Source organism: Lupinus angustifolius, chromosome LG11 (assembly GCF_001865875.1).
Source record: "Lupinus angustifolius cultivar Tanjil chromosome LG11, LupAngTanjil_v1.0, whole genome shotgun sequence".
NCBI classification, from domain to species: domain Eukaryota; kingdom Viridiplantae; phylum Streptophyta; class Magnoliopsida; order Fabales; family Fabaceae; genus Lupinus; species Lupinus angustifolius.
In genome coordinates this window covers 33,033,022-33,105,110 of record NC_032019.1, presented here as the reverse complement: position 1 = coordinate 33,105,110, position 72,089 = coordinate 33,033,022, and the positions used below count along the sequence as shown (strand labels likewise).

Genomic DNA, 72,089 nt, shown 5'->3' with positions numbered 1-72,089 from the left:
TCGTGGGGTTTTTATTCGTGCTCCAGCAATCCTTGAAGTAGGACCAGAAGTTCAAGTGCTGGCTGATTATCCCGTCCCTTCTAACAGTTTGTTGAGTTTGGACCCGTCCATTGAAAGTGCAAAGGTTAGTAAAGTCAAAGGTTGAAATTTCTGTAATCTGCATAATCAGCTAAACTTTCTAAACATGCGATATTTTCCATGAAACGTGCCATATTTTCAATGGATATGCTTCTACTTAATTCTTATTTACCTATTGAAGAATCAGCATATTAAGTCCTTCCAGTGTACTATATATAGTATTATATTTATTTCCAGTATAATTTTGCTGAATATCAGTTCTATCTTGAGAATATTTCAATCTATCAACTCCTATTTCACCTCTCAGTGGTTTTTATACGATTACTGCATGCTTTGCTTGGCACCAGATTGGACCAACAATATAATGATAACTTTGTTTTTCGATTTGATACCATTATTCTTATGACAGGAAAATGTTGAGGAACAAAGCAAAGTTATAGTCGCGGTAAGACAAGGGAACATACTCGCGACTGCTTTTCATCCGGAATTGACAGCTGACACTCGATGGTAGATATAAATTGTTTCTGGCAATTGGTGTTACAATTTTATATGACATGGAGTTCTAATAGTGGTCTGTAATTTTTGCAGGCATAGTTATTTCATAAAGATGGCAAATGAGAATGAAGAAGAGGCATCAAGTAGCATTGTTCCAATTGAAGTCAATATAAGTTATAACCAAAAACAGCTCAGTGACCTTCCTGTTTTTCAATAGGATTGGACAATGGCTAAGACATCCTTAGCAGTCATGGATGAAGTTTTCTGTTTTATAATCTGCATTATTCTCTGGAATTGCACCAGTTTTACATTATAGAAATGGTGCATAGCTAAACAATAGTCTGCATCATATTGTTTCTTACTTCAAATAATCACAATATCTTGTCCAATATTTTCTTTATTTTGTTTTATGTATGATTTCTATTCACTATTAATTAGGTGTTGACCTAATGATGTAAGGTCTCACTCGATCCTCATGTATTGTACTGGGCCAAATGTTATAGGTTCAATTTTTGGGATCGATATTTGTTGGAAGGGATAGTTGTGTACTCCAAAAGTGATTAGTTGCTGAAGTGATGGCTATTTGTCTTAAGAATCTAAGAAAATGGCAATCATGTCATTTAAGTAAAATGAAATTTGTTTAGAAGTGTATTAATTTGAAACTTACTTGATTAAGTGATTTTTTTTAAATGTTATTCTGCAAACAAACGTGCTCTATAAAAAATAAGCTAAAGTGGGTTTGTCCAGCAAGAAAAGGAGAAAAGTTAAATCTCACCACTCTACCTCTAAATATCAAAACATTATTGAAATTAGAAATAGAAAAAAATTAAAGTAACAAATTGTTACCTATAATTGGTAAATTGATGTAATACCATTTAGGTGAAACATAATTTTCAAGCGTCAGCAATCAAAATCAACTCAAGTAAAAATATAACATCAAAATATGCAAGTTGTGAAGATCTTTTTCTTCATTAATTATACCCAATTTTAGCAATGAGTTTGCTTATTGATGCATGATTACAACATATGTTTCTATTCCAAAATGATTAATTGTGATGATTGATTTTATATAATTTCATCTCGGGAGCACATCTGCTGTACCACAAAGTGTGTCACTCCCTGTGCCACGGTTTATGATTGGTTGAAAAAATATATTTAAATTAAAATTTTAATATTTAATTATTTTTCTGACCAATCACAAGCCGTGACACATGGAGTGATACACTATTTTGGGACAGCAGATGTCCACCCCTTTATGTCACCCAACTAGGTTTTGTATAGTTGATTAGTGATTTGTGTTATGATAATAATTTGATTCAGCACTTTGGTTGTTGTTAATTTTGAGATTTTTCAGTTAAGGTCAATTTTCAGTTGTACTGTCTGATTTGGGTTAGTATAACCACTGTGTATTAAGTTATAAAGTCCATATCCAAATTGAATATATTTTCTTAAGCCAAGATCTTGGGTTGCTTTCAGTAATGAAATTATTCACTAGTCTACTATAGAGTTAGTTCATTGCTGTATTACTACTTCTCTAGAAGATTTTCCCTAGTCATTCTTCAAAAAACAGTTCACACTTCACACACCACTTTGTTAAACAATGATCTTTATAATTGTTGGGTATATACTTTATTAGACCCTATACAATTGGATGCCATGCATGTTTACTAAGATTAAGTACATTAGTTGTTTTAAATTGCACTTTTCAATTTCTCATATCGATACTTGTTGGGAGGGATAATCACGCACCCCAAAATGGACTAGTTCCTTATCCATTGGGTGAGAGGATACTCTTAATAGTACCAATTAAGTTTTCATCCCATGCTAAAGTTTCAAGTACATTCAAACCTTGTATAATTCACATGCTTTCAATTCTCCTACCCAATTCAACTCTTAACCATATACTACTTCATAAGGAACATAATTTATTCCAACTTTGTTTCTATATGCATCATTTCCTACACTTGTCACTTTGTTTCTCACTTCATGTTAAATTGGGTCATTGAAATCCACCTTTTATCTACATTTTCTTCTTTTTCTATAAGGCTCAATTAAATCCACATTGTTCTTTAGTTTGTATAAGTTATTCTTCTTAAGAAGTCATACAAAACTACAAAGAGTAACATAAAATAGCAATTTTCACCCAAAGAGAAAACTGACAAAGCCTTTTTTCTAAACAAACTTTACTAGTTTCTAGTGTCTTCCAAATTTAGCTTGGAAAATTTTTTCAGCAAAATTTGGAAGTTGTTAAACTCCTGCACAAAATAGATCTATCATGTGTCTAAACCATAGTAACTTAATTTGTTGTATATTTGAAAAGTAATCTAAAGAATTGATGTAAGACACAATTTTGTATTTTAATCATTTATGTCAAACATCTACCATATGGTATATGATTGTATGAATATTCTAACAATCATAGGACACAAGAGAGAGAACAAACACAGCTATGCCAATAGTATATTTCCTATTTGATGAATATTCTACAAAGTCTACATTATAATGTAACTAGAAATTAAAGCATGATGGTGTCTAAGATGCATGGTTTTTCATTCATCAACCTAACAGGTTAAGATCCTCTCTAATATTGGAAAGAAAAGTGCATAATAAATCATACAAAAAATTAGTATGATGTGATACTTTTGTCCTTTAAATATAATGTGATGACAGTTTTATCCTTTGAGTGCAAAAGGAAAAGTAAGAACTTATTTCTCGAGTATTGGAGATGATCATTTTCGGAAACGTAACAAAAGTAGCCCAAGATGTTAGCCTTTCAACTCATTCCTTAACCTCCAATATCTTTCAACTCATACCATGCTTTAACTTCAATCCTACTCAAAAATGCATAAAACCTTCCCACTAAACACTCTCTTTTACTACCATTAAGCTTCTTGTGTTATTCATTCTCTTCATATTGATCATGATAAGTTCAGGATTAATGAAGCATCGTAGAGGAAAACTCTCTTTTCCTATAATTATCATCATAGTCTGTGTTCTTGTCTTCATAGCTGTGTTGTATGCAGAAAGGCTCAGTTTCATTTCTTCCAAGTCAATTTTCAAGTTCAAAACATGTCAAAGAAAGAACACCAACCCAAAATCTAGTAAGTCAGCTCAACTTCATGTTGGAAATAGTATTAGTAAATTTTATGCTGTGTGAAATTAACACAAACAATTCAGAAAAAAAAATGCATATTTTTTCTCGGGGTGTTGAATCACCTGCAAACATAGTTGACAAAATCGAGATCTTTCGTAAGATTGGAAGGAGTTGCTGAAAATATGAATCGTGTGATTGTAACTAGTAGCACTTCAGCTTTCTCTATTACTATAAATAACAAAATTAACAAGTAGCACTTCATAAAACTTAAACTTAAACATCAAAATATATGCATATTAAAATAACACCACACATATATACAATATGGCTAGTGTGATATATACAATATGTATAAAGCAAAAAGATAGTACAATAAAATGAGAGAGAATAAAAAAGAACATCTATGGAGAGCATATTTTGTTCAAAGAAGCCAGAGTAAGCAAAAAAAATTCAAAGAAAAGAACACAATAAACACGAGTTTCCCCTTCTATATAGGTTTAGAAGATTGAGAATTTACAATAAGGGACTTTTGCCATAAAAACATAAACTCGTAAGATCTTGGGCGATTTTACGATCCTAAGATCTTCCCCGACGATCTCACTCATGGTGGTGACATCCCATTCAAAGTGGGCATATGACTCGGTGACATGGAGAGTTTAACTACTATACCTGCAAATGTCCAGTTCTACGAACTTTACGCACCAAATATCTAATCCTATAGGATTTGAAGGGGTGTATAGAGTGTTAAAATTTGAAACTTTACTTACCAAATGTCTGCTCCTCTTAGTTAGTTCATCAATAGAGTATGAGATAAGTAATTCGACTCATTCACATCGAGATCTATATATGGAATCCATATCATAGAGGGAGACATTACTTCACTTTTGCATAAAATTGGCATATTTCCAGTATCATAGTCAGCACATTAGTCATAGATAGAAGAGTTAGGCCCATTATTTATTCTGATACTTCACAAATATTGTAAATAACTATCTCATCTTTTCACACTTCTTACCAATTTGATTTTAATGCATTGATATTCTATTGTTTCATATCTTGATTGGTCCTAGCAGGTGATGATAAGAGAGTAGAGGAAGAGTATGTTTTAAATGCATCATGGATTGATGATAGGTTTGATTTTGACTCAAAGGAGTGCAATGTTGCAAATGGAAAATGGGTATTTAACCATTCAATAAAGCCTCTCTACATTGACACTAGTTGTCCATATATAGATAGACAATTTTCTTGTGTCAAGAATGGGAGAATAGATTCTGATTATCACCATTGGGAGTGGCAGCCAAAAGATTGCACCTTGCCTAGGTAACTTTCACACTCCTAAATGCCACTATTGTAATTGCATAATTTATTTTACGCATTTTCTACTTTTGGGCTACAAGTAATGTTCCGTAAGATGTTACGACACTTTTATTCTTTTATGTACAATGAAATAACATGTTTGGTATTGAAAGCAAAAGAGAAATTAGTTCTTATTTCTCTAGTACTGGAGAGAATACTTATTCAAATCAGGGATGTCTATTGGATGAAATTAAACGATAAGGATCATTCGTTCATGTAATACAACAAGCATGTCATATCATCCTGGAAAATGTGTCAAAAAAACTATGGCTATCTAGCATTTTTATTTTAGCTGTAGAGTAATAGATATATACATTTAGGTGAAGTAACCCTACTTTCTAAAATGACTAGTACATTTTTTTTTGTAGATTCAATCCAGAGTTAGCTCTAAGAAAGCTTCAAGGAAAGAGGGTGCTATTTGTGGGAGATTCACTGCAAAGAAATCAGTGGGAATCTTTTGTTTGTTTGGTAGAATGGATCATCCCTGAAAAGCACAAGTCTATGAAACTCGGCCCTATTCATTCAATCTTCAAAGTCAAGGTATTGATACATTGGACACAAAAATGTAGATTCAAGCATCTCTAACTTAAGTATAGGCTCTTCTAGTTCTAGATCATAACTTGAATAGAATATACTTTATTAGAGATTGAGTTTGGCGCAACGGTAAGACTATTGCTTATTGGCCATAAGATTACGAGTTCAAATTTTAGAAATAGTCTATCTGCTTTGAGCGTTAAGATTGTGTATATCAACCCTCTTCAGACCCCACTAAATGAGATTATCATGCATTGGTCCACCGTTTTTAGAAGATATTTTACTAACTACTAGAGATCAAGCTAATGCACAATTGAAAACCCAGGCTAATTCTTTTATGTATATATGGTTTCATAGGAATACAATGCCACTATAGAATTCTATTGGGCACCATATATTGTGGAGTCAAACACTGATATCAACATCATAGGAGATACAAGGAAAAGAATAATAAAAGTTGATGCTATCATGGATAGAGCCAAAAATTGGTCTGGAGTAGACATCCTTGTTTTCAATACCTATGTATGGTGGATGAGTGGTCTTAGGATTAAATTACTGTAAGTTTTCTCTCAACTTATCTCATTGAAATTAGTCACAATATAGTTTGTAACTTTATATCATTCATCTTTTATGGGTCAATATATGATTTTTATTCACAAATATGTAACAATCTTGTGCTACCCATTTTGTTTGGTAAAAAAACATTGTTCATTATATCTCATTATTAATTATTTGACCAAGCAAAATAGGGTAACACAAAATTATGGCACATTTGATCTTTACTTTTGTTTTTTATAGCCAAACTTTTTTGAAGTGAAAATGGAGATAATACAAAGTTTGAATCTTAATACTCACATATATCCAACTTCTCTTTATTAATGATCAACATTCAACATCTCTTACAGGATTTGATCTTTAACCAAAAGGTAGAAAATGGTGTATAACACTTTGTTTATAAATTTCAGATGGGGTTCATTTGCTAATGGAGATGAAGGGTATGAAGAATTTGACACACCAATTGCTTACAAATTAGCATTGAAAACATGGGCCAATTGGGTTGACTCAACTATCAATCCAAACAAAACTAGGGTCTTCTTCACAACTATGTCCCCTACACACACAAGGTCTCCCTCTATCCCAAAACAAAACTTCACCCAACATTCATTGGCCCGTTGTCCGAAAAAGTGTGACATTTTATTGAACTTATTAAAAAAAATGCATTTAACTTAAAAATTAAATATCTTTCTAACCAATTATAATAAAGTGACATATGAAGTGACACATTTTTTAAGATAAGAGATGACATTGTTTATTATTTCCTTATAATGCATTGGTTTTGATATTCTAATAGTTTGGTTAAACGAAACAAACAAACTTAGGAGAAACTCAATTTTCTAGAATTTCATCAAACACTGTTTTTTCATGTCCTTTATTACAATTTCATTTGAAAAAATAATCTTTTTTCCAATATTACACCTAAACTGCTTAAATCATTTTCAAACTTGTAACCAAAAGTGAAATAACTTTAGAGTTTACATAAATCCTATTTGTCAAAAACATTTCTAAAAAAATCAGTTTTTTAACCTACACAAATGGCTCATGAACACTAAAAATGCTTTAGATTCTAACAACTCAAATAACTTAATATTGCAGGAGTGAAGATTGGGGCAACAAAAAAGATACTAGATGCTTCAATGAGACACAACCAGTGAAGAAAAATAAGCATTGGGGAAGTGGTTCTGATAAGAGAATAATGAGTATAGTGGCTAAGGTGGTGAAAAAAATGAAAGTTCCAGTAACTTTTATCAACATAACACAAATATCAGAATATAGAATTGATGGTCATTCTTCTGTTTACACTGAAAATGGAGGAAAATTATTAACTGAAGAGGAAAGGACTCATCCACATAATGCAGATTGCATACATTGGTGTTTGCCTGGTGTACCAGATACTTGGAATCAAATATTTTTGGCAATGTTGTAACAAATAAATAGCATAAGATCCATTGTTTTATTTTAAATCAACTATTTTCTGTCTATATATTTATCTTTCATTGCTATTTGTGATATAAATATACATGCATCTTGAATACTCATATGTAGAATTCATGATCAATATTTAGCTGAAATACATCAACTAAATGGTTCCCTTCTCTATGGGTATGTCTCAATTGTATGGTCTAGGTCTAAAAATAAAGCAACAGAACGGGTCTAGGTAATGCACTACCCAGACCCATTGCCACCCTTATTCTCAACTAGGTTGATTGTAACTTTAGACTCCATTTCAACAATAAAAATTTGAACATCACTATGAGCCATAAAAATGCACAAAGTTTTTGCCATGGATAAAAACAAACACAAATGTTGCATTTAATGATAGGTGAGTTGGATCCCTATGTGAAACCTGGACCGGACCAAAAAAAATGAGGTGGTTTGAACAAAAGAGGGTAGAATATTGTTAGAGAAAAGTTTGATACCTCAAGATAAAATTGCCTATTAAGTGGTTTAAACATACTTAAATAAGGCCCCAATAAAGAAAGTAAATGAAAGGAAGGTTACTCTAATTTTTGAGAGGACCTCTAAAAATTTATAGGTTAGTGAAACATGATATGGTTTGATTCATGAATCATGTACTCAAACACGATATTAAGATTATATATTTTTAATTAATAAAATTACTTGATTGATGAATCTTGTAGTCAAGCACATTTAGTTTTTTTGTACTACTAAGGGAATTTCATCACCTTTTAGAGTCAGAAACTCAGAAACTAATCATGGTTATGCCCTCTCAAAAAGTGTCACTCCTAGGAATCGAATCATTGACTTTATGGATTCAATGAAACCTTACACAACTAGACCAACGCCCTTATAATAAGCATATTTAATGATATTAAGATTATATATTTTTATTCAATAAAATATATTTCTATCCATATATTTTTATTCAATAAAACTTAATATAATGAATTATTACTTTCATACATAAAAGTTGGATAGGGTAAATTTAAAAAAAAAAGATATGAAATTTATTATGAGTAATAATGATAAATTTAAATTTAGAATGACAATAAGATCGAAGTTGAAAATATAAATATTAGAAGTAATATTGTATGAAATGTATCCAAAAAAAAAGATATATAAATGAATAAATATAAGAAACAATAGTGTTAACATTAAAATACTTTAAAACCATGTCATATAATTATTTTTTTGTCCCATAAATTCGTTTAATGAAAATAAATGGTAAAAAGGGGAAAAATAAGTGGTTTTCATTTATATATTGGTAGGGGAAAATTGAAGAAATTTTTTATATTTGTTAGATAAGATTTCAAAAACCAGCTAGATATTGGTCTAATAATATAAAACCATATTAGATCCTCAGAATGGCTAAAATATTAAATATTCGATTACGTGAGCAACACTTATTAGGAGTGATTAATAGTGAAAAATAATATTAGTAGTATAAAAAAATAAGATTTCAAAATTTCAATTTATTACAAGCCCAAAAGTAAAAACACTGTAACCTTGGCCCACTTGATTCATTCTTGAAGAACAACAAATGGACAAAACCCTCTCTTCCTTATAAAAATTAGTGTCTCATTCAATATTTAACTCAAATGTATGAAACCTAAGCCATTTCTCTACAACTCTGCCTTCAATTTCTTTCTTCCAACAACTCTCCGATCAAGGCGTTTGATTCTCTCCCTAAAATAGGTTTGAAACCCTATTTTTTTATTCTTCTAATTGCTATGAAAAATTGTAGGATTTCAAATAAAAATGAATGAAAAAGTATAGAGATATATGATAAATATATGAAAAGTTTATTTCTTTGGAACTTAACGTTTATGGGTTTTTTTAATGATAATTGAATTGTTTTCAGTTTGAAGAAGGTGATAAAGAAAGATGGCTGGTGGTGGAAATTTTGTGCACAGGGTTCTCTCCTACGTTGTGAATGAATTAGTTGTCAATGGTCTTGCCAACAAGTATGTTTTTCTATACAAAATTTCAGAATTATGTTTTTGATGATTCTTTCTTTGGCTGCTGGTGTAACGAGATTAGGCCTCAAATTTATGATTTTAAGGTCTTTTTGAGTTTCTGCTGCCTTAATAACTATATAGCTATTATAATTGATGACATTTATTTTATCTGTGTTATATTTTCTGATTTTATTAAAATTTAGTTTGATTGTGTTGTGCCCGAATTATTTGGATGTGTCTTGACTTTAGAAAACATCATTATTCTATGATTTTTGTCTGCATTAATCATTTACACTATGTTTCGTTGAGGGAATAAAGATGAGAAGGAAAAGGAAAGTAAGGAAACACTGAAGATTTGAAAATATGGAACTAATCATTTCAGGTCTTACGCGGGAAAGCTTCCCATAGGCTCGCCCAGTAACTAATACATTAATTATTGAAATTAATGAAATTAAGTACTACTTTTTGTTTAAATATTCATTGCTGTATAGTTAATAGCATACAATAGTAGTGCTAGGCAATGCGCCCTACCACCTTGTGGTCATATGCACACTGTGTTGCGGTGTTTTTTTCTCAGGCGCTGCATATATCGATGCTACTGTTGGCGTGAAAACCTTTTATTAATCCCCACTGTTTTATGTGGCATCTCTTCCTTTTCTGGTTGTTCCTTTCAAAGAGCCTTCTAGTTAGGCTTTCCCTATCTATGACTGTCGCTGTTAGACTCCTTTGATGTGCTGACTCTTTCTCTTCCACTCTAGCGCCGTGTTTTTTGTCCATCATATAGTGATGGGACTATTTGTTTTACAAAAACAAAGGGGTCTAACACTCTAACCCTAAGCACAAACATAGAATATGAAAAACTTCATATATGTGCAGTAATGAATATTGATATCTTTACTGGGATCAAGATCGCTCTTGTCTTCTAAACGCGTACAATCATATAGTTCTACATGTAGTATCACAATTTTGACAACCATGGTTCATGTGGATGATGACTTATGTAATCTTTTAATTATTGAAGAGATGTCTTCAAGTGTTAACATCCGAAGGACTGAGGGCTTTGATTGTTTTACATTTGAGATTAAGAACTTATTTGGGCAGTTATTTATAGTCTCTAATTTCAACTATTCTGAACAAACCCTCCGGTTTTTTCTTCTTTCTAATCAGCCCAAATTTTACTCTATCAACCTGTCGATAAAATTTGTCTCACGAAGGTTGATAACATGTTATCATGATTTTCAAGCCCATTATCGTTTCTGTTAAGCTATTGCCAATTATGTCATTGTAGGCTTGTAATAATCCCAAAGATGATTGCAAGTATCGATTTCCATACAACGGAGGCTTGATTTATTTTATAATATAGTAAGCTAATTATTTAGTTTTGATCGTGATGATTTATTTGCTTTGGTATCTGTCAGTTTCCAGTGAGAGTGAAGACGCCTAAATACAATTATTACTTATTAATATGTATGTTCATCAGTCCATTCAAGATTCTGAAACTAGTCTCCACTGTTTGATTTTATTATTGCCTTTATTTGGATTCCAAAACATGTACAATTGGTTTTCGAATTATGGTGCATTCAAATTTTCTGATTAAGTTGGCACATAGTTTATATACTGTGCATGTAGTACTTGTTGCTACCGGTCATTCTTTTTTCTCATGTTAATGTTTCATTGTGGTTTCCCAGCCCTGCATTTCAGAGGTTTGCAGTGAGGACATCCAAGAAAATTGAAGATATTTCAGTCAAAGGTAATGGTCGCAAAATAATTATGTTTTGTTATTTTATTGACCGTGTAAACAAATCAGTTTCACCGTAGTGTTATATATTCTTTCAGCTGTGAGAACGAAGCAGGAGATAGCTGAGCAACTCAAGGACATGACAAAAAAGCATTGAGGTTTGAATGTATATTAAAATCAGTTTCTGAGGATTTGATGATAGTATTTTAACTTTAACCTTTTTCTTCTGCTTCTTCCAGTCTTTCAAGCAGTGATATACTGGTGTTCTTGCTACTTCGCCGAAGATAATAATGTCTTTTATTCTCTTTGCTGAAGATGCTTATGGAGACAAGCCTGAATGTATGTTTTGTAATTGATTTTTGTTCTTATGATATCAAGCTGGAATGTAAAACAGTGCTTCAGGTTTGTTTGATGAGCCAAAAAACAGGTTTAGGATTTTCCAATAGTTTCAATCTAATGAAATCTTATTAGTGTCTTGAAGGGTTGATTGCAGAATAATGTAGGAATGATACCATGAAAGAGAAAGGTTACCATTTATTTAGTCCTTCAATATTACAAACTTGGGACACTAGTTCTTCCTTCATTTTTAGGGATATGATTAATCCCTGAAAAACTCATTAGTGATTCTAATTGGTTCTTGAAAATGTTAAATAAAATGGCTAAAAGAAGTAGTTTCTTAGATAATGTCAAGAAACTAGTACCATGGTTATATTTTTTGATGTACCATAATATCTAGCTTGTTGTTTTGGACTTGTGGTTGGCAATGCAAGCTTAGTTATATGCTAACAAATGAAGTAGATTGAGCAAAACATGCACAAATTGTTTAGGCAACGGTATTGAAGATCAAATGATTATTTCTGTGGTGGGTTCATGATTTTGCCCCCAAGTATGAAGTTATGATTCATAAATTATGATATAAATCAACTTTACCAATAAAGCGTTGGGCAGGATGACCAAAAAGTTAAGAGTTCAATTTTTGTGAGTGATAGTTGTTGGGAGGGCAATTATACACATCGAAAGGGATTAGGGATTAGTTCTTTATCCTTAGGATGAGGGGATACCCAAAACAATCAACTTTATGTACTGGTTTAACCTTGGATATGTGGTTATTTTATATTCCCTCTATTCCTTTCTGACAGAATTTATCAAAAAATATTTGTTCTTATATATGTAATGTTTCCAAACATACTTTTGACTCAGTGACCCAAACACACACTTAAAATTTTAAAATTGAAAAACACAACTAATATTGAACTTCTGTAAACAAAATTATAAAACTGAAAATTAGTTAAAATTGTTTAAAATTGCAATGCTAAAAACCATTCAAATTTTGCAAATGGGTTCCTAAACCCCCACTGAGTCCATTAAGTGAAGTGTCCAAGTTCAATTTTTTTGTGATAAGGACCAAAAAAAAACCGAACAAATCTATCATAATCATATTTTTATGGGTTGGTTGAGGGATTTAGTCAGTGCTATCATTTTTTAGGCCAATCAAGATTGTTTGACTTTTAGTTTTTCTTTTGGGTTAAAATTAACTAACCTATAAACCTAATAGTGATTGTTTGATTCTTAGTGTTATTTCAGTTAAAATCGAATCAACCCATAAACCTTTTCTATGATTCTTAGTTTTATTTCAGTTAATATCGAACCAACATACAAACTCATTGAATTTAAACACAAAATATCAATTTGGAATTAGTTTTATAGCATGTTAAAATATTATTGAGGCATCCCACAATCAAGTATCTTCTAGTATAAGTTATCTCCTTGCGGCCACTAAAATCATGACGTGTGTCATATTTAATTATTTTCTATAAAAATATTTCTAAACCAAAAAATATATATACATTTCATATTTTTATTGGCTACAAGAGATAACTTATTTCCTGGGTTTGAGGAGATATTTTATTTTATTTAGTTGAACACATATTGACTCTAATCACACTAATCATTCAATCACCGTTCAATGTATACATCCCCTCATAACATTGATAATTTTATTTCATTATAATAGGTTAATACTCTTTCACCAACAACATTATTTGTTTCATCATTATTAAAAGAACACATCTTCTATCTCACATTTTGTGTTACTCCATGTGTCATGGATATATGGAGTGATACAATATTGTGGGACAGAAAATATGGTCCCATACTTTTGGGATAGACGAAAATTATACATGGTTTATCAATTTGTTTAATAATATTCATGATCATTGAGTTTGTAACCAAAATAATATGTCTCTTAACATTTATGATCTTTATTTTTAATCAAAATATTATGTTGTTCTTATTACTAATGTAGAATAGGTGGAACAATAATCATCTATAGTTGGTTTCGTACAACTATATCGATTTTCTTTTTATATATGTACAAAGAGGCTCATTAATGAATATGTTGGATATTCCAAGTGTGAATGAAGAAGTTCCACATTGAGCAAAAATGGATGAGTTAAAGAACATATAAGTGGATGGACCCATAGACCTAATGCCTTAAGGTTTTGGGTCAAGATGTGGTGTCAAACCCACTTATATGCTTCTTTCACTTAGCTCATGAAGGAATGTTGTAACACATGGATAAAGATCTCCAAACCGAATATAATTTTACTAAATCTTAGGAGTGTTATATAATTTACTCTTTATTTTTATATAAAAAATCATATTTTTTTTACATATTAGACTAACATAGGGTTTATTCAATTTCACGTTGAATCATGACAATTTTTTATAAATACATGCTCAACCCGTTAGCAGGTTAAGGAGAATCTACTACCTATATAAGAATACAATAGGCTGGTGCTTTTACAATATTAGATATCTTCAAAGCTTGACACTTGATTTTTTAGGGGTAAATTTGTAGTAGCATTTCTTTTTAAATTCAAAAATGAAAAGATAATCTTGAGGTAAAAAAAAACTTTACTAATGTACTGTATAGCAGTGTTATCACATCACAGCAAGAAAATTACCTGACATTGATGACATTTATTACATACATTTTCATTTTCTCTCTCTTCAATCTTCTTCTTCACGTCCAGACCATTCATTTCTTCTCTCTTAGCTATCCATCTTCAATCTTCTTCTTTTGTGAGCATCTAAGGTATTAATAACATTATTCATTCTTCATTTTTTCTTCTCCCTTATTTGCATCGGTGTTGCCCAAAACATGAAGATCTTCTTTGCATCGTCTCTCCAGAAGTAATATTTTGTCAAAAATATCACTTTTTGTTATTCTTCATCCCATTTTTTCGTTAAAAATTGGATTTTTAAATCAATCGTCTCTCCAGAAGTGGTCATTTTTTTCTAAAAATTGGTTAAAACTTATGTCTTTCATACTTTTTGTACTTCTCCATCCAATTTTTTTTGTTAAAAAATTGATCTTTATGTTAGTCGTCTCTTCGGTAGTCATCATTTTTCAAAAAATTGGTTAAAATTACGCCTTTCAAGCTTTTTGTGGTTCTCCATCCAATTTTTTCATTAAAAATTGGATCTTTAGGGTAATTTTATTTTTTTGTTGCTTTTGTCCAAAAGACGAAATTCATTCATGCATTCTTTCGTCATCTTCAGCCTCTTTCCAGAAGTTGTCCATTTTCAAAAAATGGGCTCTTTAATATCATAATAGTTTTTCCATAAAAACACTTTAAAGGTTTCTTGAAAGGGTTTGATGTTAAATATAGTGTTTATTAATTTTTTTTTGTTCTCGATCCGATTTCTTTAAAAAAGGTTGGATCTTTAATATCATAGTGTTGAAAGTTTGTATTAAATATGGTGTTTATTATTTTTTTGGTTATCTATCCAATTTCTTTTAAAAAAATTAGATCTTTAGTATAATAGGGTTGAAAGAGTTTGTTGTTAAATATATTGTTTATTAATTTTTGGTTCTCTATCTGATTTCTTTAAAAAAAATTGGATCTTTAATATCATAGGTTTAAAGAGTTTGTTGTTAAATATACTCTTTATTACTTTTTGGTTCTCTATCCAATTTCTTTAAAAAAAATTGGACCTAATATCATAGGAGATTATCCATAAACCCTTTCAACTTTTCTTGAATATTCATGTGGTTTACTAATGTTTTTACTACTGTTTGTGGTTCTCTAATCAATTTGGGAACTTTTAAAAAAAATGATCTTTAATGCATTATTTAATAATTTTAGAATTTGAAATTTTAATAAAATTTAATAATTTTAGAATTTTAGATGATAACATAAATTCTGTAATAACGAAGTTTGTTTCCATGTGATTTCAGTTTTGATTTTCCCACATGAATATTTGTTCTTAGCCAAAAATTCATGTTCTTTGCACTTCTACTATCTATATAATAATATTTGCCATCCTTGCTTCCCACTTGGCTTTTTAAGGCTTGCAATTTCATATTCACTTTTTCAGTTTTCCAGAATTCAATTTATTGATTGTATTCATTTAATTTTCCATCATTTAAGGGTTGCAAATAATTGGCTTTTTAAATTGATTCTGAGTACTCTCCATAAATATTAAATGCCTTTTAATTTTCTATAAATATTTTGAATATTCTCCATAAATAAATTTTCCCTCATTTATATGGATTTAATGATTTTGAATACTCTCCATAAATATTAAATGTATTTTAATTTTCCATAAAAGAAGAAATTGTAATAATATGTCAATAATTTACACTTTATGTATAAGAAGTATCCATAATTTACACTTTATGTATCCATAAAAAAAATTTATCAAATATGGAATTGATGTGTTTGAATCTCTCTATTTTTCAGTTACAAGACATGAAAGTGAAGCACGAAAAGAAAGACATCTATAAGGAAGCTATAAAACATTTTTGAAGCTATAAAACATTTTTTTAACTTCATGATAATGGTAATTACTTAGGGTTGGAGTAATCATATTAATAAATAAAATTAAATAGTAATATGCATGAATATACACATCATACATTTATGCTACTTTTTCAATACAAATTTCATGTTATTTGTTCTTATCTTAATTTTAGATGTATACTATACTTTACTTTTATTATTTCCTAAAATTTATAAATTATTTGCACATTTCAGCTTAACTAATTTAATTTCTGACGTTGTCATGTTACATTTAAGCTAAATATTAGGTGTGCTAAAAATAAATTGTATATCAAAATATTTAAGTTTAAATAAGCTAAAGCTATTCTCATTCCACTCTAATCAACACCCTCACATACTTAAGAAAAAATATTATAGTCATTTTGGTATATTATTTCTATGCTACATTTTATACAATGTTTCATTTATTGCAAATGTACTTTTCTTGCATTATTACTCTGCCACAAACTTTTTTTAAATTTCAGCCTATGAGAGATTGTGACACATTTTGTAGACTTCATCACATGGGTGGTTGCCTTTTCACTTCAATTACATTGGTAGCTATGAAAAGTCTATAGTTGTACCTTGGCAAAAAAAAAAAACTCATACAGTGACTTTAATTATAGACACTAGAGTGCATATAGGTACAACACTTAAACTTTAACATAATTATTTCTTCTATATAATGTTTTAACTTCTTACACACTCAACCTTCCATTTTTTGCTTATCTTCTATTTATACATTACTTTATTCAAATGTTATTCATTTAACTATATATTTAATTTACATACTTATTTTTTTTGTTTCCTTCCGGGTCAACATGGCTTCTTCATAGCATTGGAAAGATAAACTAATCTACTATCTTCTTTAATAAGAATGGAAGGGGTGTGTGGTTATTGCCAAAATAGATATTTCATTTGATTGACACTACTATTCCATTCAAAGATGTATAAAATGAAATTGTATATGATATATTACTGAAAAATATATATCACTTTAATTATACATTTACATGTGGTGGTGATAATTTAGTCATTAGATAATAATGAATACAATAAAATAATATTGTCTACATAATCATTTATTACTAAGTTAATTATATTACCAGAATAATAAGTAACAATAGGTAACATATCATAAAAGTAATATTAATAATTTACTATTGCAACTTTAACCATATAAGCTACACCTCATGGCAATAGGTAACATATCATGAAAATAATATTAATAATTTAATGATGAATTCATAATTTTATTTGTTTATAGTTATTTTAGAGTCAAATAATAATTCGTATTTTAAAAATGATCTTATTTTATAATAAAATAATAATGTCATATAAATTTATTTGATGATGATTTTTTTAATTATTAGGATAATGATGTGTTTCTAAATATTTTATAAAGTTCGATGTCCTTCATCTTCAAATAGAGCTGTACAATACAAAGTATAATGAGATTTTTTGTATCTCTACCTAATGAAAATATGTACGAACGATGATTATTCTAAAACATAATTAAATAAAATAACATTTACTTATATTGTATGTGAATATTATTTATACATTCAAATAATCATACACAATGAGCATCAATCTATAATAAAACATGATCATTCAAGATATATGCTAAATCAATTCATATAACAATGAGCATCAATCTATAATAAAACATAATCATTCAAGAGATATGCTATAAAAATTCATATGGTACTTATAAACGTAATCCAAAAAAATATGGTGCATAAAGAACTCATTAGGTTTATATATAGAATATAGAAGCTATATATTATCCTATACAATTTGAATTTAATTTGTTATGGGTTATTTTAGAATCAAATACTTTCAACCATCATACTTTCCACAAATTTATGCTGATACAAATGCACCTATAAAATGTTAATATTGCACATATACTCTCAGAAAGCAATGCTAATATTGCACACATATTAACAGACCAATTTAAAATAATAAGTCAAAATAGTAACTTAAACAATGATTGACATTGCAATATTAATCTTTAGGATTTAGGATTTAATCAAAACCTAGGTACAATAACAAAACATTATTTCTCATCAAAACATAAAGAATAATAAGTTTTAAATGAGAATATGACAGAATCCTTCTATCATAGAAATAAAATTAAAACTAAAATGAATTTCCTTTTACCTAATGTAATCAATGTTTGTGAGTGACAATAATTTGAAAAGTAGAGAGAGGACTATTTCTCTTGAATTGTCATTATAATCTACATACTTACCATGATACTCACAGGCTAAAGCCAAAATTAGATGTCCCAATTCCTAACAAAATATAATATGATAATAAATTAAAAAATTGTAAATAAGTTTCAACATACCTACCTTACTTGAGACTACCTTATATACATTAGTAGCTATGAACTAAGCCTATACTTTTATATTTTCAAACTTACCTACATTAGTGCAACTTATATCAATGGTTTATATGAAAGTTATTATGAGTATATTTTTTTATTATTATTTTGGAAATAAAAATGTAAAAAATTGTGCACATTGAAGAAAATAGATATATCTTTCACAAGTGCTTCAATGAATTTATTTTGGATATAAATCTTTAAAAGTCATGCACTTTGTACAAGACATCATTACAAGAATGAACCATTTTTTCAATCTAGAGCAATACTTGCGTCAACAAAGTTGTTGATGAGTTAAATGAATATGTTATGAGTTAAATGAATATGTTATGAGTAACCTATATTCTTTCCAATCATAAGATCAAGTTGAAAGTTGGAACTCTAATAAAGCTATTGTGGAATTTAGACTAATATGAAGGATAATGTCATGATTTAAGATTGATTGACACTAAAATGACAAATCATGTCCTTGAAGCAAAAATCATGTCTAGAAAAAACATATGAGATAACATCGTCTCATTTGTTAATAATTCTACATGACAATAAAATACATATAAATCATATTTTATGAGGTAACCTACATAACATATTTATTAATAAATTATTCTGGTATTTTTAATTAAATTTATGCAAAATACATTACCACCCGTGCGAATGCACGAGTATCCTACTAGTATCATAATAAAGAAATAGTAAATTGTATCTTTAGGTTTAATTTAATTACTTTTATCAACATATATTTAAAACATTACACTCATTTTTAATAGAGATGAACGTAATTATATCCACCTTTCCAAGGGTCAGACTCCTCTCCAAGGAAGTGCAGTTTTTCTCATCAGTTTTAAAAGTAATAACATATGAGAATACAAATGTAATAATATATCACATTTTCTTTGTTTTTTGGCATCATTTAGCTCTCGTCTCATTCCTTTTCCGATAGGTGTACCCATTTTAATTGTATTTAAATTATGGATAATTTATGTAGATGAGAGATTTGTTTATACTCAAGTTAAATTATACTAGTTACATTCAATCATAACTATTCATTTTCTTAAATCTTAAATCTAACGAACCATAAGGGCGAGTGAAATAAGTGATGAGAGAGAAAAAAGAAAATTTAACTAACTTTTAAGCTTCATCCATTTGGTTACTAGTTGAATTTAAAAAATGAACGGCTGAGATTGAATGTAATAATGTAACTTAATTTGGGTGTAAATGAATCTCTCATTTATGTATGAATAGAAAATGAAATTAATTGTTTTAGTGGAGTGAGGTTTCATTAGATAGCAACAATTATTGAGGTGTACAACCACATACAAAAAATAAATTAGTTATTTATCAATAATAAAATGATAAAATATCTTTATTTATACAAAAAAGTGAAGAAAAGATTCATGTAATCTATATTAATAGATAAAGGAAAATATAAAATAATTACCCAGAAAAATAAACATAATGGAGTGACTGATGGCAATAAACCCTTGTACTTTGTGTTGAAGAGAGGTTTAAGATTTTGTAGAGTTTCATCTAACAATGGCTTCAATCATAACCACCAAGGCCAATCATTTTCGCTACGCAACTCGCTTTCTCTCTTCACATCTTCTTCGTTATATCACGCCTTCTTCATCATTCCATCACACTCACCTCCTTCGTTTTTCTTTCTTTACCCCCAAATTTTTTCCTGTAATTATTGCCTTAAAATTTTGATTTTTATTGTTTTTATCTGTAATTTGTGTTTCATTTTTGTTGTTTTGATTCTAATTCTTGTTGTTTTACTTTTTCCCGTGTGAATTGGATCCAGTTTTTGTTCTTTCCATTTATTAGGATTTATTCATATCATTTTGCTGTAATTATGTTATAAAAATTCAATTTCATTTTGTTTATTCATGGTTCTGATTTCTGTATAAAGTACTGAGTTTGAAAGGATTTGTGTCCTTAAGCATGTGATCCTTGGAGATTAGCCTTTGAGATAGTTTGGGAAACCAACAAATGTGTGTAAAGTTTGTAGCTTTAATTCCAATTCATATTTTCATGCTTCAATTTTTTTGGTAATTATTGGCTGAAAATTCAAATTGTTAACTACCTCTATATTCTCAATATTTTTTTAACACCATCTTGTAGTGTATACTTTTTTGATTAATTAAGTGTATCAGATGATTAACGGATTGTGAAATTTTTTTGAATGGCCATATTTGTAGTTAATGGTAGCCTCTTAACCATAAGAACGATGAATTTATGCATCATTAACCAATGATAGAAAATAGTATGAAAAGGTAGTTTGATATGAGGATTTTTTTATTTTCTAGATATTTTTAGCTACAATTTGTGTATAAAGTTTGTTGATTTAATTTTTAATTATTCTTGTTTTACTTACATTTGGATTGGGTTCAGTTTTTATCCTTTTGTAATTATTGGCATAACAATCACTTTTTTTTAAAATTAATTTTAGCTGCAAGTTGAGCATAATGTTCGTTGCTTTAATTATAATTCTTGTTATTGTTCTTTCATTTAAATTGGATTTGTTCCATTTTTCATTACATGTCATTGTCTGCTGAAATTGTAGGTTGGGACTAGAGGTTATGGTAATGGTTCATTGACGCTATGTCAAAGGTTTCTATCTAGTGCTGCTGGTGGTGCTAATGTTAATCAAGAAAAGCTAGCATCAGATAACGGTACAAACGATGATTCTGGTAAAGGAAAAGAGTCGGAGGGAGAACAAGATCAGAAAAGTGATGCTGGGAAATCTGTTCGTGGAGGGGTGTGTATCTAAAGTTATTGAAGCATTGTAGCTCTTCTTTGTTGAGCATTTTTAGCATACGTAAGGGCTGGTTTGGATGAGCTATCAGAAAACCATAAAAAGACTTCTCCTAAAAAAAGTGAAATTTATTTTAGGGCCTTGCTAATCAGTGCTCCAAGTGCAGAATAAGCCATACAGAAAATATAGTTACTATTGGAAAACTAAATAGCCACTTCCTAGTATGTTAAATACAACAGTTCCCAATAAAACTTGACTTTATTCTTTTGATGTAAAATTTGAGAATTACTTATTTTATGTTTTTGGTGTTTGAATAGCTTTTTTTATATTTTAGAAACTATTTTTTAAGAAACACAAAACTTGCTTTAGAAAAAAATATAATTTGTGCTTTTCTCTTGTGCTTCAACTTTTTTTAATACTCCATCCAAATACAATATAAGTGCTTTAAAAATAAATAACAAAAAACAAACTTTTAAGCACTTCCAAACTAGCAATAATTGTTTTGTGAAGGGGTTAGACTTATGTGCCATTTTTACATTGTGTAATGCAGCCTATTTCTTGGTTGAGCTTCCTTTTGCTGGTTGTCACTGGAGCTGGATTGGTACTCTATTATGACAGGGAAAAGAAACGACATATTCAAGGTAGAATTCTATGGTGAGTTGAGTATTCTGTGGTTATGCATGTGGACTTGCAAGCCGTGTCTATGTTAATTGCACATCGGCTTGGATCGTAAGTCAGGACTGAATGATTACTTGCTTATTTACCATATAGTTTTTTAAGGGATTCTTTAAAAAAGTTGTGCTTGCGAATTTGAGAAAACCAGAGCAGGGTCATGTCTAGTTGGAGGATAAAGTTTGTGTACAGGATATATGTGCCACATCTTTGTTTCATATGGTTAGCACTTGGCACGAAAACATATAAGACCAAGGAAGCACATATTCTGCTATGGGATATGGATATAACATGATCCGGATATTTTTATATTGAAAAATCATAATTAATTAAAAGACAAGTAGATGAAAAGTATCCCAAAACCATTGAAGTATCTGTTAGGATACATTTTGGATACCGGTAATCCGGTATGGCAACCATTTTGTAGTTTTAGTGCTGTATTATAGTATAAGATCAAATAGCTCTATTTCCTGTTGCGTTTCAATCTGATTCTGGATTATGATGGATACTATGTTCTTCCGGTTATTCATCAACCTTTTATTGCTGTAGAAATACATACTGCTTCAGAGGCAGTTAAGCAGGGGCCTTCTGCGGGAAAAGCTGCAATTGGTGGTCCATTTCGCCTTATCAACCATGATGGGAAATATGTGACTGAAAAGGACTTCTTTGGAAACTGGACATTGTTATATTTTGGCTTCACTCATTGCCCGGATATCTGCCCAGATGAACTACAGAAGTTAGCAGCTGCAGTTGATAAAATAAGTAAGTTTTTGTAGATGATTTTTCAGGTTCATGGCTAGTGAGTTTTGTACTTTTTAGACCAAGATATGCTCTATTTCTCAGTATAGTAGTCAATGAACTTGTGCAATTAAAATACTATATGACATTTGAAAATCATGAGAGGTACAAGCCTAGGAGTGAGGTTTGATGGCAATAATGATTGAAGTGTTGTTTGTAAGTGCTTCACAAACAAATTGATTTGGGGGGTTTGGAAGAGCATATTGAGAGCTCGTTTAGGCTTTAGTCTTTTTATTTTTATTTATATATAAAATGTTGATTTACTTCAACGTTCTTTAGCAATCTTTATTTCATTTCTTTATAAGAAAAAAATGATATTGAAGGGGTAGAAATTGAATTATGAGAACCACTTATGTTCATGAGCATGACTTTGCTATAAGCACTTTTTAAGATTTTCAAAAAAGCTTATTGAATAAGTGCTTAATTAAGATGTTTACCCTAACTTGCCCTTGGGCATACGAACCTAAAGAGGACTCATTTTTCTCTTAATCCAGGGCAACCATGCAAACACCTTTACATTTTGCGGCATATATAGTAAATGACTGAGTGCATGTTTTGTATAAGCTTAAATTATGAGAAATAATCACTTATTGTTCAAAGGTTCTCTCACAAAAATTGATTATAGGGACTGTTTTTAACACAAAATAAGCTATAACTCACACACTATGAGTGCCCTGGTTTATTTTAAGAGTGTTAGGTGTGAAAATGCATTACAGTGTTTTAGTCTAACTTCTGATCTTGTTGTAATGAGTTAATGGTAATCATGTATGTGTCTGTGTTCTTTCCTTGCAGAGGCGAAAGCTGGAATTGAAATTGTACCAGTTTTTATTTCTGTTGATCCTGAGAGAGATACTGTTGAACAAGTCGGTGAATATGTCAAAGGTGCTTGCATCATATCATACTCTTATTAAGTTATATCTCAATCTATTCTGTTGTGTGCTTCTTTTGTATGTTTTCTGGATTCTAAGATCGCCGAGTTGGTTTGTGTTTTTCAGAATTTCATCCAAAGTTAATTGGATTGACTGGTAGTGTGGATGAAGTAAAAAGCGTTGCTCGTGCATATCGTGTTTATTACATGAAGACAGCGGAGGAAGACTCGGATTATCTTGTTGATCACTCCATAGTCATGTATGTAATTATTTTTCTGCTATATATACTGCATTCTGTTTGGCATCACCAATTGCTCCATTGGTGATATAGAAAATGAAATTTGTGAATGACCCAATCGTTGTAATATTTTCGTGGAAAGGAGGAGAGCAATCATTATGCAAGTAATGTTCCTAATACACACAAAGATGACTATTATGCATCGGATAGTATCACCTGTCCCACAATCTGTGCCACTACCCGTGTCAAAGAACATAATTAGTAAAGAAGTGACAATATATTACATATCCAATAACTTAGTATTTTAAAATTTCGACCAATCAAGTCTTTGACAGGGAGTGACAAATTGTAAGACATATTATCCCATTACACACACATGCCCCCATGCAAGCACAGACACATTGTTCTGAACTTGGAAATCAATGCCTACCTGACAAATTAATGATATAACTTCGACTGAATTATAATATTACAGGAAGATTTGAACAATTTCTTTTTCGATTCAATAACTTGATGTTATCATGATAATTTCCTTGTACTGGTTATAGGGTCATACCCTTATCCATTAATTCTCTTTCTGATAATGTTTGTGTTTTCCTTATTGAAAATTTCATGTGCAGTTTGTTCTACATTATTATATGGCTGTTACTTAGAATGGTTTATGTTGAATGCTAACATGGCATCTCTGCAGATACTTAATGGATCCTGATATGGGATTTGTGAAGTTTTTTGGCAAGAACAATGATGTTGACTCACTTACTGATGGAGTAATTAAAGAGATAAAGCAGTATAAGAAGTAACTTCCACAAACATGCTATTATTGATAACCTTATTCTCCTAATTTGTGGCTCTATGGCTTAATACTACCCTACCTAGTTTGAATATTATTCTGGAGATTTGGTAGTTTTAAAAGAGAAATTTAATTGTACTTGGAAAGTTAGGTGATATATGTTTATTGCTCATTGGGCACAACCATTCAAAATAATTGTAGCAAAGGTTTTGTTTCTTAATTAAGAACTATCCCTTTAAATGATTTATTCATATTGTTACTAGTTGTATGGATTTTGTTATGCAGCAGTATTACAATTGCAATGATCATCATTTTCCTTCATTATATCTTTTATGTTGAATTGGTTGTGTTTTGGTGAAAGTTATTTTGATATTAAGAACCAAACCGACTCAATCTTAGTTGGTTTGGGTGCTCCATTGGTTCTAACTAGTAAACATACACAATTTTTTTTTAAAGAAATAGACAAAGCCAAATGATTAATGTTAGAGTAAATTAAATCATACCTCTCCCGAGTTTTAATGAAATTATATACTTCCCCGAAAGGTTAAAATAAAGGAGTAAAATACTAAAATTCCATAATTTTCACTCAAAAATTCTCACAGCAGCAGTTGACTATCTCATTATCAAATTCTTGAACCAATTGCCTAGGAGAGATATAGTTTCAAGGAATTAATTGAGGATCCATCATATAGTTTTAAATTCATTAAAAAATTCTGAAGTTTGCACTGGAAGAGAAATGATTTTAAATTATAGAGGAATGATCCACTTACACCCCATCCTAGCCATCAATTATAGAGAAATTCAATAGTTTGAATTAGTAAGTATATCTAAACCATTAGATATTCCTAGAATTGATGGCTAAGATGTGGAGTAAGTTTAAAAAATTTACTCTTAGAATAACTGGATCCCCTCTAAATTATAATAAAGAAATCAATAATGTCCAAACATCATTTACATAGACATGAGTAAGAGCAACTAGCTTTTTTGCAAACTCAAGGTCATTCGTCTCCTCCTATGTATAATGCCATTTGTATGGAACTTATGTGCTCATAAGCTGCAATAAAAGGAGCAGTGATAGAAGAAGCGCTTAAAAGGAGTAATCAACCCTTGTTATAATATAAAATCAACAATGTCATGTTATTATGCTAAGGTTTCATTTGTACGTGTGAAAAATGAAATGAAAAAACTAAATACTAGAAAGTATAGCTACTAATTGTTAATATTTTTTTATAAATGAAACACATTACTGTTATATTTGTAAAATAATCTGGAAATTGTATTATTTTGATTGGTTTGATTCTGACCAATGTCAAAACCAAGTAACAAAGTGATCTTGGTTTCTTCTTAAAAAACCAAGAAAACCCAAAAAAGTAGCCTAGGCTAGGTTGTTTGATTTTCTTGATTCCCACATAACCTAGTTAAATCCTACACTTCATTAATCATTATGAATTTTGGACTTAAACTTTTAAATGATGGTTGAAGGTATAGATGATAAAATGGGCATTGTTTGTGGGCACGCCTGGATAGCTCGTATTTCTTTGCAGGCAGGGCATGTAAAATTTGACCATTTGTCTGTTTCGCTTGTAAGTTCGTGGGTTTCCTTTGGCAATGCAGGCGGCCCACTAATATACTTTAAAGAAAATTAAGAAAATTTCAAATAAATTATAATATAATGTGATTTTTAATCTCTAAAAAAATTATAATCTAATATAATTTGTTAAACTTCATATAAAATATCAAAGTTTTTATAAATTTTTTATTTTCAACTACTTTATTTAATTTTATTTTATTTAGTATATGAATTTTTTTATTTTTTAATTATTCAACAATGTTCGCAGACCGTCCGCAAGCCCGTTAGCCCGTTTTAAAACGGACAGAGCACTGAATTTTGTCCATTAAGTTAATATGGGCATGCCCACGCTCAGTTAAACTTTTGTGGGCATTTGCGGGCAAGAACAAAACGGATCAAACAGTCCGTTTTGCCATCTCTAGTTGAAGGCAGCCTAAATTAGCAAATAAATAATATAAACTACACTTTCAAAAATATGTATATATAAACTATGATGACTCACTAGCTCTCTTAATAAAATTTGAAATTTGAACTCACCCTCATAAACAAAGATTGATTCTAAACTAAGAACGCACCTTTAGATTATGGGACAAACAACCCTAACAACCCTAACATTGTGTGTAAGCTTGCCCTCATATAAACTACACAAACATAAAGGAAATAACTACCATAAAACCCTTTGACAAAAAATGGTTGATGAAAAATAAACTATCATTTGACTACAAGTTTAATAAGTGAATTTAATTTTTGACCACAAGACATTTTAAGCTTATTCTAAAAACATTTAGATTGTAGGAATCCATGTTAAAAAAGTCCAAACCAAGCAATTGTAAAAATATCAAAAATGTTTATTTTCCAAATAAATGTTTATCTTGGCAAATAATCCTAACAATAAGATTCCAAAAATGTTAATTTTCAAAATAAGTGCTTATCTTGACAAATAATCCTTACCAACTCACTTCTAATCACATCTTTACCATAATCCAAAACCTATAGCAGCCCTACTCTTAAACTACAGCAACGTCAATCTTCTTTTTTTGCAATATGTATAGGTTAGACAGTATATAAATAGCTTAGGGTATCTCAGTGCTAGTTCTACTATCACAAACAATATTTATTGCAATTTGTGACAAGAAACTCAAGATCTTTGCAGAAGGCCTCAGCTCTAGGCCTATAGCATTTGGTTCCAATCATAAAATTTAGTAATGCTTATTACAGAATACATATAAATAAATTGTATATGATAAAGAATTTGTGTACATGAAAGCCAATTGTTACATAAAATGCACCATTCAGTGTCATCTTAACTCTCATACTATCTAATGCCCATTTCATCCTCAAGCATGCATGCCAAAACTGAGGCTCTTCTTCATCATTCAATGAAAGAGCACCATATAGACAAACAATAGGAATCAAAATTTGAGAGAACGAATTTCTTCTCTCTTTTAAGGGTATGGATAATATAATTATATATCTAAATGCAACATGCTTCATTTTGCTATGATCAAAATTATTTATGCTAGCCCTACGCGGCTACGCCTTGATCTATGCTCCAGCTGCAAGGCCATGTTGCATGGGATATACTATTGTATCAGGTCCATATTCTCAGAAAAATCTTGTGATGTAATCAGCATTAGTTATTACAAGGCTCACCATTAAATAGGTTCTCAGATGCCATCCCTGATGCTGAGTGGGCATGTGAAATTCATTATCAAGCTACAAGGGGGGAATATGTTCAATCAATCATCTATGGATGAAGTGAGAAATAGCACAAGTGTATACACACAAAAGAAGAAAAGAAACAAAGGAAATAGAACCTGTTTACAACTCTAATATTTCAAATATGGATGAAGTGAATGCCTCAGGCATATTATTTGTCTATATCTTCCGGAATGATGGCTTTGCCCAAATAAACCTGTTGCATCTCGTCTCTCCAAATCTGCAAGCACAGCAGTCATACTATGATATTCCATTTCGGCTCAACACATCACATGATGATGAAAATATTGTCTATAATGTCAATCAAAAAGAAAGTGTAACACGTCTACAATTTTAGTTGCTCATGCTCGTTGGTGCTTTAAATAGTGGAAACAATTCTAAACCTGCAGGCTGTAACTTTGGTGCTTGAAGTACCAAAATTCATTGTTTATATAGCATATCTCAAATTAAACATGAAAATGAATCAAGCGTAAAATATTAAATTCAGAATCGAATGATAAAATAGAAGCAGAGAACAAGTTATATATGGTAGTTTAATCACTTATTGAACCCATACCATGTCTCGGAATTCCAACCGGATGTGAGGGACATTTGTTCTGTGAATGTCATTTCCATTTGGCCCTCTCTTGTAATACTCCTTGCCAATCCAATGTGACTGAGACAAGAAAAACTGGTCAGTAGAGTGCAAAATATATAAAAATAAAATAAATTGCATCAGTATAAACATGATTCTAGTAATTACCCAGTTTGGATTCAGTCCCTATTATTTTCAACTTCACCATAATAACAAAAACATTAAATTGTACGTATACTGCAGTTATGAACTATTATAGTAATATAGTTCAATACTCTATCTTCTCTCCTAGATATAAATAATAAACTTATAGTAGGTTGAAGAAAATAACAAACTTGTCAGTCACAATAGAGGGAGCAAAGTCCAGATGAGCTTACCTTTAAGGCATGTGAGAAACCTGATTGATAAACTGAGTTACGGGCAATCTCACACAAATCACATGCACTCAACTTCCATACCTGTAGAGGAAGAATTATGTCCTTACTGTCAGTATTATATGTTTAAATGCAGCACACACACTCAGATAGAGGGGGAGATCTTACAGAAGCAGCTATGCTATATTCCTCAACCAGTGGTTCCTTTGTTAAGTGAATTTGGAGTGGATCATCAGTAGAGAGTGAAACATTCAAACCCCGTGAGAAGAACACTGGTAAAGGATTCCGATGGTAGTCTAAGAATAGAGAGTTATTGCTAAGAGGAGACATTGCAAGCCCAATCTGACATATTCCACAATCAATTAGTCATTGCAAATATCACAGCTTATAACTCAGTTGTAAAATGGAGCATACCTGAGCAAGATAATACAAATATTGAAGCACAGGAGACTTCCTCAAATTAATTCCGTGTGCAATGTTATGAGTCGTAAGAAAGGTTGCAGCAAGGTGGTCAATATCACCAGCCTAAATACAATATGATGCATCAACTACCCAATCACACAACAATTAACAAATATCCAAAGAAAGAAACTATACTCCAATATGTACCTCTCCAGAGTGAGGACGGAATTTGATTGTTGTCATTCCTTTTGATTCACGAAGCTGAAAAGTATTTATATTCAATCAAACTTTAGTACATCAATGAATTCATGAATCAGATAATAGTTATGAAGTAAGAAGAGGAGAAATATTGGTATACACATATAAGGCATATGGTTGACTGGGTAACGACGCAAGCAATGCATAGAATATACAGAGTGATGGTCTTCAGATTATATGATAGAGGAAAATCTTATGACTACATAGTACATGGCTAGGAAGAAACCCACCCCTTATTTTTCATTTTAACTGTTTCCCCTTAGCAACAAAGAGTGTTGTTTTCTTTGGTGGTGAAGTGAATATCTAAACAAAACTTGACAAAAGTATAAAGTGGTGTTCAAGAAACAGTTACCTTGTTTAAGGTGTAGAGGTTTGCATAGCAATAATAGACATAATATGAAAATGCCGGATTGAATACGTTAGTCCATTGAGCCGGTGTAGGCATGTGTTTTGTTGGCCTTCTTTCAGGTTTGCTTTCGTCATCCACCAAATCCAACCCAACAACCTAAAAATAAATATTTAAACATGGTTGATCAAATATGTGCACACTGCACAGTTAAACCATTTTTTGTGGGGATGTTGGTGCAATGCATATTAGTAGACAATCACATGCCATTACAAGTTTAATAAATGTACAGGGCAAAGAATGCAATCCTGCCATCAGCAGTCAATACAAGTAACCAGAAACTCCTAGCCTTCTACAATATAGTAATTGAAATAATAACAAACCTGTTTCAGGAAAACATGAAGCTGAGGATGTGAATCAGGGTCCACAGTAACCTCAAAAAGTGGAATGAAGATGTTGTCAAGGATGTTCTGGAATGAGGTCACAATTCCCATTTCTTTGTAAACATTGTACAACCTTGGAAGCTGCAAGATAAATTTGAAGAGAACAAATATCAACGACCAAGATTATGTGATAATATCCTAGGTGTACTAATTTCTTCAACAAAAAATGACTGTATCACACTTACTGAAAAAGTAATGGTGGTCGTTGTGTGTTTTTCAATAATCAGAACTTACACGCTTCATAGTTCATCTAATGTTCTTCGCATGATCCATGAACTGCGAGTAACTTACGACTATTGAAAAACACACTACACTATGCAATTTCTACAGCAAAATAGGGCAAAATGGGAAAAGTATTACAAAGGGTAATGAACAAATGTTTTATTCATTACTACCAAGTGAAATTGAGAAGCAAGTAACTAGAAAATACCTGAATCAACCAAACAACATTCTCGCTGTATAATTCATTATTTACTATCCAACTAGCTAGTTGGTCCCACTCACTTTGCTTTCTACCATATATTGATAGTCTATACTCAGCCATCTGTTAATAAAAATAGGTAGGGAAATACACAAGTTAACAATCATCTAGGGCTGGGTGGCTGACTTCTGAAGGTATTAATACGCACACACAAGTAACAATCAAGAAATGGAAAACCGTTACATAAATCCTAAATAAATTATTTTACCTCCCATCATAAAAATAAAAATTGAATGCCTTGTCTGATAAAAATTATTATTGGTTTGACAAAGGTTCAATTGTTCAAAGCGATAATGAAGGATCACTATAAATACAATCCTCACATGTGAATTTCAACACCACTTTAGTACTAAACAAAGAAAAAAGGGAAAACTGAGGTATTAACTTAGATAAAGTAGCAAAGTAGTAAAGTGGTCCATCATGATTGTTAATGTATGAGGCCAAAAGGCACAAATATGACAGACCAACACGAAAAATTAAAAGTGTCTTGCTAGAATTTTATGTATTCTAACACCACAGGAAAATATATACAAGGACTCAGGAAAGCACCTGATATTTACTGGCTTCAAGATCAGAAAACACCTGCTTTGTCAGTTCACCAAGGAAACGACCTATCAGAGCAACACAATAGTATGAGCACATGTTAGTAAAAGATGATCTGGAATTGAAGAGGATAATTTAACACAGGTAATAAAAGAAATCACTGGAAAGGGCTGTGACATTTTGACCACAGCAACCTCAGGTTATTCATGTGTAGGTTTATTTCTTTGTTGTTTCTTCCAATACTTTATTAAGCATTAACTCAAAACTGCCAGTTGCTTTAAAAAATATAATCTTAAATCAGCTTTCAGAGGTTGACTCGCTACTTCAAATTAAAATTAAAAAATCCAGACATCATTAAATATATAAAGGGGTGTTTGTTTTTCTCTCGGTTTTTATTTGTTTCTTGACTATTCTCATTTTCAGTTGAGACATTTTTCGTCATAATTACAAAAACATATTTGCACTATGTTCCCTGTTTTCTAGCTTCTGTGAAGGAAATGATGAAAACTGGAATCTTGTTTATAATTGAGTGGAAACTGACTTGAATGGAAGAAAAAAATGTCCTAAAAAATTTTCAACCAATCTCACCCTCCCTCAAGAGCTGTCAACATTAATTACAGAACTAAATCTTGACGTTTGAAGAACCAACAGCACTTCATTTCCTAAACAAGTTAATGATATAATCCTTTTTTTAAATGGTTGATATAATCCTTCATAATACTAAAATGAGGCATATCCACCCTATGTAAAATAATGTTTAGCTTCTCTCATAACATAATGTAACTTGTCGCTGAAGGTGCAAGATATTGTTAGGAATCCACAATGGAAATGGAGAACGAAAACTGTATTATTGAGTCTTGACAAAAAAAGGAGAACGGTCTCCTTCCAAAGGTTACCCTTTACAACTGAGCATAAGCTCTGTTCAACTAACCAAATCAAAATGAATGCCTTCTTCCTATTCGTATACAGTTTCACCTATTTGATTATCAATCCTGGTTACTCTAACTGCCAGCCGAACTAACTCAAACCCTCATTAAACAACTGTCCAGATTCTAGAAAAAGTATGTTCATTTTCTGGCAGAAAATTTCCGATTCTATTGCAATATAAGCAAGCAGATGGAGTTGTCTGAAAAGTTAACAGACCTCACAATGCCATGTACAATTTTCTTTTAAAAAATATTTGAAAACTTTTCAGAGAAAGAAACTACTAGGCAAGAGACTCCACCATTTCCCTCTTACTCCCACCCCCAAAAAACAACCTTACCTTGAATGAGATTCTCCTGCTTTAGGAATATCTCCCTGAGCCTGCTTTGACCACAAGGATTGTACTTGAGATTGAATTTGTCAAATCGATGAAATGTACTCTTGTCAGCATGAACATCCAAAAGGTCAACATTAAGGTCATATCTGTTTCAAAGATAATTAAAATAATTGTTAATTCAATTTATTGCCAACCAAACTAAAGAAAAAAGTATTAACTATAGTAGAAATTACAAAGAAGATCATTACCCAGTCAAATCCAGACTCTCAAAAACTTCTTTCAAGGTCAGATACGTCCCGTCTCGAAATATTACAACCTGAATAAAGTAAAAATTATACAAGGTTTTTTATAAGCATCCGATGTATAACACCCTACTATATAATTCACCTAAATCTGTCACCAAAAGCATATAACATTTTTTTAATAATGCATATCATATTGACTTCTCATTTGATGGCCATGAATTTGATTACAAATTCACAATAAATCAATTATTTGAGTATCCTGAAGACCTGAACGTTACAACTTACAAGCATCCCAAGTTTGATTAGATTTATTTATCCAGTAGAACAACCTTACAATATAACTATTTTTCATCTTGAAAATGAATTTGTAACAGGAAGATTTGCTTAAAACATAAATAAAGCAAGCCATGCAATAACACAGTGATAAACAGATCCAACTTCTCACCTCATCAGGCTCTTTCCTTAACTTTGACTTTATAAACCTTAAGAGATGTTTCTGATTCATGCATGCTGAGTGGTGGACATGTGTATCAACTTTCCTGACATTGTAGAAGTCTCGATGTGGAGCACTTTTCTGGGCGAGAAATTCCCTATCCGCGTTTAGCATCAAATGAAGATTGAATTTCTGAATACATACACAAATTGACAATTGTCAAGCAGCAAGGTAAACTTATCCAATAATTGAAATAAAAGCATATGTTGCACTTTATCACTTAAAATAAAAAAATAAACATGTAATTACTTGTTCTAGAAGATTAAGACGATAATGGCATAAAGTTCTTATATTCCCCGCTGCTATGACTCGGAGCACGTGATGGAGGTCAGTGAAAAAGGTAGTTGCATCTGCAACAGGGAAAAGCTCCTCGTTTGCTGCGGATAAGAAGCAAATTTGAATGAGAATTATATCCAGGATGGTAAAGATACAGCTGCTTAAAGCAGCAATTCTGAGTTACTTACAGTCTTTATTTGGATATACATGAATAACTCCATCTTGCATTTCAAAGTAATGCTGCACCACAACAGAAATAACATTCATTTAAAGCACAAAATGGGTAAAGTTGGGATATGCATGTCTCTGCAGATGGAAAACAAGAAGAAGAAGAAGAAGAAGAAGAAGAAGATGAAGAAAATAATGAAAAACTCACATCAGACTTCCCTTCAGGAGCAAAAAAGAACGGATCTGGGTTAGGCTTTGGTGTGCAAGGATCAGATATAACTTCTTTCTCCCAGGGAGCAACTGCTTCTCTGAACAAATATCTTTTTCTCATTTCAAGACATTCTTGAAGAACCACATAGGCTTCCACTTCATCAGGAGATGGACCCTCTAAACCATCCAAAAATATATATACAACTTGCTAAATAAGTGATTTTCCACAATGCAATTGTAATCTGCAAAAGTTGATGAAGGAAGGAAGTGGACTATATGCAAGCTATGAGAAAATAAACTTGAAGCATATCATTGCTTTCAAGAGAATGAACAAAATTTATTACCGAGAGGTGTAACTTTAAGCCGAGCAAAAGTTTCATGCTCTGGCACCTTCCTAAGAATATCAGCTGCAACTGGATCAGGCTGCACACCATGCAGGTCGCCAGGAATACTATGAGAACGGATCATACTTGTTGGAGCAGTAAGTTGTATCTTGTCTCCATTAGCATTAATGTGATCAGGTAAAATCTCATATATGTTTTTACCTTCTGGTCCCTGCATACATGTTATTTCAAATTCAACATCATAGAACATTCAAAAACTTCAGTGGATAATTTGAACTGAATCCTACTATAATCAGTGCACATAAAAGGAAATGGGGGAACATGGTTAATTCCAATCCCACTGAGAAGGGGAAAGCGGAGGAGGTAACAAGGGGAGAGGGGGGCTACTTATATCATAAAAACAGGAAACATTTTTTTATAAGACACCATGTGAATGGTAAATTTATTGACAACACAGAAAGTTCATAACAGACTTACAACATCTCCATTCGTGTGCAGATATGTAGTATCCAATTTAGCATTGTCAGCAATATCGTCATCATCTGATTCTTCTACACTTTCAAAGGCGCTAGCACTTGCAACAGGAGACTTCGGAGACAGTGCTCTTAAAATATTTCTCTTCGGGGTACCAGGATGTGCAGATTTAGCTGAAAAATTATATATTTTTCCTAATCAGTAGAGTGAATTGAGATTAACCTTGCAAGTTGCAACCATATAGTTCGTGCGTTTATGTGGGTAGCACATCCAGTGAGGCTGTGCAGAAGAAAGCAAGCACACTGGCAAGTGGAAACTAAGATTGTGTGTTGTTCACTGAACAAAGAAAAATGTCTTGTAAATAAAGTGACAGCTAAAGTCACTTTGGCTGTATACTTGCACCTGAAACCAGATACTCCACTTTTGTTATTTAAAACCCACTCTAGTCTCTACTAATAGTGTTAGCTCAGGTTTCGAAACTATAGGATATTTTTTTCAGTCAATCTTTCCATTTCAGCCAAACACCACAAAAAATACACTCTTCAAAAATTCATAATCCATTTTCCTGACAATAGAGGCGAAGATGCACAAAGTGGCTAGGATTCATTAAACTTTAGAATTGAATTTTAACGTAGACTAACCTACATCAAGCAGACATTTTCACTATGGCCTCTTATACATTTTTTTTCCTAGGTAAACTTCTATTTACGTATCAAATAAACACATATATATGTACCCAAAAAATTAAACACATATATTCACATCACTGTTCCAACTTCCAAATTCTTCCTTCCATGTAAAACCTTTCAGTCAGTGATACATATTACATAACCAAAAAAGAAGGAAAGCAAAATACAATTCCAATGCCATAAAAAAGTTCAAATTCCCAATCCCTTTTAATCAACTTCAGTTTTCCCAAAAAGCATTTCAAATTGAAAAAACTCAAGTAGCATACTCTTCAAAGAAATAGCAAGACTTCTAGTGTACTATACACAAAAAACCCAAGACGCATGCATCAATCAAAAGAGTGATTTGCACACTACTTTCAAACCCCTTTTGATACAACTTCAATTATCCTAAAAAGCACTTCAAAATTGTTAAAACTAAGGGTCACTTTGTTTTAACTTTTTTCAAACACAAAAAAGTGATTATTTTTTTTATTTTTTTAAACACTTCTACCCCTTGCACATTAGTTTGGTTGGGATTTTACATAAAATTTATTAAAAAAAACTGCAGTAAGCTGAATTTCAGCTTTTTAGAGAAGCTGTATTTTCATCTTCACAAAAAGTGATTATTTTGATAAACTATATCACTTCTGACACTGGCACATTTGTTTAGTTGGGCTTACAAAAATAAGTAAAAGTTACTGAAAAAGCGAAAAATTTCAGCTTTTCAGGAAAACGCCTTTTTAGTCTAAAAAACGACCATAACACTCCAAAAAAAGTTACGAATTATTAATCAATGAGTTCATCATAGTAATACCTTCACGAAGCGTGTGCAACCGCGGCAACCCCGCCGGAATTCCTTCAACAGAATCCACTCCGCCGCCACCGTAAATCACCGTGACATCCGGCAACGACGTGGAGTTTCGCCGGTAATATCCATTCTCCCTCCTCCTCCTCGCACCATGCTTCCTCAAGTTCCTCTTCGGCGATTTAGAGTAATCATCGGCGTCAAACTTCTCATCATCATCATCGTCGACGTCACCGTCGACGGCGCGTGCGAAGTCGAGGAGGTGTGAGAGTGTCTTGCGGTGGAGGAAGTAAGCGGAGACGGCGACGGCGGAAGCTCCGACGAGTGCCGCCATTGCAAGGTGTAAAGCGTAAGCATCCATGCCTGTGAATGTTATGTTTCTCTCTCTAGAATTTTGATGTTGTTGTGTTATGTTTCTCTCTCTAGAAATTTGAAGGAACCCTACGAATCAGTGAGTGAGTGAGTGATGAGTGAACTTAGCAGCCTCAAAAACACCTTGGATTCTCTATTTATACACAAATGCATTCCTTCTACGTTTATCTTCTTTATTCTAAATATATTATCTATTTCTAGTAATAAACATAGCAATTACTAGCTTTAATTAACTCTATCTAACTAATCTTTTTTGAGATATCTGATTACTTCTTCCAATAAGTATTGTTCATAAGAATTAATTTTTTTATCTTTCGGTGGGAAGGTCAAGCCTCTTGTCCAACAGAAAAAATGGCATGTTCTGTTCGTTTTAAAATAGGCTAAGGGACGTGTTGGCGGCCTGCAAACATTGATAAGAAATATGAAATAAAAATTTAAAACAATAAAATATAAAATAAAAAAATAAAGTAATTGAAGATAATTTTTTAATTTTTTTTGAAACATTACATTACATCATAATTTATTTTATTTTTTTATTACATCACGCATGTGAGCCCCACGCATTGCCCAAAAGAAATGTTTGCAGTAGAGCAAAACGAGTTAAAATGCAAAATTTATATGTCTTGCCCGCAAAAATTTGCGGCCGACCCACAGACTTTGCTCGTTTTGCCATTTATACTTACATATATAAGTGGCAAAGGGATGGATTTGGATCCTAATGAATGTATGAAAAGTCATTCATCAATCCATATAAATTCATTTAAATTATATTTTAAATTATTCAATTTATTCATATTCAAACTTAATTTACCAATTTTAATTCATCTATGACTTCGTTTCATGGATTTAGATGGATGGATAAAGGTTTATCTTTCAATAAAATATTTTTTAAAATCACTTTCAAAAATATATTGTTTTGCAATTGTTCTACATGTAAAATTTATAATTTATATATACATTTTGAAGCACAAATTAAAAAATCAATCTTGTGTTATACTACTTTCATATATGTATTATAATCTATACTTTTTGAAGCACTCATTAAATTTATATATGATACATATTTAACAACAAACTTTTAAAATATTAACTTCATACATATGTCATATAATTGTTATTGATTTGTTTTGAAAAAGTGTTATTAACTTTTTAAAAAAGCAATTTTTTGAACTTTAAAAAATTGCAATATTCTACAAGTATGTGGCGTTTAAGACACAGTATCTAATTTTTTTAACAAATACTTATATATTAAGCACTTAAAGACAAACTTTAAATATTAAGTACATGCACGTGTCATATAATTGATATTAATTTGATTTGAAAAAATGTTTTTAACTTTTGTTTAAAAGTGGTTTTTTGAACTTAAATAATTGTAATATTCTACAAGCGCATGACGTTTAAGGTTCTGCATGTAAAGTTTCTAACAAATATTTATATATGTTATTACTTAAGGACAAACTTTTATTATTTACGACACTCACATGTCATATAATTTATCTCAATTTAATAGGAAAATCAAAGTGAGAGTGAGAAGTAATACAAGAAAGTGAGAGTTGAGATAATAAATGAAATTTAAAAATAAAGAACACCACTTTTTCCACTTTTTAATGCTTATTTTTTGGATGGATTGAATATACATTGGATATAATGGATGGCCATTCATTACTAAAATCATACATTGGATTATATACATTTAAATCTATTACCTTTAATATATGAATTTGGGTTGATTTAATTTTGTTATATTTGGATGAATTATAGATAGTTTTGACACATCTATTCACACCACTAAATTAACACTTTATTAGTTAATTGTCAATTTCATAATTCATGATATTGTGTAATTTTTAGTCTGAATTTATCTCGTGCGTCCAATTATGAACAGACCAAACAAGAGAGTAGTAGGATACAATAATAATCAAATATTATATACCACTCATTAAGAGAAACATATTTGTTTTTACAAAAAGTATGTCATTGTTATGATTGATTGAAATAATATTTAAGTTAAAGAGTATAACAGTTAAGTATTTTTTACCAATCACAACAACACAAATGGAGTGACACAACTTGTATGACAAAAGATGTGGTTCCCTCATTAAGGAGAGGACGTCTTATGTATTCCCCTCCTTAAGTGATATAGAATGACACATTTTATGGAACAATATATGTATTCCCCTCATTAAGTGAGGCTTGACATATGTGTATATGATCTTTTTGGCAAAACTAACTTGTGAGTTGTAGGTGTGAGCCTATAAGAGATAGCTAGAAGGTTGTAATTATATGAGTAGTTAATTAAGCTATTTTTTTGGTACATCGGAAATATAAAAAAACAAAGACTTTAGGATGGGATTAAGATCCATGTACATAAAGTTGAGAGTTTTTGTAGATGACATGTCCCAAATCCTAGAAAAGAAAAGAAGATTTAAACTAAATTTAGCCGAACAATATGCCAACATGTTCTCCTCTGTAAAGATATGTTGCACATGAACTTCTCAATTCATTCTAAGCAACTCAGAGATATTATGAATAGGTTGAAACAAATATTGTAAGTGACTCTACGTCTGTCTTCAGGGTGATCATGTGAATCGCCTCAAAAATATATAACCTTTATTTATCGTTTTTTTAATTGTTTATTAATCAATTTATAATTATTTACTCAAATAATTTAATAAGTAACTTTTAGTAATATTTTGATAAAAAATAGTAATTGTATACAATAATAATTAATATTGAAAGAAAATAAAGAACATCATTGGATTGGTACAATTAAGTCACTTAAAGAATGTGACTTTTACCAGAAACATGAAAATTCAAAAACATCTCATATGGCTAGTTGCAACAGTGAAATGTCCATTAGTATTATAGGCTTCTTATACTATTTGTTTTGGTTTTTACTTAGGATAGTTTCTTACTTAATGGCCATACCTTTTCTATTTACAATTATGGATTATTTTGGGTTAGTTTAGAGTTAGGTATTTCAGTTAGGATTGCCTTTATAGTAGTTGCTTGTTATTCAAGATATAACAGCTATGAGCTTCTTTGTATAAATGGGGGTCCTTCTCTCCCTTTTTGATCAATAAGAAAAGAAGAGGTAATTCAGTTTTATACAACTTTAGTTTTATGGTATCAAGAGCAAGTTCTCTACCGATGTGCAAATCCTCCCCCACAATCAATCAAGAACCAAGATCAATTCAAACTCTTCTCTTCACACACAAGGAATACAGATGGAGAATATGTCCAACCCTCAACCTGGGCAGGTAATGCAGTACAATTCTAGCTATAATGATATCCAAATTCCTATTACTTACACCCTGGAGACAGCCCAAGGGCAACCCTTGTCACTCCTCCATTAGATGGCACAAATTATGTTTCTTGGAGCAGGGCCATGAAGAGGGCCCTACGATCCATGAAAAAAATTAAAATTGTTGATGGAACCATCAATGAGCCAAAACAGGAATTTGCAAAGTATGATGCATGGGATCGTTGTAACACAATGATCCTCTCGTGGATTGCAAGGTGCATATCCCCTCAAATTGGACAAAGCATCATTTACATAGAAAACGCTTATAAGTTATGGCAAGATTTGAAAGAGATGTTCTCCAAAGGAGACCAGTTTATAATGTCTTATGCTTTACAAGAATTGCACTCCATTAGGCAAGGGGACAAAAGTATCTCAGCTTACTTCACAGATCTAAAGACTCTTTGGGAAGAATTGGAGTCCTTAAGGCCTATGCCATCATGTTCATGTTAGCCAAGATGCAATTGTGACATGGACAAGATTATGAAGAATTACAAAGACAATGAGTATGTCATCTGTTTTTTAAAGGGACTCAATGATGAATTTGGCACAACAAGGGCACAAATCTTGTTGATGGATCACTCCCTGTGATAAATAAAGCCTTTGCATTACTTCAGCAACTAGAAAGACAACAAGTTGGGGACACCTCACCAAATCCGAAGATACTATTCAATAGTACTGATAGGAAGGCTCAACCCAACATAAACAATACAAGGCAACAACAATGGAGATCCAAACCACCCATTCAAAGAGGAAGTTACACACAAGGAAGAAGCAGATGAACAACAAGAAACTACAGCAATGCAAGATAAGGTGGATCAAAGATATGTACCTTTTGTGGAAGAGAGAATCACACAATTGAAACATGCTACTTTAAGCATGGATTTCCACCTAATTCACAAGGAAGCAGATTTAGCCTAAAAAATGAATTAGTAAGCAGTGCAGTGGCAAATGACATAACACACCTTAATGGAATCATGAAAGGACAAAAAGATGAAGAAAGGAAAAGGACAAACTTCAATTTTGGTCATGAGCAATATGCACAATTAACTTCATTACTCAAGAGTGTTGTTGAGCCAATAGCTGTTGATAAGGTTGATTGCAGTCACAAAGTGAATCAGTTGAGCATGAGACCTTTTGATGCCAACCACACTAAACAAAACCAGGAAGGACATGATCTTACAGGTATCACTTCCTTTTGGATTTTGGACACATGGACAACTAATCATGTTTGTCGTGATTTGTCCATGTTTGATGCTTTTCATAGGATTAAACCCATTACTGTGAGCCTGCCAAATGGCTCTTCTGTTCAGGCAAATTATGTAGGAACAATTACTTTCTCTAAACACTTTATATTGCATGATGTCTTGTTCATGCCTGAATTTGCCTTTAATCTAATCTCTATATATAAGCTCACTGGATCCATGAAATGTAAACTAATCTTTGATGATTTACAATGTGAAATCCAGGATATGACTACCTTGAGGATGATTGGACATGATAAAGTGAGGAATAATCTATATGTGCTTAAGAAAGTAACAAATAAAAGGATTGCTTTGTGTAATAATATGAATATTGCTATGGATGTTTCTTTCTTTGGCTTATGGCATTTTAGACTAGGTCATCCTTCATCCTCTATAATGAATACCATTTGCAATGACTTTAGCTATGTTCATTTTGAATTTTGATTTAAGTAAAATCTATGATTACTGCTATATTGGCAAACAAGCCAAACTTCCCTTTCTTAATAGCATGAATAAAAGTGTTTGTTGCTTTGACTTGATTCACATGGACATATGGGGTCCAATTTCTAGCACTTCCATACATGGACATAGGTATTTTCTTACCATTGTAGATGACTATAGTAGGCACACTTAGATTTACCTAATGAGATCAAAAGGAGAGGCTAGAATCTTGATGCAACAATTTGTTAGGTTGACCAAAACACAACATGATAAAGTAGTTAAGATTATAAGGATTGATAGTGGGGTGGAATTTAACTCACCAAGGTTCTTTAGTGAATTAGGGATCATACACCAAACCTCTTGTATTGAGACGCCTCAACAAAACTCAGTTGTTGAGAGAAAACATAAACACTTGTTAAATGTGATAGAACTCTTATATTCCAATCAAGACTGCTTAAAACCTATTGGTCTTATGTTGTGTGTTATGAAGCATACTTGATAAACTGGATTCCTACACCTGCTCTAAAAAATAAGTCCCCTTATGAAGTACTGAACAAGTCCAATCCTAACTTGAGTGAACTAGAGTTTTTGGTTGTCAATACTTTGCATCTACTTTCACCTTACATAGAACCAAACTTGGTCACAGAGCTAGGAAATGTGTTTTATTAGGATACAAAAGTGAGACAAATTGGTATGTTGTCTTAGACTTTCACACTAAAGAAATTTCTATATCGACATGTGATCTTTCATGAACACATGTTTCCTTATCAATCCAAGCAGCAAGATGAGCCTAAAGTGGACAACACCTACAACAATGATTTAGGAATCCTCTTAGACACCCATACCTTTGGACCACAAAGATCCAATACCAATGGCTCTAGACCAAACCATACTAATGAAGAGAATAATTATCTTGATAGGCTCTAGACCAAAAAACATTACAGAATTGAGAAGGTCAAATATACTAAGACAACCTCCCACCTATCTGCAAGACTTTCATTGCAACTTCTACAGTCACAGTCTGATAAAATTAGACAATGTTTATCGCCATTTAAGCTTTGTTCTATCTTATAAAGCCATATCCAACTCACACCTACACCATGTCCTTAACATCATCATTTATAATGACCCTAGGCACTATAACCAGGCTATCAAAGAATCCCATTGGATACAAGCAATGCAAGAAGAGCTAAATGCTCTTGAGCTTAACAACACTTGAAGCATTGTAGATCTCCCATCTGATAAGGTTTACATAGGATCTAAGTGGGTTTACAAAATCAAGTATAAGTCTGCTGGTGCTATTAAGAGATACAAGACTAGATTAGTGGTATAACCAAACAAAGGGCGTTGTCTATTTTGACACTTTTGCCCATGTGGTAAAATTGACCACTGTTAGGATGCTTTTATCCATAGCTGCCTCACAAGGTTGGCTAATACATAAATTAAATGTAAATAATACCTTTTTGCATGGTGACTTCAATTAGGATGTGTACATGGATATTCCTCAGGGTGTTATTTGCACTGAGCCAAGTAAGGTTTGAACTTCATAAGTCCCTTTTATGGAATAAAATAGGCTGGTAGGCAACGGTATACTAAATTGTCTAATTCTTTAAAAGAACTAGGATATACATAATCTAGTCATGACCATTCCTTGTTTACTAAGAATACAAATCAATACTTCACTGCCTTTCTTATATATGTGGATGATCTAGTGTTGTCAGGTAATGATATGCATGAAATTATGTTGGTTAAGCAACACCTTGATAAGCAATTTAAGATAAAGGACCTATGTAACTTAAAGTACTTCCTAAGATTAGAAGTAGTCAGGTCCAAATCATGCATAACACTCTGTCAAAGGAAGTATGCACTTGATATTCTTTCTGATACTGGTTTTCTAGTAGCTAAACCAGTGCCAAGTCCTATGGTGAAAACACAAGGTTACACCAAGATGATACTTCTTCCTTCGAAGATCCTTATTTATATAGAAGATTGGTAGGCAAATTACTTTATTTAACAAATACTAGGCTAGATATTAGTTTTTTATCCAACAACTTAGCCAATTTATGTCACAACCTACTATTACACATTACAAAGCCTTAACTCGAGTTCTTAGATATATCAAAGGAAGTCCAGGCCAAGGGATTTTCTATTCTTCTATGTCTCCTCTGCAGCTAAAAGCATTCATTGACTCAGATTGGGCAACTTGCATTGATTCAAGGAAGTCTATAACAGGATGTTGTGTCTTTTTAGGAAGTTCACTAATCTCATGAAAGTCCAAGAAGCAGATAATAGTGGCTCGTTCATCTTCAGAAGTAGAGTATTGTGCATTAGCTACCACCTCTTATGAGATACAATGGATCACCTATCTATTGGAGAATTTCAGAATAAGCTACATCAAGCGTGTACTTCTTTACTGTGATAATGAGTTAGTCATACACATTGCAGCAAACTCAGTATTCCACGAAAGGAAAAAAAAACATATTGATATTGATTGCCACATTGTCAGATAGAGGCTTCAATCCAAACTGTTTCATCGTCTTCCTATAATTTCAGTAGATCAGATAACAGACATCCTCATAAAGGCTTTGGATTTGTCCCCTTTCAAGTTCTTATTGAGCAAGATGGGAATAGTGAATATTTATTCTCCATCTTGTGGGGGCTATTGAAAGAAAGTGAATAACATCATTGGATTGGTACAATTAAGTCAGTTAAAGAATGTGGCTTTGATCAGAAACATGAAGATTCAGAAACAACTCATATGGCTAGTTGCAGCAGTGAAATGTCCATTAGTTTTATAGGCTTCTTATACTATTTGTTTTGGTTTTTACTTAGGATAGTTTCTTACTTAATGGTTATGCCTTTTCTGTTTATGGATTATTTTGGGTTAGTTTAGAGTTAGGTATTTTAGTTAGGATTGCCTTTTATAGTAGTTGCTTGTTACTCAAGTTGTAATGGCTATAAGCTTCTTTGTATAAACGGGGGTCATTCTCTCCCTTTTTGATCAATAAGAAAAGAAGAGATAATTTAGTTTTATACAACTTTAGTTTTAATTAATTTATAGTTATTTGTTTTTTATATATAGTTAATTTATAATTATCGGTAGGTAGTTGAGTTTTGTGTAATTAAGATAATTTATCAAATATAAAAAAGAGTAAAATTGATCGATAAATGATTGAAAAACTACTTTAAAAATTCTCTTTCAGAATATTAAAAGTTCATAAATAAAAGCTACAAACTTTATTCAATCTCCATTTATCGAACAACTCTATTAGCTTATTTATTTTGTCATAAAGCTTCAAGTTATTTGAAAAGTTACAAACTCACGTTGGCAAACAATATTTTCATAATTCTTTATTGGTATTTCACATATGATATTAATGGATTAAATATTTCAACAGTATGGAATATTTTATCTTTACAACAAAAACTAAATCATAATATAGGAAGAAAAAGACTATAATTGACCTACATTATATAGAATAATATTATGATTTATTTGGTTCTAGAAAGTTTATCTTAGAGGAGGCCACACTCCGAGGCAAAGAAGATCACAAATCTTAGCATCGATTGGTCCTACAAATAGTAATAAAGTAGTATAATATTTATGTACTGTCAGCATAAAAATTTATACATAATTATTATATTATTCATTTGGATTATATTTTTGATAAGTCAAAAATAATTAAATATAAATTATAAATGATATAATAATAATAATAATAATGTATAATCCTCATATATTAGCTGTATAGGCATCAAGGATACTAGATTCAGAAGAATCAATCAATTAAAATTTAATCAGATTTTAAGCTGAAACCCAACAAGGAACAAAAATGGTGGAACACATGTCAAGTAGAGGTGGGCCATAACCAATGGAAAAAGCCAAGAAAGTGGGTACTAATGTTGCAATGCATATCTGATATTAGTGGAAAATGAAATTTGTGTCATTGTCATATCCTCCACAATTAAAAACATATGTCAAAATGAGGAACAAATATCAACTTCCTTGAACAGTGTTTTATTCCCTGTTTTAGACAGACCAAAATATATTTTTTGTTTTTTAATTTTTTTATTTATTCATGTAATAATTTTTTATTGGTTTGAGATAGAGAATGAGACACTTTAAAGACAGATGATTTTTATTCCAAAGTGAAACTCCACATGTATAAGCAAATGATTCTCTACTAATCTTAAGCTATCTTTTATGAACCATGGATATATTTTATTGGAGGTAATTTGACCAAGGTTGATTCTCCCAAATTTAATCTAAGTGCATATTTAATTTTTCATTTCAAGATTATTATTAATTAAGTTGAATTAATTAACTTCTAACAATTGATCCATGTTGTTGGTAATAATCTGGTGTAATAAGTAAAATTTCATGACAATGTGAGGGGGAATATCATTTATGAGTTTCCTTATTACAAATATTAACTGAAAATTAGAAAGCACCGTGTTGGATATTTTTTTATTTATAAAAAGACTTTTTTATTAATCAAATTATTAACTAAAAAATAAAGAAACATCCCAAATCTTGTCTAATGGAGATATCACATTTTCAATTAATAATTAATATTCACACTTTTTATGAACAAGGATCCTTCCTATTAATAGAGAGATAAATACATGTATTTTCCTTTGTTTTTAATAATAATAGTATCATTTTATTATAATTAGAAGGATAAATTTGTTATTAGAAATTGTATTTTTCTTTACTTCTTAATGCAATTGTCTCTGTATTAAAGGAGAAAATCCTAACTTATGATTTATATATATTTTACTTATAACTAGGAGATATCACATTTTAGTTAAGCAGAACACTAGCATATATGGGAGACAGGGACAAGTAAATGGCCACTAGTAAATGTCAACATGATAAGAAATATGTAGGTTTAGTGGTCCAAGGTGTACTAGATTCTAGAATGATTAAAATGTTAATGATTTTATTCAACTATACTAGTTAAGAGGTGTAACCACAAATTCTAGAATTAATTAGTTCCTTACGTATAAGGTGTCACTAGATTCCAGAATGATTAAAAGGTCAAGGGTTTTATTCCTAAAAACTATATTTGTTAAGAGATACAACCACAAATCTTGGAAGTGATTAGTTTCTTACATATAAGGTGGAAGAATACATTTAATAGTATAAAATAAACATCAGTTTCAAGCATAAAAATATATAGTAAAATTGCATCTATCACTCATTTATAAAAAAAATAACAAATCAAGAATGCTAATATATGTAGTTTATATTCTGTGTATATGGTTTTGTTGAGGCTTATTTTATGGCGAGAACTAGAGAGATAAAATATAACAAATTGTCTCCACTATTTGTAATCCATGGTGAACCACATGGTTTAGCTTTTGTTTATTCAGGTGGTTTATCATATCATATTCACCTTATCTATATTCTTTATTTATTTATTAGAAGAGTATTCTCTTATTTTATTTGATAAAGATTAATCTCTTTCCATATTTGTGGCTGTCTTTAGAGATCATTTTAAGATCTAGTAGAGTCTTAGACTACTAGATCATAACATTGTTAGTACCGAATGTATATTCTATCACATAGGAGGTAACCCTTTTGTGAAATATAGATTAGGTTGTGCCATACATTCTTGTCTCAGGACAATAATGTTATTTGTTTCACTATAAGAAAATAATAATGTTGTAGTGAGGGATGACTATGGAGTTTGGCTTTATGTGTGTTTTGGCTGGTGCAATAAACATCAATTATTATGCATCAAAGGAATAAAAGGAAATATAATTAGTTGGGTCACATAAATTAAAATATATGATGTCAATTAAATTTTTAAACATTTATTATTGTTATTTTTGCTTTGTAATAATATATGAAACAAGATTTAGTACAACAGATTTCAAACGCACAACCTTCTTCATTCCACTCCTTAAACTATTTACTCTAATCATCATCTTATGATTTCCATCAGATCTCTATGATATGATAGTATAAAAAGCCACTTTTTACACAACTAGTGCACCAAAGTTAAATTTAACAAAACATAGTAACTAGCTAGAATGCATGAAAGGGCCATTTTTTTTAAAAGACTCACTCATAGAGCTCTCGGCCATGGCAAGAGGATATTGGTTTACTGTGATATCATCACTATATTGCTTTAAATTTTAAATGTAGTAGATGTTATTTATTAAGTGAAAAGTAGGTGGCATGTGATTTTGTCTTTAAGTGGCATCACACATTATTCTATAAATATTTATACCTCCTAATAAATTAATAAATTCTATAAAAAAATCTTCATTCATGAACCTCAAACTTTATCTATAAATAAATCTCATAACCTACCCTACCTTTATATTTCATTTATTCTTCTCTTATCTCATCTTCTTAATGTTTCTTCTCGCCACAAAGGAGTTCAATTTCAAAAACTGGTCAATTTTTATGATTTGTCCATACAGTTACAAATTCCAATAAAGATAGTATATATATTTTTTGGGGTATAATTACATATTACATGTCTATTAACATGGTTAAGAACACAAATGTTACTTGTATATTCAGATGGTTAAAAACACATACATTATTTGTGCATTCATATTGTTAAAGAACAAACATATGACCTATATATTTTAACGGTTAAAAACACATATATTATCTTTACATTTGCATTGTTAAGAACACTCATATTATATGTGCATTCACATAGTTAAAATTACTTGTACATTTGTATTGTTAAGAACATATTTATTATCAATGCAATTACAATTTTATAAAATGATTAAATGTTAATATTATTATTACATTATTAAATGTTATTATTATTAAATAATATATTAGATAATGAATAATAAGTAGGGGTGTACTTTTATCTTATATGAAATGATGTACATTAACAAAATGAAGTTTTTTAGGAGGGAAAGTTTTCGTAGAAAAATATTTTGAACTATATTTTAGTATTTGGTTAATATTGTATTAGGCTAGTTTTAGTGATTTTAGTTAGTTTTACATGTATACTTTCATTGTAAACTACCGCTCATTCAATTCAATATGATGATGAGAAATATTATTCAATTCAATAAAACTATGATTCCACTCTTTCTCATTCTTTCTCATTCTTTCTTCTTCTTCTTCTTCAAGCTTTAAGCTTTTCTTATCTTTCTCATTCATGAATGTCTCATCTTTCTTGTTCATCAAAAAGATTTGTTAATGCCTCCTACCATTTTAACATGCTATCAGAGTGTAATTATTATTTTGGTAGCTGCCGCTTATGGCTCCATCTTCCAAAATTCAACAAAGAATCATCGTCATTCTCAATGAGCCACACATGTGAAACAACAACTTTTTTGCAAGAAGTTCATGAATCTACTAGAGGAAGACTTTGGTATTCTGTTATTGATCATTTCATCCTGAACTTTCTTGGCCTAAAAAAAGGCTCTATTCCAAGGCCATCATATCAAGCTTCATACTCTACTTCAAATTGAGTCTCTAATGTAATGGACGAAGGCGGCCAATTATTGAAGATTATCTACAGATTGTAAATGGCCAAAAATGTTGGATTTCTTTGAAGTACATTGTTTTCATTCTTGATCATGTTTCCAATGAAGCATTGCATTTCAAGATTCTAACTCTTTCTTGTGCAAGACTTTCTAAAGCATTCATTTTGTTGTTGCTACACTTTCGATCATATTTTTTACTGCTCAAGACAACAATAACCATTCTTTTAAAGCCTTCCAAATCAAGTTCAAATTGTTATAGTTGGTTCAATTTCTTTTCTTGCCCTTCTTGTACATGAAAGCTTTAAAGCTTTGGGCTATGATTTTACTAAAGATGAATTCTCCATCACTTACTCCCCCAATTATTTCTTTTCTTTACTACTCTATTTTATTTACCATTATCTCATTAAACTCACAACATTATGGTGGGTAATTTTTGTTAGATATTTCGTGATGATTGGTGAAATATCAATCCTAGGATATTGAATATCACGATTCTCACACATATATATAAAACAAGAATACAATGTCATACCTGAATCCATGTTCTCTGATCTACTCATTTAATATACCTTTTGAGAGAATTTGTATGATGATCTTCCTCAATCAAATCCTGAATTCCTTTTGGGACCTTCATTTTCTTTTTGATGGGGAGATGTGAAAACTATTTGTGATTTAGTATCTTGGGGACCATAATTGTTCCTTATGCGTTAACTTATTATAATGTTCCTATTATCCCCTATAGGCTAACCGTTTGGGTATCCACTCATTAAGTCCATATTTGTTATCAGTTTCAGAAGTCTTACATGTTGTTAGTAATTAGATCACTTGTTTTGTAACCCAAAATAAATAGCTGATATAATTGTATCAAATATATGATGTTTACCTTAATTAGAAATTACGAATTTCTAACAATCTCCCACTTGGGCTTCATATTTTCCTGAAACAATTATATCACATATTCTTTAGGCGCGCATCCATATGCTATTTGTATTTAGACTTCTCCTTAATACAGTCTGGTTCATCTCATATATCAACTACAGAACCACTGCAGCCTTCATCACATTCAAACGTGACTCTACCACGATGATCACCATATTAATATACTTAATGACATAGATCAAATATGAATGAGTGACATGGAAATTTCATGCAATGTGATCTCAAAACATGTTTATTTCCAACTGGTTCTTATTTATTCTTTAATGAGATCAATCCAAAGTCTTTAATTGCAACACAATATTTACAATACACAAGTTCAAAATAGAACAATAAACCATTAACTTTATTATACATAAAACTATATATGATGCCAAAGTAAATCATAAAACATATAGACTCCCACTGAATTAAGTTATCCTGAGGAGCAATACTCATATGAGCAATATGCTCATGAAAGACTTTAGGTACCAAACCCTTAGTCAGTGAATCAACTAGCACAAAATTTGTCCATATATGTTAATTTGTCTATTTTGGACACTTTCTTTAACAACAAGAAACTTGATGTCAATCAAATTTGACTTTGTAGAACTCCTATTATTGTTGGAGTAAAGAACCACAAGCTTAGTGTCATAATAAATTCTTGGTGGTCTTTTAATACCATCGACCACAATAAGCCAATGACAAAATTTCCGCAACCATATACCATGGTCTGATGTTTCAAAACAAACCATGAACTCTGCAACCATGGTTGAAGGAGATATGAGCGTCTGTTTAGCAGACTTCCAAGAGATAACACCTTCAGCCAAGATAAACATATATCCAGAGGTGGAGTGTCTGTTGTCTAGACACTCAAAAATCGGAGTCAGAGTATCCCATGATCTCTAAATTCTCAAACATCCGATAAGTGAATATGTACTCCTTTGTTTTCTTTAAGTAACATATAACACGTTTGAGTGCATTCTAGTGATGCATTACATGATTGCTCATATATATTCCCAAAACTTCCACGACAAACGATATGTCAGGACGCGTGCAAACTTGAGCATACATTAGACTTCCTATTGTAGATGCATAAGGAATCTTTTGCATCTCCTATCTTTCAAGGTCATTTTTGGGGCACTGTTCGATACTAAACTTGTCTACCTTAGCAATAGGTATATCCTCTGGTTTACTTTCTTTCATGTCAAATCTATCAAAGACTTTATCTATATAGCTTTCTTGTGACAACCTAAGGTATTAAGAGATCATTGGATATTAAGAGATCATTCTCAAGGTATCCTGCACAATGTAGAAGATAAAAAATTTGGGTTGCTATAATCCAAGATTTTATAGCTTTAACCCAAATTTTTAGAAGATAGAAAATTTGAAGCATCATGCACAATGTAGGCATTGACAAATCTTTTTGATGAACAAGAAAGATGAGACATTCATGAATGAGAAAGATAAGAAATGCTTAAAGCTTGAAGAATAAGAAAGAATGAGAAAGAATGGAATCATAGCTTTATTGAATTGAATAATATTTCTCCTCATCATATTGAATTGAATGAGCGGTAGTTTACAATGAAAGTAAACTATATATACATGTAAAACTAACTAAAACCACTAAAATTAACTCTAACTATAATTAGCCTAATACAATATTAATCCAATACTAAAATATAGTTAAAAATATATTTGGGTTGCTGTAATTTGATTTATCCCAACTTTCAAATGTAAGTTTAATTTTTTTTTTCTCTGCTTAGAATTATAATGAAAATATTCCTTTGAATGGTGGTGTTGGCTAAGTTTAAGAACTCATGTGATTAAAATGCAGAAGAACATTAGCATAAGAAAATAATATCCCATGAATAGATTCTAGATTTGACATTGGCCTTAACAGTAGACAAAGAAACATTAAGGAATGTGTTGGTGGATGAAGAATCAAATTCTCTATCTAGTTGGAATCCAAAATTGGGTTGCTTAGAAGATAAAAAAGAACATGGCCAAGATGAACATTTTTTGAGCATTATTCTTTATGCTGAAAATGTTCTCTCTTGAACAATTATTTTTCTAGGCTTAATACATATAAATTATTTCATGATACATGACCATTTATGTTGACCACATTCATATAATTAATAAATTAATATTAATTGAACATATGCCAAATCAATGATGCAAATATAATTTGAATTATTGATCTTGGAGTATATAATAAATTCTGCTCAATATGATTACCTACTTTGAACAAATTGGTTCATATATCACATTACATGGCAAGTTGGTAATGTTTTAGGCTCAAAGAGAGAACTTTATTTAAAAGAACTTTAAAATTTTGATGAGATCTTAGAGGAATGTGATATTATATGTTTAATGGATAAATCAATAACTCATAGTTAGGAATCACAATCAATCTACTCAAAGGAAGAGGACAACCAACAAAACGTTGATCTAATGGTGTAAGGTTAAATTGAATTCTTAAAGTTTATAATTTGATTCTTGTGAACGATACTTGTTGAGATGGACAATCACGAACCCCGAAAAAAATTATCCTTACCAAAAAAGTAATGAATACCTTTGGTAGTACCAAAAAAAGAAGAGACCAAGGGAATGAATGTAACTTTCTACAAGTTTGGAGGGTTGAATGAACTTTTGTTTTTGTAAAGGTGAAATAAAATGGACTTGTAGTAAGTAGCAACAAATTTAAGCAACATCAAAAGCCCAAATGTTCCAATTTTTGGGTACAAGCCCAAATGTTCCTTAGTGCAAAAGATCACACAAATAAAAAAAGAGTAAATTACACTAACACCCTTGAGATTTAGTGAAATTACACAAATTATTTATTACTTTTTTAAACCTACACAAATCTCCCCTAATTTTTATACTTTCATTACTGATCACCCCTGCATGAGAAATAAGTGTAATCTTTTAAACAAAAAATGTGATAAATGCAATTAACTTAAACAAAATAATATATTGTAGAGACAAATCCAAATAATATATGAGTCCATATTTCTTTATTATTTTTGGTTCGTTACACTATAGTAAGAGCGATTTAAACAATATTTCTTTAGAATTGTTGATGCATTTTGTAACAAACAATAATAAAGATACATTGATTTGTATATTATTTAGACTTGTCTACACAATATATCATGTTTTGTTTTACTTAATTGCATTTATCACATTTTTTGTTTAAAAGATTACACTTATTTCTTATGCAGATATGGTAATGTAATGAAAGTATAAAAACTAGAAGGTATTTATGTAGTTGTAGAAAAGTGAGAGATAGTTTATATAATTTCACTAAAACTTAGGGAATGTCAGTGTAATTTAATTCAGCACAAATAATATATAATGCATAACATACACACAAAACAGTAACAATCTAATATGGTTCACACTTAGCAACTATCTGCAATATTATGCACCAACTATACTCCTAAGAAAATAGCAGAATGTGAATTGAACATTCTTACAAACTCCCAAGATGGTTGAGTTATGTGGTAAGCAAGGATCCGAGTTCAAATTTGCCTATAGGACAAAACTACTAAAAACAACTTAACCTCATTATAAAGATTTGAAAAAGTTTGATGACTTTGCACCCACTAATATCAAATGAGAGGAAGAAATTTTGTGATTTATTAAATCAAATTATTGTTATCAACAAAATATTGGTCTAATGATATAAGGTTCCACTAGATCTTAGAAAGATTAAAAGTGAAATGTTTGATTCTTATGAGCGACACTTGTTGCAAAGGACATCTACCCAACTCAAAGGTGAGGAGATACTCTAGTAGTGCCAAAAAAATCAAATTACAGTTAGAGAAAATAACAAAAGTTAATAATTTTTAAATAGCATTTAAGTATTGAGAATTGGAAAACTCAATAAATTGAATTATGTCACTTGGATGAACTTATATACCTTTGAAACATTGAGATTATGAAAGTAAACTTTATCCCTCTATCTCATGTGCACATGATATAGGAAGGGATTATAAGTGGTAAACTCATTAAATAATATAAATAAAGCATTGATCTAGTAGTGTAAAGTCTTGTTAGAACATCTGGAGGACAAAAAAGTCAAGAGTTCGATTCATGTAAATGACATTTATTGGAATAGATGACCATGCACCCTGAAATGGATAATTTCCTTATCTATAGGGGAAGAAGATACACCTAATATTACAAAAAAAACTCATTAAATAATAATGCAACATTAACCTCTAATGATGAAATTATTAAAATGAATATTTAGTTTTTTAGGTAGGAAAAGTCATCCTCAAATCTCATCATTTAGGCCCATCAAACATTGAATAAAAAAAGGTTCTAGTGGAGAAGTTGCTCTACAAAAGAGAACATTATATGATATCTAAAAATGTCTCTTCTCAGACTCTAGTCATGAGATAGTGTGGGTCAGAGTGTCCAACTCAACTCTTGTTTCTACTTGATTGGCTTATCTCTAGATAGGTTTCCTTCCTTACTTTATGGAAATGAGGAATCACATGTCTCCATTTATGTTTCAATTGATATTTCAAATTAACGAGTAAACTTCATTCATTTAAACTAAAAATTATAAAAGAAGAAATTAATATTTTAATATTATTTCATGAAGTTTAATTAGTTTAGGACATAAGTGTTTTTGTAACTCTCTAAATAAAAGAGTCTTATTTCCACCGATAATATAATATATTAGAGATATATTATAGAGTGTAATATTTATGTATTATTATTGTAAAAATTTATATAATCAATATATCATACATTATTCACTTGTATTATTTTTTAAGAGTCAATTATAATTAAATATGAATACTAAATGATATATTAACGATATATAAAATTTATACATTTTTCTCAAAATTAATATTGTTTTATCAAATCTTTGCTTTTGTCCTTCAAAAATATGAATAAATATCAGCTATATCAAATTTTGTCTCATACAATATCTTGCATCAACCAAAATATGACATATTAATTAAAAGATTTAAATCTTTATTATTATTGTTGTTTTACTTTATTATCATCAACATGAGAAAACATATGTTAACAAATTTAATTTAAATATCTATGACAAAAAATCTCTGAATATAGGAGCTTGGAGTGAGGGTATTAGCCTTTTCTCCGAAGACATCCATGGTTACTATTTTAGGACTTCATATTTATTTTTATAAATTAATTATTATAATATTAAATTAAATTAGATATATTATTTGTAATATCGTCTTTATTCTTACTTCGTTAATCTATATACACGGACGAAGATAATATTATGAGAATACTTGTTATTTAGAGTATAAAAAGAGTGAAATTTGATTATAAGTTGTTTGAGTTTAATTGTATGAATTGGCAGATAATTAAATATGATGGGAGAAATTGAATTGACAATATTTAACTTGTTAAATAGAGTTTAATGATATTTAACTATATGAACTAAATATTTAATATAGTTTTGGTAGGACTAGATAGTAGAGATAAACAAAATGTTGATATAGTAGTGTAAGATTTATTGGACTCCATGTAGATCAAAAAGTAAATAATTTGATTTTTTAGAATGATATTTGTTATAATAGACATTCATACATTCCAAAAGAATTAGTTTCTTATCCATGATATGATGAGATATTATTAGTTTTTTTGTGGTACTACTAATGACATATCTTATAAGTAAGGAATTAATCCTTTTCGAAGTGCGTAATTGTCCATCCTAATAAGTCTCACTCATATGAATCGAATCCTTAACCTTTTAATGAAGATCTAACATAATCTAACATCGCTAGACTAACATTGATAGATATTTTTACTTATAGAAAAAACCTAGAAGATTATTTGGATGTGAAAGCCCTAATTAAATATTTAATTTGAAATACTATACATGGAAAATGGGGCTGGAATTAAATATGAGTAATGTTAAGATTCTCATCTATTAAATAACATACACCAATAAAAATAGTTATTTTAAGATTACAATGTTATCCTCATTTATAATAATCAAAAGTTTTTAAAAATAACATTACCCAAAATATATTATAAAAACAACTACTAATTTTTTTAGAAGTGTTTTAATGCAACTATCAGAAATGTGTGTTAAAAAATTCACTATTTTTAATAATCTAGAGAAATAATATTTATGAAGTAGATCAATAAAAGAGATAACCACTCACCAATAGCAATATAGCATAGTGCCATTTGAAGCTCCAAAACACAATCTCTTAATCTTCAATGGCTTCATTACTCAACTTGGTTTCACTTTCACCAAAAACATTCTCAAACACTAGAACAACAACCTCTTCATTTCAACCTCGGATTCTCCAACAACCATCTTCTCTTTCATTCAACAATAGTAGTATGTTTGACTTAAAACACCCCATAAAGTGATTTTTTGCTGGTTTCCAAAGATACCCTTTTGAAAAATCATGTTTCTGATTAGTTAAAGTTTTAGTTTTTATGATTTTTGTAAGTGTTGCTTTGATGGGTCTTATGTTTTTTTGTGTGTTATGTTTATGTGGTCATTGCAGGGTGGAGATTTACTGTTAGAGCAGCAGAAACTGATGCCAATGAAGGTTTATTTTTTTTATTTTTTATGGTTTTATATTGTTGCTTATTTTGTGCCATTTGTTTAAGCTTAGAAATGCTATTTTTAGATTGTGTGAAGGAATGATTTACTTTTATTATTATTGATTTTGGTTTATAGTAGAAGCTATTTATGTTTGGTTAAAGTTTTAAAAATAATCAATTCTTACTTAAAATGCCACTCATGTTCATCAGAAGCTAGTTTCTGATTATAATCAAACAGAAATTTAATTATTTTGAGATGCTGAGTTATTAAGAGAATCTTATGCTAATATCCTAAAAGTTATTTTTTTAAAATGAAAGATTTTTGTTGAAATAATACAAAAAAATGAGCTCTTCATTTCCCAATATCTAGGTAATTTTCACAATAAGTTTTTTTGTTTGTGGGATGTTTCAGCAGTTAAATCTCAGGCACCAGATAAGGCTCCTGGTAAGGATGGTTCAAGCTTCAATCAGCTTCTTGGTATTAAAGGAGCTTCCCAAGAAACAGTGAGTCAAAACTCTATTGAATCTTCTTACATTCTCTTATTTAGATTTGATGTTTAGAATTAGAAATTTTGGTTTCAGTTTACATTATGGATGATGGATGTATCAAATGCTCATAACCGGATCTAATGATAGATTAGAAGGTGTATTAGAAAATTAGGTTTACATTTGCTCTACTTATTTAGCAGAGATGAACATGTTGTATTGGATGAAAGGATACATTTGACAAGATAAGATTAGAAATGAATGCATCAGTGAGAAAGTTAGAGTAACTCCTATTGTAGAAAATATGGTAGAATCGCGCCTTAGGTGGTTTGGACATGTCTGGAGGAAATTGTTAGAAGCTCCATTAAGGAGAGTAGATGAAATGGAGGTCGGTCCAATTTATAGAGGCAAATGGAGGCCAAGAAAAACCATAGGCGAAATGACTAGAAAAGATTTCGAGATCAACGTTTTGTTAATGAACATGATTTATGATATATTATGATGTCGCTCAATCCATGGTATAGTAGCACAACAAGGACAACAGTATTGGGCAGTAAACCTCATCTTAGCAAGAAAAGCAAAACAATCCATTTTTAGGTTATAATCTATTTTTTTAGCTATCTTAAGAATAGATTTTGCAGAAAATAGAACATAGGAAGACTGAATTTAATAGAAGAATTTTCAGAAAATAGGTTTTGGTAATGACAGATTTTAGAACAAACTGATCTGAAAGACTAATTGCTGATGGATTCATCTTTCGGGAATTGCCTTCATGATGTTATTTTCGAACTCTTCCAGACCTAGGTACCACACTTAGTACATTTAGTCTGAGTATGTTTCAAATTACAACCCATCAATGCCCTCAACCTATGAGTAAAGAACTAATCATTTTCGGGGTGCGTGATTGCCCCTCCCAACAAGTGTCATTCATAGGAATCGAATTTTTGACCTTTGGCCTAGTACGATACCTGAGATCCAGTGAGTCTTGTACTACTACACCAACGTCTCGTTAGTATTTTAAAACACTGTAAGTATGACTTAGTTCCAAACCAACAATTATTGGAATCTGCAAGTTTACTGATTTATTGCATGGTAAAATAATGTAATGATCTGAAAAATGTTTATATTTGGTAATTCATTGAGTAATACATTGTGCAGAATAAATGGAAGATTCGTCTTCAACTTACAAAGCCTGTCACTTGGCCTCCATTAGTTTGGGGTGTAGTTTGTGGTGCTGCTGCCTCTGGTACTTATAATTGATTTTAGCATAACATTTAAAAGTTAACTGACATGCATTGTCGAGAAAAGTTCGCTCCAACATTTTATGGTGATAGTAGTTTCGAAATGTTCATCTCAAAGATCTCTATTTAATGCATCATCATCCTTCACGACAAACGTTCATACATTTGATTTGATAAAACATCTGTGTTACAAAGCAACTCTGCTCTTTGGGCAGGGAATTTCCACTGGACTTTTGAGGATGTTGCAAAATCAATTTTGTGCATGCTGATGTCTGGGCCATTCTTGACAGGATATACACAGGTAATATTCTTTGTTGGTATAAAATTTTATACTGGAAATAGCCTCTCCGCTTACGGAGGTAAGGCTATGTACATCTGCACTCCTTAGACCCCACTAAGTGGGAGCCTCTTGCATTGGGCCGCCTTTTTTATAAAGTTTTATCGACTGCTATTGACTGGAGTATCAGATTGATATAACCTTAAATTGTTGCCCTCTTCATTTTTTAGACTATGAATGATTGGTATGACCGAGAAATCGATGCAATAAATGAACCTTATCGGCCAATTCCTTCCGGAGCAATAGCTGAGAATGAGGTATGTTGTAAATCTGAGGCTGATATATCCTCTCCTGTTGTCACTTATTTAATTTTTCAATTTTTCGATCAAAATTCTGTAGGTAATCACTCAAATATGGGTGCTACTACTAGGAGGCCTTGCCGTGGCTGGTACATTGGACATATGGGTGAGTATTGTACTCAATAGTCCTATGGTTCATCTCTTCTGAGTTTAAAATACCAGAAACTTGGTTCCTAAAATCTTCTCCTTTATAGGCAGGGCATGATTTCCCTATACTTTTTTACCTCGCCGTGGGTGGATCCTTGCTGTCATATATTTATTCAGCACCTCCTTTAAAGGTACATTTTAATTCTGTTAGTATTTTTTCTGCCATTTAATTTTTTTTAATATTTTTTCATGTGTTTTGTGGTCATTTTATTAAGATCTGCATACTTTTTGTAGCTAAAACAAAATGGATGGATTGGAAACTTTGCCCTTGGAGCAAGTTACATTAGTTTGCCATGGTGTGTTACCTTTTATATTTTGATAATAATTAGTTACCTTTTCAAATCCTGGAAACAAACTTTTCGCTTGCGGGAGTAAGGTTGCACCCTCCTCTAACTGGGGAGCCTCATGCATTGGGCCACCCTTTTTAATACTTAGTTGCTTTAGACTTCAAATGTTATCGTGGTTGTGAAAATGTAGTTTTCAGTTGATTATGATTTGGATTTTATCCATCTCCTAAGATAAATATGTTGTTGAATATGAATGGTGCTAAGTTGCTCACCCTTATTTGCAAGATGCACATGACAGCCAAAGACATTAACTATTAATTAGAAAAATTACATTTCTTTTAAATTATTACTTGTGGGTAGGACTCACTTTTGGAATATGATATTGATTGCAATACAATTTTGACTATGGTAGCCTCCCATAGGCAACATATGACTAGGAATGAACATATTAGAGAGAAAGCTGAGGTAACAAGGTGACCTAGTGCACGAGGCTCCACCTGGTGGGATTCGGGGTAGAACATTATAACGTCATTTGATCAAAGTAATCAACTGTACCTAAAGGGAAAAACGTCGTTCTCGTTGCTGTTGTAGTCGTAGACTCGTAGGGCCATTTTGTTAGGAAATCATGATTAAACTGTTCTTCCTGGATTTAATTTGCACTGCTTTTCGGAAGTTCTTGATCAATTTCTTAATGACAGGTGGGCTGGTCAGGCTTTGTTTGGGACCCTTACTCCAGACATAATTGTTCTAACAATCTTATACAGCATAGCTGGAGTATGTACTATGTAGTATTATATGCTTCATGCATTCTATAATATGTCAATAAACACCTTAGACTGGTCTCATTAACATTTTTGCTGTTTCAAATTGTAGTTGGGAATTGCCATTGTCAATGACTTCAAAAGTATTGAAGGGGATAGAGCTTTAGGACTTCAGGTTCACTCTAATTTTCTTTTGCTTTTCAATGACTTGAATATGAACATTTTTATGTTTGTGAAGTTTTAATGATGCACATTATTTAAGTAGCTAGTGTTGACTTTTTTTGGCAATGTTGTTTCAATAGTCTCTGCCAGTTGCTTTTGGTGCTGAAACTGCAAAGTGGATATGTGTTGGAGCTATTGACATTACACAATTATCTGTTGCTGGTACATTTTGATCCCTCCCTCAAACATATGTAAATAGCTACTCTCATGTGCTTTGAATGCTCTAAAATGTGAGACACATGATATGATATGGCCGCAATAGTGCAGTTATAGAGTACAATCATAATGTGTCGCCATCCAACCGTGTTGGGTGAAACTGTGGATGTATTATACCATATTATTATGATCACATCGGACCGTAACAGATCCCAACAAAGTCAAAAATAGTCTTGAAACACAAAATGTCATGCTGCAATTTAAACTATGGCTTTAAACTATGGCTTTAACTGTTTTATAGGGCACTTTAACTTTTAACTTTTCGGATACATATATAAATAATTACTCATGAACAAATGATTCCACAAAACGAGTAAAACTTCAATTTTTTTTCCCTAAACAGTAATGAACATTGAACAACGGTTCTAGAATGTCATGGTTGAAGTTTTTCAATCTTACAAGCTACAAATACTTTGTTACTTTTGGTGCCAAGAATTTATAGAGGTTTATGTTTCAGATGATTTAGTGTGTCCTTTACTCTGCAAAGCAGTCTTTTTCATTAGTAATCAAGACTTCATTTTTTGTTAAACTAGGAAATGAAAATTAGACTACAATCTAATGGAAAATGTGGCCAGGCTCCCAGTTAGGGTCGGTTTGTGAATCAAATTTTAGAGGAAAATGAAAGAAAATGAAAGGCTTTGGAGATATCTTATTGATATATTTAATGACTCTCAAGCCCTTTTTTCCTTCATTCTCCTCGAAAATTCAACTCGCAAATGGACCCTTAGTTGAGTCTGGAGATGATAGATCTACACAATATTATGTCGGAGGCTATTTCAGAAAAGAAATTTGACTGATATATATGTTTGCAGGATATTTGCTTGGGGCTGGTAAACCGTATTATGCATTGGCTTTAGTTGGCTTAATAGTTCCACAAGTCATATTTCAGGTAAAGTACACTAGTATTACACAATTACACACCTCTTCCACCCTTTTAGATTTTTGTTAATTATATTGTACATAATATTTCATGTGACACAAATACATACTAAATATTTATATCAGTGTAATATTATAGATGTAACTCATTACTTAATTATCATACTGTGCCTTTCAGTTTAAGTACTTCCTCAAGGACCCAGTGAAATATGATGTTAAATATCAGGTATAACTTCACCACTTAAAATTGAGCTTGTATATATATAAGCTTTATATAAATGACCATCTATGTCTGAATTTTAATGTGGCATTAAATTAGTTTCAAGTTTCAACCTTCTAACTCTAGTGTTTTGAAATGTTTACCAGGCTAGTGCACAACCATTTCTGGTGCTTGGTCTATTGGTTACTGCCCTAGCCACTAACCACTAATCTTATGTGCAAAACTTACCATAAGGCATGAAGGGTAGAATCAAGAATTCAAGATAAAGAAGGGAAACAAATCATCTCAGACTGAGTTCATTTTAGACATGTACCATCTTTTTGTTTGTTCTATGTTTTTTCATCCTCTTTTTTTTTTACTATGCTTTCCATTTACTTTACCACTTTGTTTATGCTGAGGAGAGGTTTATTTTTAGAAAGCTTTGCAACATAATCAATTTATGTTATCATATTTTGTGTAGATAGAAGATAAACATAAGACCTTGGTATCTAACTTCACTATGTGTTGTGTATATGGAGAATCACAGATTGGATTAAAAGCATATGCATCTTAAAGATTTCAATATTCTAGGCTTATCATGGAAAAACCATTTTGAAGGGTAGTGTTGTTGTTGAGTTATATACAATTAATCAACATTGTTGTTAAGAACATTGGCATAGTGCAATTAGATTTACTTCTTACATTAGGATAACAATTTAACTATTGTGAGTTTATATGATTCTATGAGAAAAGAGTTACTTGTGTCATAGGTCCACTTAAAAATCCTGATAGAACATAAAATGTTAATAGATAAGAGGAACATTCATTATAAAAGCAAAAGCCAATGGCATTTAGCACTTCCTACAACACCATAAACCTTAAACTGCATCATCATTAGTAACTACATTATAGCTTCAGTCAGAGGTAGACCTATGACCACTTAAAAACAGAAACATTACCACATAATTTACATAGCTTCCAAAGCTTCAGAGATTCTCTTCAGCCATAACTAGAAGCATTAAGACAAAAACTAGTAACAACTTAGGACTAAACCATGTTCCTCTTAGGTGAAGTTTTTGAGATATGAAAGTTTTAGGTGTTCTTAAACTTGGACTCATCAATCTCAATACCTTCCTCAGCAGCACGTTCTCCACCAGATTTGTCCATGGTGCTGAGTCCTCCTTTGCGTCCCATCTCATGGTACCCTTCTGACCCTAGCTGCTCCTTCCTTGTTTGCCCTCCTTTCACTCCTAGCTCATGGTACCCCTCTGACCCTAGCTGCTCCTTCCTTGTTTGGCCGCCGCGGCTCCTCCCTACACATTCATGTATCATAAAAATCCGGAAGAACATCTTCTGTCCCACTCTATGTACCATTTTATTCTCATTGGTCAAGAGAATATGTGGTTCCATAAAAATACACACAATCAAACATAAAAAGTATATTCATTATATCAAATATAAGGCATTAGCATAGCTTCAAATATATCCATTAACATAAACATATAATTCATATTGGATCATTACTATGACATGAATATTTATCTCCTTCCTACTCACATGCATCCATTAGACATGTATAATTCATTACTTTAATGTACTTGCATTAACATCATAACTCACATCAAAGTAACATAAAATTCATTACTTTAGTACAAGAAGGGTTAAACATTACATATATCTTATGCACTCAAATTTCACTATCTTTACATAGTAACATAAAATTCATTATTGAAACTGTATTAGCTAAGAACTAGTGTAAAATTTTATAGACTCAAAATTTTCATAAGAATTTGTATACCTTCAGCAAGGTGTTCCTGAGCTTCTAGACTCTTGCCACCAGTGCCACCAGGAACCACAGTTTCACCATGCCTTGCCTTCTCTTCAAGCTCTTCACGGTTCTGTTTTCTAGATGCCATGCTTACTCACACACTCAGATTTTTCTTATACTTGAATCAAATGGTAACTAGTATTAGTGTTCACTGCAAGATACAAAGAAAGAAGGGTCATGCATGGTTTTTTATAGTGTGCAAAATATGCATGTACAGTAAGAATAATGAATAAATAAGGTTATTATTATTATTGTTATTTATTTATTAAGTAAAGGTAACTAAGTAAGTGCATGCATGCATGCGTGGACACGTGGAAGGAAACGCGGCTAATGGTGAAAGAGGACACGAATGTATGTAGCACTGTGAAAATGTTAGATAATGACACCTATGAACTATGGTGAATTCTCTAGTTAATCATATCACTATTGTTCTAGGAAGATTTGTTTACATTATAATAAAAGTTGATTTTGGCATTAGCTAAACTTCAAGTTGTCAAAGAGTTATATGCATGAGAGATGTATTAGGGACATCGAGTTAATCTTATCTTCTGTTACCATCAAGTTAATCTTATCTTCTGTTACCTAGCAATGTAAGGTTTGAATTAGTTGTTGTTGCAGAAATTTGCAACAATTATAAATGACATGAAATAATATTTATTAGCTGAGCCACAACTAGATCATTCTTTTTTAGACGTTTCGTGGCACTACCTAAAATGTACAAGTAGACTATCAACCACGCCGTCCCCAGGATAAAACAGCTCAGATGTTTGTTATCAAATTCTTACTGCACTATAAGAACCGATCTCGAATACATCCACCACAATATGGCTATCGGTGCCAATTCTCGAAATTCCCACAATATGGCTAACAATGCCAATTCTCGAAATTCTCACAATAGGGCAACCCGTGCCAATTCTTTTCTCACAATCTGACTACCAGTGTCAGTTCTCGAAATGCCCACAATATGGCTACACGTGCCAATTCTTTCCCTTAATACTGACTACTAGTGTTAGTTCTCGAAATTCCCGCAATTTTGCTTCCTGTGCCAATTCTTAGTACCACAGAAAGAAAGGTGGAGAAGTTTGCCGTAAATGCATTGACATAAAATATGAGGGAGAAAGAAAAAGTTGAATGAAAAGGCGAGTTATAATGAGTAGAAAAAACCTCTATTTATAACATGAGATTTTTTCCAAGTTCCTCACCTCTCTAATGTGAGACTTGGGAGTTGTTTTTTCAAAACTATTTTATGTGAGACTTGTGAGTTTTTTAGATTTCACACCCAAAAGTTCTCACTAATGGCTTTTAACAAACCAGGTTCCAACAATCCCTCACTTGAAATTAAAGAATGATTTTCGAGAATTTTTGTGGTCTCAATAAGATTGTGCATAAACAAAGGTGTCATGCGACTTGAACCTTTGCATAGCGAGTAAGATCCAGATTTTACTAGAGTAACTTGTAGTCTTGAATTCTATCTACAACATCAAACCACACACAAACTTTTCAAAGGTTTATTATGTAAAGCTCATGCGTTAATAGTGAACGCTCTAGAAATTTATGCCCCAAAATTTCATACGAAGTGGCCCCCACTTCCACATTCACATAGGTGAGTCTATCAAGAGTACTCATGTAGCCTAGGTACTCCACTCCAATTGGATTATAGATCTCATTAAGAGTTTAACTCATCTTTACATATGCTGCAGGAATCATGCTTCTCATAATTTTGTAGCATGTTCATTCTCATATCACTTCATAACTTGTTATTACCCATTGAACCTATTTCTTAGGATCTCCAGTCAGCTAGGTCGAGTTACCATCATGTGTGATCCTCGTTCTAAGGGCAATAGTCTCCTACTCTTAGTAGTATTATGAACTTTTTCTCTAGCTAGTCCTTTCGTCAAAGGATCTTCTAAGTTATTCTCAGTGCGTACATAATCCACTCTAACAGCTTATATAGAGAGTAACTCTCTGATGGTGTTGTGCTTATGACCTATTTTGTCGTTTCTTACCGTTATAAAAGCAGTTCTCAATTTTTGTAATATTCACGATACTATCACAATGAATCATCACAACTGATATAAGTTTTTCCATAGGGTAATCTCTTTAAGCAAACTTTTCAGCCAACTTGCTTATTCACTACTTGTAGCTAGTTCTATCATCTCAAATTCCATAGTAGATTGAACCAAAATAGTTTATTTATTGTTAGACTGTGATAATCCATGTCATCATTTATAGCTTCTTGCCACATATAAGCATACAAAGAAGTCAAAACTTTTTGGAGAGTTGATAAATTCTCCTCTAACATATAGACAATATAATCAAGTCTATTTTCTCTAATAGTTGTTGTTTTCTTACTTCTTCTATGTTCTATTTCAAACATTTCAATTTTTATCATTATCTTTAATCATGTGTATTACTTAGTTGATGTGCCCCCAATATTCCTCAATTTAAAAAGGAATTTCTTCTTATTGAAGTCAACATTGTTAGACTCAATGATCATTTTTGTGTTAAGGTCATAAAACCTATACGCCTTGCTATTTAACTCTCTAGGGGCATACCATCAGAAATGATTTCATGAGAAATTCTATGTATCTCAATGAACCAAGACTCTATTGATTTATCATCAGTCATATAATACTTGAGGCCACGACAAAGAACATATGTTTTAGTCTCATCTTCCTCAGTACCATATTTCTTTTCAAGTGCGTACCAAATTAATTTGGCAGACTTGTATGAACTATAGTAATCACAGAGATCATAAGATAACCCATTCAAAATGAAATTCTTACACAAATAATTTTTTCATTCTAGGGAGCTATTTTAATAGTTAGTTTATATTTTTTCTCTTTTTCAGCTTTTTCCGGCACATTGGGGCATCGATTTTCAGAATGTGCGCCACTTTCTCATAGTGAGGAATATTTTCATCTTATGTTACCATCGTTTGCGATTTGTCCCATCAAACTGAAATGTTTTGTTCAGGTCAAAGTTGTTCGGTCTAATAATATTATCTACAAATGTCAATACAGTAGAAACGTCTTAAAATTATTGTTACGGTAACTTGCAACAATTATAAATAACACGAAATAATACTTACTACCTGAGTCACGACTAGGTCGTTCTCTTTAAGACGTTTCGTGGCACTGTCCAAAATGTGGAAGCAGACTATCAATCACGTCGTCCCTAGGATAAAACAACTCAAATCTCTGTTATCGAATTCTTACTGAATTGTAAGAACCGATCTCAAATACATGCACCACAATATGACTACCAGTGCCATTTCTCGAAATTCCCACAATATGGCTAATAATGCCAATTTTCGAAATTCTCACAATAGTGCTACCTGTGTCAATTCTTTTTCCACAATCTGACTACTACTATTAGTTCTCGAAATGCACACAATATGACTACCTATGCCAATTCTTTTCCATCAATACTCACTACTAGTGTCAGTTCTCGAAATTCCCGCAATTTTGCTGCTTGTGCCAATTCTTAGTACCACAGAAAGAAAGGTGGAGAAGTTTGCCGGGAATGCATTAACGGAAAATATGAGGGAGAAAGAAAAAGTTGAATGAAAACACATTCAATTTGGGGCGAGTTATAATGAGGGGAGAAAACCTCTACATATGAGATTTTTCCCAAGTTCTTCACATCTCCAATATGGGACTTGAGAGTTGTTTTTTCAAAACTCTTCTATGTGGGACTTGAGAGTTTTTTAGATTTCACATCCAAAAGTTCTCATAATGGCTTTCAACAAACCAAGTTCCAACATTAGTTCTAGAAATTACTCTTATGTTGAAGTTTTGTGTACTATCAAGAGTGTTTTCTCACCTTTTGGTAATAAACTAATCCACTTCGGAGTATGTAACTGTCTAGAGTTTAAGTTGAGAACTATATATCCCTTAACCCCTTCTTGGAAACCTATGTAGACATACTTGGAGGATCTGGGATCAAATTTGTCCCTAAGATGTTTGTGAGTACTTGTGTAACAAATGCAGCCAAAAAATATTAGATTTTGGAATTGAAATGGAGTTTTATGCAAGATCTCATAGGGAGAATTATTAGCTAGAACAGGTGTAGGTAGAATGTTAATAACATGGACAACATGTTTTGTGGCATATGACCAGTAAACTTTTGGGAGGTGACTTTGAAGTAATAGAGCCCTTGCCACATTCAAGATGTGTTGGTGTTTTCTCTCAACAACACCATTCTGTTGAGGCGTGTTAGCGCAAGTAGTTTGATGGATAATGCCCTTATTGGCATAGAGTTCATTTAAAAGAAACTCAGGTCCATTATCACTTCTAATTATCTTGATATTGGCAGAGTATTGAGTGTTAACAAGAGTAATAAAATGTTGTAGGGCCTTAGAAGCCTCTACTTTGCTTTTAAGTAAATTCACCCATGTATACCTACTTAGATCATCAACTATAGTCAGAAAAAAGTTATGTCTGTGTATTGAAGTAATAAATAGGAAAGGGACCCCATATGTCAACATGAATTAAATCAAAGATGTTGCTTGATGAGGTTTTGCTTAAGGGAAAAGATAGCCTTTTGTATTTAGCTTGATGGCAGATGTCACATATATATAGTCTTTGTTAAAAGATATGTATGAAGGGTTATTCTTGATAGTGTCTATACAATTTTGTGAAGGATAAGCTAACCTATAATGCCAAAGATTATGCTTAGAAACAGTAACATAATTAGTGAATGAAAATCTAGTGTGATGGTCAAGCTTGGCTCCTTGCAACACATATAAGCCTCTTGAAATCCTAGCTATACCAATCATCTTAAAGGAATTCCTCTCCCTAATTTTACAACAAGAGGCAGTAAAAAATAGAATACAAGATGATTGGGAAGTTAACTTAGGTATTGATAGTAAGTTATATGAAAATGATGGGATTTATAGCACATCATGGATCACTAAGTTTTGAGAGATAGCTATAGTCCCTACTATGGTGGCCAATATTTCATGGCTATTTGTGAGTTTAACCCTTATAGGTTTAATTCTATAGTATGTAGAATAGCAAGAAATATTGTAAGATACATGGTCAGTGGCACCATTATCCAATATCCATTGAGATATAGGATTACCTTCTGGATCTTGTTGATCTTTGGATGTTGAAGTTGTGGAAAAGGTATTGATCAGATTGTCCTCTTTGGATGGAGCTTTCTTTTGTCCATTCTGTTGTTGAAGCATGGTGACAAGCCATTTGTACTGTTCTTTATTCAGTCCAAAAACAACATCTTCCTCTTTGTGTTTGTCATAATCATGTGTAGAGCTTACTGAATTTATCTATTGGTTCTTGGTAAACTAGAAGTTGGGACGAAAACCATGAATCCTATAGCAGGTTTCAATGGTATGTCCTTGTTTCTTGCAATGAGTGCAGAATTTGCTTGAACTCAAGGGTTTATTCCAAGTGCCTTTGTTGGATCCTCTATTGTTTTCCTACATCCTTTGTGTATGTCCCTCCCTTTTTCTAGTTTGTTCCTATTTGCATTGTCTTGGCCTTTGAATCATTCACATACATTTGAGTTTCTTGCTGAATGACTAGTGATAGAACTTTGTTCATGTTAGGAAGAGGTTTCATCAACATGATATGAGATCTTACACTGAAATATGAGTCATTCAACCCCTTTAAGAATATGATCATTTTGTCCTCTATTCTGAATTTCTCACTGCTACAGTTGCACTTAGCAAGAGGTCTGAAAATTTAGAGTTCACCCCACAGGCTCTTCATCTCAGTGTGGTATTTGCTCACACTGAGATCTCTTTGCCTATAGTTAGCAATTGTTTCTTGCAAATCTGCAATTCTAAAAAGGTTCCCTTGGGAGAATCGTTCTTTGAGTTCCTCCTAAACTTCATAAGCCTTGTCAATCCATATGATGCTTTGTGAGATGGATGGAGAAACTGACCTTATGATCCAAGAGGTTACTATGTTATTTGCTCTTTCCCTTGCTTTTAAAAAATGGATCTTCCTTTGCTGGCATTTGGATGGTGCCATCCACGAATTCGAATTTTTGTTTAGAGATGAGGCTCACCCTCATGGATCTACTCCATTGGTGGCACTTGTTGCCATTTAGAGGAGGTGAAACGAGTGCAACTCATGGATTATCTAAAGGGTACACATAATATGGATCTTGCGTGATATCCATGTGAGAGTTTGAGAGATTTGAAGAAGAAGTCATCTTGAATGTAGCAGAGCTCTTTCTGAAAAGAGCTCTGATATCATAAAAGATTGTGAAGATATAATATTATTTGAATAAGAGGGAAGTGAATAACACTTCTTGTTTGAGAAAGAAAAGGATAAAGAATAATGAATGAATCTTTATTGAAATGAATTGAAAATATGATTGAATGAATTACAAATGAAACTAATCTTATCTATATAGGGAAGTTCATAACTAACTAGCTAACTAATTTGTAAAGCACGTGTGCTAAAATGCCAAAAAGAATCAAAAGCTAAAGCTAAAACAAAAGGTTAAAACGGTTGCTTGGTGCACAAGTTATCGTGGGCTGCAATGTATGGTTTGGACTTGTCTTGGTCTTGGCCTGGTTCTAATAGTGATGGCTTAGTCTAGTTGTGGCCTGTGTGGCTTATGTGATGATTTGATTGAGTTGACCTTGGCCCGAATAGGTTAGAACTGGTTCTGGTGTGGCTGGTGTGATCTGACCCTGGCTTGGCTTGGCTTTGGACTTGGCCTAACCAGACTGATGCATATCCTCTATTCTTGGTATAGTTGGCTTGAATAGGTGCTTCTTGCTCTGCTCTTGTCCTGGTTCTATCATGTTGGTGTAGTTGATGACTTGGTGAATTCTCCATCATTTTGGCTTCATTGTCTAATATATTTAAATATGAAGTGTTGGATTGTCTTCAACCATGTTTTCATCCTAACATGATAAGACATACTATCTTATTATTGAAAATGATTTGTTATTCTAAATTGTATACCAAATCATGTCTCAGACCAATAACACTGAAACAAAAACAGAAAATAATTACTATTTGATTTTTATTAATTAACATGACATATTTTCATTAGTCTAAAATATGATTTGAGACATAATTTGAAACAACATATATTTACCTCTTATCATTAATGATCACAATTTGGTAACACAGGTGTAATCAATGCTCACCCATTCCCTTCCCATAGCCATATCTGTGTACAAATACTCCTGTCTGTTTTAGGTATTCAATATATCAAACAAATTTTCAAGTTTAATTATATTTTTTCTAATAATTTTTTTACTATAGTTAAATAAGTAAACTTCAATAAAATATACATTAATCTCTAAGCAATGAAGAAATAAAATTAGTATATGTATAATTTATTTAATTAAAAAATAAATTTATGAATATATAATTATACCTAGAAATAAATATCATATGATAAATTGTTATTGAAGATATTTATTATGAGTATTTTGTTGGTATTCACTAGTGGAAGTATTTTATGATCCCTCTTTATCATGTCTAATAGACTGTTTAATCAATAATTTTTGTTTAATTTTAATTTTTTTTATATAAACTGTTATATAGAAATAATACCAAATATGTTGAGGAAAAATCAGTTATATACCTGGATCAATTTCTATACTAGTAAAACATGACATTATATTGAATATGAAATTAAATTGATTAAAACTCAAAATTATTGGTAAAAAATGATTTGCATGTGGAACAAATTACATCTAGAGAGTGATTTTCCTTTGATTTTTTTTATATTTTCAAAATGACAGAAAGTATTTTCAATAATTAAGTTATATAAATAATAATACTCATATATATAAATTATTATATTTATTATAACTAGTGTGGTGACAAACACTTCGTACCTGTCGATCTACATTTTTTTTGTATCAAATAATCAAGTTTTATATATTTTATTTTGGTAAATTAGAATATATTTTTTAAATGGAATATACTTTATATTGTAATTTTTATTGGGTGCACTTTATATTATATTTTTTGTCTTTATTTTAATGGTCAAATTAAGATGCGAGAGTGATTAATATATTAATAGTGGTTATATGGTTTTTTTTGTAGAAATTAAAAATTGTTAATGGTAAAATAGTAAAATTATACTTTGGTGGTAGTTACACCATGTTTTTCCTTTATATACAACTAATGTGTACAATCACTTCGTGCCTGTCGGTCAATATTGTATAATACTATATATTTAATTTTTATATATTCCATTTTTTATAATTAGAATATATTTGTTGTATTCAGTGTACTTTATATTATAATTTTATGTGTTTATGATAATATTTAGTTTAGGTGAGAAATGTGGTTAATTAATGTATTGATGATGGTTAATTATGATTATATGGTTTTTTGTAAAAATTAAATAATGTGAATAAAAAAATAGGAAATGAAAATTACACCATGTAAAAGTTACACCATGTTTTAACTTCTTTATATATAATATAGATATAGATATATAAACTTTACACTGAATGCACAGATTTTAAATTATATAACGTTTATATAATTAATTAATAATACATAAAACCCAACGGTAATGTTTGGAAAATTTGGATGAAAATCCTATATAACCCTGTGGCTGCAACCCTAGTTTCATTCATTCATTCATTCCCTCCCTTCAAACCCTAGCC

The 72,089-nt window shown here is 31.4% G+C and overlaps 6 protein-coding genes across 10 annotated transcripts in view; 4 read left to right on the top strand and 2 right to left on the bottom strand.

The window, feature by feature from the left end:
• Nucleotides 1-983, top strand: part of LOC109361326 (probable pyridoxal 5'-phosphate synthase subunit PDX2) — a 3,799-nt gene extending 2,816 nt beyond the window's left edge. The window contains exons 5-7 of the mRNA XM_019606773.1: nt 1-124; nt 488-585; nt 667-983. The exon at nt 1-124 is cut by the window's left edge and continues 68 nt beyond it. Coding sequence (XP_019462318.1) covers nt 1-124; nt 488-585; nt 667-790 — 346 coding nt within the window. The 3' untranslated portion in view covers nt 791-983. The remainder of the gene's footprint in view (nt 125-487; nt 586-666) is intronic.
• LOC109359431 (protein trichome birefringence-like 3) lies at nt 3,330-7,596 on the top strand. Of its 3 annotated transcripts, XM_019604093.1 has the most exons (7): nt 3,330-3,568; nt 3,602-3,674; nt 4,738-4,987; nt 5,392-5,563; nt 5,915-6,114; nt 6,523-6,681; nt 7,211-7,596. In XM_019604093.1, the coding sequence occupies exons 1-7, from the start codon at nt 3,494-3,496 to the stop codon at nt 7,539-7,541; spliced, it is 1,260 nt and encodes a 419-aa protein (XP_019459638.1). In that variant the 5' UTR covers nt 3,330-3,493; the 3' UTR covers nt 7,542-7,596. The 3 variants fall into 3 exon arrangements, with proteins under 3 accessions (XP_019459638.1, XP_019459637.1, XP_019459636.1); XM_019604092.1 differs by having other exon boundaries at nt 3,330-3,674; nt 4,741-4,987; XM_019604091.1 differs by having other exon boundaries at nt 3,330-3,674.
• On the top strand, nt 19,951-24,923 carry LOC109359093 (protein SCO1 homolog 1, mitochondrial). 2 transcript variants are annotated; one of them, XM_019603615.1, is made up of 7 exons: nt 19,951-20,173; nt 21,054-21,248; nt 21,796-21,886; nt 22,467-22,679; nt 23,508-23,597; nt 23,711-23,843; nt 24,514-24,923. In XM_019603615.1, the coding sequence occupies exons 1-7, from the start codon at nt 20,024-20,026 to the stop codon at nt 24,620-24,622; spliced, it is 981 nt and encodes a 326-aa protein (XP_019459160.1). In that variant the 5' UTR covers nt 19,951-20,023; the 3' UTR covers nt 24,623-24,923. The 2 variants fall into 2 exon arrangements, with proteins under 2 accessions (XP_019459160.1, XP_019459161.1); XM_019603616.1 differs by having other exon boundaries at nt 19,953-20,137.
• LOC109360828 (AMP deaminase-like) lies at nt 27,409-36,730 on the bottom strand. The gene is made up of 20 exons (XM_019605971.1): nt 36,276-36,730; nt 34,797-34,966; nt 34,320-34,530; nt 33,974-34,152; nt 33,786-33,837; nt 33,571-33,698; nt 33,274-33,453; nt 32,832-32,899; nt 32,587-32,729; nt 31,329-31,390; nt 30,729-30,842; nt 30,239-30,379; nt 29,862-30,014; nt 29,459-29,512; nt 29,264-29,374; nt 29,018-29,191; nt 28,853-28,933; nt 28,458-28,556; nt 28,000-28,121; nt 27,409-27,898 (listed from the first exon to the last, which is right to left on the bottom strand). The coding sequence occupies exons 1-19, from the start codon at nt 36,625-36,627 to the stop codon at nt 28,053-28,055; spliced, it is 2,541 nt and encodes an 846-aa protein (XP_019461516.1). The 5' UTR covers nt 36,628-36,730; the 3' UTR covers nt 27,409-27,898; nt 28,000-28,052.
• On the top strand, nt 56,157-62,232 carry LOC109361302 (chlorophyll synthase, chloroplastic). 2 transcript variants are annotated; one of them, XM_019606741.1, is made up of 15 exons: nt 56,157-56,361; nt 56,534-56,578; nt 56,989-57,077; nt 58,218-58,305; nt 58,516-58,601; nt 58,808-58,894; nt 58,977-59,042; nt 59,131-59,214; nt 59,318-59,379; nt 60,069-60,144; nt 60,244-60,306; nt 60,434-60,515; nt 61,382-61,458; nt 61,627-61,674; nt 61,815-62,232. In XM_019606741.1, exons 1-15 carry the CDS (start codon nt 56,238-56,240, stop codon nt 61,875-61,877), a joined length of 1,140 nt encoding a protein of 379 aa, XP_019462286.1. In that variant the 5' UTR covers nt 56,157-56,237; the 3' UTR covers nt 61,878-62,232. The 2 variants fall into 2 exon arrangements, with proteins under 2 accessions (XP_019462286.1, XP_019462285.1); XM_019606740.1 differs by having other exon boundaries at nt 56,158-56,361; nt 56,986-57,077.
• LOC109359563 (protein SLE1) lies at nt 62,522-63,656 on the bottom strand. Its single transcript, XM_019604266.1, has 2 exons — nt 63,446-63,656; nt 62,522-62,960 (listed from the first exon to the last, which is right to left on the bottom strand). The coding sequence occupies exons 1-2, from the start codon at nt 63,561-63,563 to the stop codon at nt 62,740-62,742; spliced, it is 339 nt and encodes a 112-aa protein (XP_019459811.1). The 5' UTR covers nt 63,564-63,656; the 3' UTR covers nt 62,522-62,739.

What these genes read in the sequence shown, in the direction of transcription:
- LOC109360828 (XM_019605971.1), bottom strand. Translation starts at nt 36,627, where the DNA reads ATGGATGCTTACGCTTTACACCTTGCAATGGCGGCACTCGTCGGAGCT. An exon ending in GTTGCACACGCTTCGTGAAG is followed by an intron (nt 34,967 to 36,275) that starts GTATTACTATGA and finishes ATAATTTTTCAG; the next exon opens with CTAAATCTGCACATCCTGGT. An exon ending in AATATAGCATAGCTGCTTCT is followed by an intron (nt 28,934 to 29,017) that starts GTAAGATCTCCC and finishes CTTCCTCTACAG; the next exon opens with GTATGGAAGTTGAGTGCATG.
- LOC109359431 (XM_019604091.1), top strand. Translation starts at nt 3,494, where the DNA reads ATGATAAGTTCAGGATTAATGAAGCATCGTAGAGGAAAACTCTCTTTT. An exon ending in AAAGATTGCACCTTGCCTAG is followed by an intron (nt 4,988 to 5,391) that starts GTAACTTTCACA and finishes TTTTTTTTGTAG; the next exon opens with ATTCAATCCAGAGTTAGCTC. An exon ending in ATGTCCCCTACACACACAAG is followed by an intron (nt 6,682 to 7,210) that starts GTCTCCCTCTAT and finishes TTAATATTGCAG; the next exon opens with GAGTGAAGATTGGGGCAACA.
- LOC109359093 (XM_019603615.1), top strand. Translation starts at nt 20,024, where the DNA reads ATGGCTTCAATCATAACCACCAAGGCCAATCATTTTCGCTACGCAACT. An exon ending in TTACCCCCAAATTTTTTCCT is followed by an intron (nt 20,174 to 21,053) that starts GTAATTATTGCC and finishes CTGAAATTGTAG; the next exon opens with GTTGGGACTAGAGGTTATGG. An exon ending in AAAGAAACGACATATTCAAG is followed by an intron (nt 21,887 to 22,466) that starts GTAGAATTCTAT and finishes TTATTGCTGTAG; the next exon opens with AAATACATACTGCTTCAGAG.
- LOC109361302 (XM_019606740.1), top strand. Translation starts at nt 56,238, where the DNA reads ATGGCTTCATTACTCAACTTGGTTTCACTTTCACCAAAAACATTCTCA. An exon ending in GAGCAATAGCTGAGAATGAG is followed by an intron (nt 58,895 to 58,976) that starts GTATGTTGTAAA and finishes AAAATTCTGTAG; the next exon opens with GTAATCACTCAAATATGGGT. An exon ending in AGTTACATTAGTTTGCCATG is followed by an intron (nt 59,380 to 60,068) that starts GTGTGTTACCTT and finishes TCTTAATGACAG; the next exon opens with GTGGGCTGGTCAGGCTTTGT.
- LOC109359563 (XM_019604266.1), bottom strand. Translation starts at nt 63,563, where the DNA reads ATGGCATCTAGAAAACAGAACCGTGAAGAGCTTGAAGAGAAGGCAAGG. An exon ending in TCAGGAACACCTTGCTGAAG is followed by an intron (nt 62,961 to 63,445) that starts GTATACAAATTC and finishes ATGAATGTGTAG; the next exon opens with GGAGGAGCCGCGGCGGCCAA.